Below are 72,089 nucleotides of genomic sequence, written 5' to 3' on the forward strand. Positions count from 1 at the left end.
TTCATCTTTCTCCATTGTTAGGTGGGAGCTGTCACATTAGGAGGAGAATCGTGGCTCCTTCCCGCCCCCAAGTACCCCTTTTTTCCCATTCCAGCAGTTGGCAGGGTGGCAGGCCCATACAAAGGAGCATGCACCAGGAGCGCAGAGGGGAGCACTGTTAAAGGGAAAACAGTTTGGGAATTAAGGTCATTAATTTTCCACTTTCAAGGGCTGCCACACAGACGGAGATAAAGTCAGCATAAATATTCTGCCGAAGTTTCTCCTGTTTTTCTCTTCTCCCCATTTTCATCGGCAGCCCATTTATCTCCATGCTGTCAATTAGAGGCAAAAGCAAAGAACTAATTAGGAACTGTGCAATTTTAATTAGCTGTTTTGATAATTAAACTAATTGGTTCCCTTGTGTTTCTGCAATGTGTGCTGAGAACTTTTTTGATATCTGGGCAGCAGATTTCCCATCCGCTGGTTAATTAGTCACTTTTGCATTAAAAAGGAGCCTTCCTTAATAGCCTTAATTTGCAGTTGAAAAGAGAATCTACCATCAATAATTTGTGTAATTGGTAACCGTTTGATTGTAATTTAGAGGCACGGCCGGACAGCTCGGCATGTCTAATTCCTAATGACTAGGATTAAAGTTGGATTAACTGTTTGGGAAAGGGATTCACTCTCCCCACTTCCCTACCCACCAAATGACACCTTGTCTACATTTGATTGGTCATGAAATTCAAATTGACTAGGTGAACAGCAGGGCTTACACCATTTGTATTACTTTCTATATAGTGAGCCTGTCAGGTTATATAAAAAAGATTCCTATAATTCTTATTTTCCACCCATCGTCTCAGGAGGAAGAGAATAAAAAGTGGTTACAATTTAGTATGTGATGTGTTAAACCCCTGCTATCAAACCCATTTGTGTACAAGTCTGAGAGGAAAACATAGCAAAGATCAGCCACTAGGAGGAGCCGAACCTAAAATCTCAGAGCATAAAAAGTAAAGTAGGCCTCACTGTTAAATGAAACTTCATTCAATCATTCAAGTCATAGGACATGCCTCTCTCTCTGAGCAGATTACATGTAAAGCATAGTGCACATGTACATAGAGTAAGTTAATGTCTTTCTAAATTACAGGTTTGAACTGCAAAAGCAGTGGATAGTGATGTTACTATAGATGATATTGTACAAATACTGCAGCCAAAGCACCAGAGGGAAACACACTGATGCTTACAGGTGTCAACATAATGCTATAGAAAGCATTTGAATATTGCTAGAAGCTGGGAAACCTGGACTAAAAGCATATCTTTCAGCATCTTAACTATCAGGCACCATCTCTATACTTTTACAACACAGAGCCCCGTCAGTAGTCTGATTAAAAAACACCATTCATCCCACTTAGCCAGAATACAATTAAGGGACATGGCTTTAAAAGCCCAGCCCTGAAGCCTCCCCCATCCCACATAAAAGGAGCACTCTCCACTGAGCCTTGCCTGTAAATATCATGTTTGATATGAGGTTTTAATCTGCTTAGCCATTCTGAACTATAGAATGGGCTCATCCTCTCTCTGAAACCCCTGTCCAATGGCTGTGTGCCTGAGGATGAATAGGAACACAACACTAGTGCGCTATCTGATTAGGTGGGGTTAATTACAGAGCACTGTTTTGTAGTGGCTGAATTTGAGAGCCGCCCATAAATAGATGGGCATGGCTAATGCATGCTCAGAAATGAATTTTAATTAACTGTGTATCAGAGAGGCCCACTCAGGGGCCTGTTTCTAGTATGTAGTGACCCCACTGTTGGATGTGGAGTGGGACAAGGTCTGCACCCAAGACATTGTGAGAGGGGCTGTAGAGTACAGCATGGCCTACATGAGACATGTTTCATAGACACAGGGAATGTTGTGTCTTTACACAGAGGTAACATGGGTAATTTATAAAGATGACAACCCCCTTGATTGACCCATCCATGTCTCCACATTATGATTATTGCGAAATTGGAAGATACATGGTCTCAGCAGCTACTTTACTAGTCCAAACGAGAGTTAGTCATTGCCCAGACTTTAATATACATGAAACATAGGCTTTAATTACATGTTGACCTCTAAATATGGTGTATTAGTGAGGTAATTGTGGTAAATTCACAGCTGCAGTCTCTGTTTTTACCCACTGTTTCACACACATAATATCTTTTCACTTTCTGAATGGTCTTTATATAGTGTTTTTGCCACATTCAAATGTCAAATGGCCATTTGAAGTTATACCCTGATGATACTGAGCTATTCTTTTCCCGTTCCTTTACAGTTTTCTATGTGATTGGATTAATTATGTGTCACTCACTTTGCTAGAGGTCAGCAAACATACATTCCCGGTCATAAGTCATCAATCTATGTGACCGTGGAGATGAAAAGTCAAGCATGTCAGCCAGGAAGCTGGACAGAGAGGGATCAGCCCATTGATTTCAGGGCCAACCCAATCTCACCACAGCCTGCTACTCGGAGAACTGAAATTATCCCTATGGGCTATGTACAGTGAGCTTTATACCTTAGATTTGTGGTGCATGATCACATTAGCAGGGCCTGTAAAAAAGTTATTTCAAATGCAGGGAGGGATAATTAGCCAACAGGAAAGTACAGTCCATATAATTATAGAATCTATAAAACTGATGAGTGATGAGGCTAAAAAAAAAAAAAATAAATAAATTGTATGTGTTTATTTGATTATGCTAACACAATTTAACTTTCAGATTGTACTCCAAGTCTCTTCATCCAGCTTGTAATCAAGAAACTTGACAAACCTGAGGAGGTTCCACTGGACGAAAACAAAATGTGATTCATAGTTTAATGTGGGTCTTTAAGGAAGCTCATGTTTTAGAAAGAGGTCAGACATTCCTGTAAATAACATAAAGGATAACTTCTTATGGGTGCATTAGTATTCTTATTTGACTGTAGTCACTAATTATAATGTGCTTAAGGTTTTAATATCAGATGAAAAATGTAACAGAAGGCAAGGACAGACTGAGCAAACTCACACCACAGACAGCCTGCTGGCTGCTGACGAACCAGCATCATTGTAGCTATACTCCACTACAGTCTCCTAAATGGCTAATCTTTGTTGGATCTCACCCTTAATTGGTTAACAGTCTCTGCAGGGCAAGTGAAAGTGGTGCTATTTAAGGCTCCACCATGAAACAGCAACACTTTCATCTTGGCAATAACAGGCAACACTTATATTACCAGATTCGAAACTGAACCTTCTATCTACCCACTAATCAAAAACGCAGCCCATCTGTTGTGCTGTCTCTTTTGAAATGACTGTTTATCTGCAGCATGTATGATAACTGTGTCTGGACACTAATTAACTGCTAAATAGACCACAATTAGATGTTATGTTTCTATAGCAAAAAATTCAGCAGAAAAATAAAAGATTAAAAAAAAAAGACCCCAAAAAAGGACAAAAACAAAAACAATGCATTTTATGTTTACCCAAACTGTACCAGGCAATGGTGGAGTAGCATCACTCTCGCATTCTCTCTCACTCTTTCTCTGTCTCTCTCTTCCTGACACACACATGCACGCGCGTGCATGTGCACGTGCACCAATACAACCTTACGTGCATATGAGCGCTCTCCCCTTCTCTCTCTATCACGCACAGTCAGACTAGCAGGCGGACCAGTCACACACACATACACACACACACACTCACACACACACACACACTTTCGCTTTTGTGTTTTGTCAGAATTAATGAGAAAAGTTCCCTTGCCCTAGGGGTAATTAGTGTCCTTGGAGTTAAATAAGCTAATACTTAGACACCTCTGGCACAAGCAATTATGTTTGTGTATTGAATAATTGATTCAAAGAGGGGGGAAGGGCTGCTAATCAGATCTGAGCATAATGAATTGATTTAATTAACAGGGGAATCCGAGGGTCTGTGGAAACTGCGCGCATTTATTCAGTAGCAGCAGAGGCGAGCGTGGCACATAAACTGGGAGAGAGGCGGCGTGAGTTTGCTTTCAGCAGTTGTCAGATTTGCAATTGGATTTGTTTGAATATAGTTGCCGTTTCGGAGCAAATGAGAGCGAGAAAGAGAGAATATTAACAGCGAGGAGAGCTCAGCCGTTCAGTCTGAGCGTCTGATCCGTCTCCGTGTGTGTGCACCGTTACAGATAGGCGACACTAGATTTATATCGCTTTTCATTGTTTTGCCTTTTTTATTCGCATGGAATTCATCAAGAGCAACCAACGCTGTTTGATCGCTATTTATTTGCATTACAGTTCAGTCTGGATAGGAGGATCTCGCCGCGTATATCACGGTATTCCGCTTACGAATTATTATTGATAGGAGGAGGGAAAAAACGTGCAGACGGCAATTCATCTTTCCAGGGTTTTTGGTGTATTGAGGCGTAGTCTAGTCAACCGCGCGTTTCAAAGCCATTTCCAGGAGAAGCTCTGAGCAGACCGAGCGGTGCAGCCTGCTGGAGCCGAGGACGGATCGCCCGGGGAAGGACTCCTCGTTCCTCAGGACGATGGTGTTGGACAAGGAAGAGGGTGAGTAACATCTCTGACCGTAGGATGCAATAACCTGGGGAGTAACACGGCAAACTACTGACATTTTACACGTTAAGTGTTTCCCGTCGCTCCGGACCCTGCGCACCCGCAGCCTGCGCTTTATACGGGCTTTCCAACCCTATTTACCCTATTTTCGCGGAGGGGACCTGAATAATGTTATTGCCTTTTGTGTACCCTGAAGTTGAGGTGCACACTCACACGCATCCATCCACTGCCAAACTGCAGTTTAGTTCAGGAGAGTTGTATGTTTATTTACAGCGGATTTGTCTGTGGCGTTTTGATGTGTAACCCGGAGTTTTGAGAATACTCCTCAGACGCTGTGGCTCCTCTTTTCTTTCCTCCTCTTAAGTGCTTTTTGCGTCTGTGAAGTTAGCGAGGCAGCCTTTGACATCACCACGGGATGGGAGATGACAGCAGAGTGCTTTTAACTTGATTGCAAATTATGGATAGCGCCGTGCAACGTTCACTCACTTTCCATCCAAATAGGCCTACTTGCATTACTTATCTATTTCAATGTATTTAGGTTAATGGGTGAGGCAATCTAATTAATTTAAATTTAAATCAAACTCTCCTCTAATGACGTCCCATTTTGGATTAAACTGGTGTTGAGACGTGCAGTGCATTCATCACATAAAGTACTGGTTTAAATGGTGCTCAGTGTGATGTATGCATTAACGTATATTAACATAGCATGGTAGTGATATTCAAATGGGCGTCATATAGAGTACTAAAAGCCATTATGAGGCCTGAAATGAAGTTATTCTATGCTGTTTTTCTCTCTTCTGACACTTTTTAAAGCTTCTGTTAAAGGTTGTTTTGCTGTCAAAATAGACCTGCTGACATCCACTATGACAAACTCCACAAATCATAAAACACTTCTTTTTTTTGGTGTGTGCCTTTTTTCTCAAAGTACTGTACACCGCTTTTTCACATTTGGAAGAGGGCTCCTCCTCCAGAAGTAATGGATGCATTTGTAGCCCATTATTTATGTTTGAAAATGGATATTTCATCTCTTAGCAGAGCATCCTTTCACTTACACATCTAAAAAACCAATAAAAGGTTTGCGGCAGAGACATAAATTGGTCTGTCTGGCTGAATCCATGTTGTGCTGCTAATGTACCCAAATTAACTCAACTGTAAATTGTCTCCTTTGGATGTCTGTCCAGCTAAAAGTTCCCTATATGATTCATGATTCAGATTGCTTTTAACAGTTATTGGCTAAGCAATAGTAAATGTACAAGGTGATGCAAATGGCATTAGTGGGAAAGGATGCACAGGAGCATGTAATGCAGTCAATACTACATTAACTACTGATGCCCAATTACAGAACCAGGGAGAGTGGCTTTTAGGAGCATTAGGACTTGCAGAAAAGCTGAGATCACCTGCTGCTCATTGCCTAAAAGCTTCACCCTTTATTTGCTGGACGCGACCAGCAGCTCCAGTATTTTGGCCAGGTTGTCAACAGAGCTGCTTGGATCTGGTCTCATTCGCTGTGGTGCCTCTTAGCATTTATTGGCTCTAAAGTTATAGGCTTGTCAATTCAACCTTCTTGTCTAATGTATCCACTTAGTGCCTGCACAAATAAACGTGTGTGTATGTGGAGAGGAAGGTGTGTGGGATGCTGTTTTGGGTGGCCACATGGGTGCATGTGTATGATTACTCTCTGTTTCTCTTCATTGATTCACTATTATGCCTGCGTGTGTTTGTGTTTGCACGTGCTGCTCAAGTGTTCATATTTCAGTCCTTATTTGACCTGTAAAGCAGACCATCATTGCATCTGGTCCCGTTTTCAAAGCCTAGTTGGCAACAAAGTGAGGCTGCTTGTTTGGCAGACAGTGTTTTTGAACTCTGACTTCTCTTAGAAAAGTCTGCACCAATTTGCACTACAAAAGCAATCACCAGAAATGAATCTGTTTGCTCCTTTATATGAGCTCCATTGAGAAAATCTTTCAACTGGATCAATCTATAAAAAGTCAAACATTTGAAATACATTTTCAGACAGACTGCTCTTATATATTCCTTATGAACTTCATAGGATCAAACCTAAAATATTTCTCATGTTGTGTACCCGCTTTTATAGCATGTCCTGTCCATCATGATTTACATGCACATTGTAAACTAATCACTGTTTCATAGATATGCTGCAGTCATTAACTTATGATATACACTATCCGGTAAAGTCTGAGAGCACAGAAGACTGTTAAAGGAATACAGGCACTGCTTTGTGACCTAATAGTTAATAGTAATCATAGTTAGTAATGAACAGCAACACATATACCAAAATATTTTGTTAACATTTTATATCTCCTTGCTGAATGCGTCCAATTTGAGAAGAAAAGGCAATTCAGCCATTTCTCTCCATCTTCCACACTGCATAAGGCATGTTTTTGCTGAACGTTTAACACAACTGTATACTCTAAACACTGTAAAGCAGAGGAAAAATCCTCCAGCTACTGATACATTTCTGGTTACCTTTGCTTGTTAATTTACGGGCCTGTTATCATCCTGTCCAGTGAAATTTGTACATTCATAAAGCATGTGATTGAAAAGCAATGCTTCAAATGAATACAGACTGGTGATGTGTCGGCTGCTGTAATAAAACTTGGGCTTCAGGCTCCGATTTTTATTTTTTGAAATAATAAGAATTGCTTCATTCTTTACCAGTGTTACCATGGTAATACTGTCTTGTAGCGATGTTATATTGATTTAGAAAGTGGACAGTAATATTTCTTTTCTGTTATTTGGTTTCTGAGGGTTGATTTCTAATTTCCAGTTGGAGATTACTTTTATATATTCCTTAAGTCTTTTCACTTTTCCAAAGGAATGCAATTTGCTCTCTTGTATTTGCTATTTTCTCAGCTTATTGGTTTGCTCTTACTTCAAAATTAAACTTGCCCATTTCAAATATTGAAATTACGTCTGGTTTTTGTGCTCTGGGCCCTGAACAATATTACAAACACATTGCTTCGTTTGATATTTCTTTAAGTCACTACCGTTTTTCATGAAGCTTTATTGCAGGCACCTGCATTGCCTTTGCTGAACTTTTCCAATTTTGCCTTAAACGCACTGTAGATTGTCAGAAGACAGTTATATATAATGTGTATATATATTTATAATAGTTACAAGGAGTGTAAACAAATGAATGCTGCTTTATTTGCATACAAATAACAAAATAGCACCAAAAACATACAGAATGCCTTGATGTTTTGACCATCCATGATATACTTAAGCTGTTCTCATTATTCCTTTTTACTGCTTAGGAAATCACTCTTGTACCATTTTGAGCAGGGAGTCTTTAATTCCATCTTACGAATGCAGAATTCTCACTGGAGATAATTTCATCTGTCACCACTAAACCTCGAGATCACTATCAGTCTTGATCGCTTCACATCTATGAGTGTGCGAGATGTGTATCATTTTCCATAATCTTAGTGGAATTCAAAGGGACTGAATTGAGACTTAAGAGACACGTGTTAGCGAGCTTGCCCACCTGCCTTCGATGTTAATGGCTGCACTCATCAATGTGCCGCACAAACTCAATTATGCACTCTCGAGCTGTGAGAGTATCCTGTTTATTATTGCCAGAGGCTGCATGTTAGCCATGTTATCATAAAAAATTCTCACAACAAAGATCTGGCTACCACATGTCACAAGGAACGGCTGATCTTGGTGATACATGTTCAATGTTCGACAATGTGTTTTTATTCACTGCAGATGATTTTTCTTTTTCAGTGTCAAGAAGAATGTTTGCTATGTTGTCGAGTTGTGTGTGAGAATAGTGAAGGTTCTGGCATTAGGAGGCAGAGGTGTCACACTGAAAATTGTATGAACAAGTAAGAAGCTTAAAGTCGCAAGGGTCATTCCAAATGTTGCAATGAAACCTTTTACACAATCCACAATTATGCTGACACAGTGAGATGAATCGTTACTTCAAACCACCTTGGAGAAACCTAATGTCTCACTGGTAGCTCTGAGACAAATGCAGACATGCTCAGAAGTAAGGTTGATGATGCACATGAACAAAACTCTTCTCGGCGGCAAAAAATAAACTCCACTAGCGCCTGATGTTTGTGCCGGTGTAAAAACATTGTGTTATTTGTCCACACCAGATAGTCCAGTGTTACTGATGATGACTTGCCAAATATATAATAAATAGTTTGTTAGTTGTTAGTTTTCCGTGTGTCACAATATCTCAAGCTGCTGTTAACTACACTAATATTGATATTGGAAAAATTCTTCCTGCATTGATGCCTTTATAAACACATGCACACACACTTCCTACTACATCTCAACTTTTTTCCCCCTCACAGTTATTTATTCACCTGTTTACCTGTCGCACATGCTTTTCTGACTTGTTTGGCATTTTGAAACACTCTGTAAAGCATATTCTTTTCTCTCTTGAAAATCAATTCTCCTTCATTCTGTCATCTTAGCCTTAGCAAAGAAGATATGAAGAGAGATGGAGAAAAGGGGAGACACATGCAGCAAAGTTCTTGAGATCAGCAGAGGTCAAAAGTAATGTCACCAACTATGTTTCTTTGACAACTGAGTGCTACTGTTGAGATGCACAGAAAATTTTAACCGAAGAAAAACTCTAGTATTGTACTGGTAGTAATAAAATAATGTCACCTGTTACGCTCTTAGTCAACTGAAGCACTTTATATACAGTTTCTGCGAAAATTAAACCTTGGCAGGGTTACTGAGCTGTCATGCATTTAATATATAAATTACATACGCTTATATGTATGTTTATGTAGGTGCACGCCATGAAATTATGAAGACACTCTCTCTTAAATCAGTCATATATTATGCTACGATATCCTCCATGCTTCTTTTTACTGCAAAAAAAGGAAAAAGGCATATTTTGAAGGCTTTTAAAGGACCATAGAAACTTTAATGTTTATAATGATTCAATCTCAAACTGTAATTACACTGATGTCACTTAATGCCTTCTTGTTTTTTGAAGCAAATGTACAGAAATACTATTCGCTCAGTATTAAAGAGGTCTTGTTTAATCCGTCTTGATGCATATTTGTTGAAGGCAGGGGTGTACTATATCACTTTATGCATGTGCATATGTATTGTTTGCATGTGTATGCTTGGAAAATATTGATCTGGTGGAGTATCCCAGGTAAAGTGTGTGTGTGTGTGGGTGTGTTTTTTGGGGGTAATGGCAAATAAGTGTGTAATACTTATATACAATTATGGACTTTGAATTTTGAGTCTATGTATAAACATGTGAATCAACATTACTTTTGGTTCACAGCAACAGTTGACAGTTTTCACAAACATCCATGTGCCTGCAAGTCCTGTAAAAAAGGTGTTGATTGGTTCGACTAGCACTGACCCAAGTTAAACATGGATGCCTGCAGATATAATGCTGCATTACTGTACTAAAATAGTTTTAGGAGAAGTCAGTCAGTTATACAAACCGACCTGCTGTATTCTCTTGCACACAACATGGCGTCAGTAGAAATTCTTGCCAGCGTCATATTTTCCATTTGCCAGAGCCCTGGTCCTTACCTATTTCTCATTATCCAATCACTGGAGCTCTTACCATTCTTTAAATGCTGTTGTTGAGAATTTCTCCTGTGTTCTGTCTTGCCAGTGGAAGTGTGTGGCTCTGAGGATGGCAGTGTTGGATGGTCAGTAAAAGACACTTTGTTCTTGGGGGATGTAAGGAGCAGCACAGCCTCTAGGGGCTGCTAGCAAGGCTTTTAGACTTTCAGACTTGTTTCACTGTAAATGTCTTTTAGACACCATACCGCTCTATTGTATTCCCATTGCTATATTCACTTTTCTGAAGGTTGAGTGTCACAAAGTAGATTTGCTCTTAAGTGAGATGCTTTTTGCATCTCAAACAAAGATGCATTATACATTTTTGGTCTCACCAGAGGCCCATTTTCTCTCTTCTTATTTGCATTCTCAGTCAGAGAATGAAGATGCTATTCGGTGTCATAAAACATGTGCACTTTACAGCAGATAACCTATAAGTTGTTTTAATGTTAGTATACAACTGGTACTTTGTAGAAATGTACGTTGCAGCTGTTCTGTCTTCATGCATATTTACATAAAGTATACTTTGTACTTCTAATCCAACTTGAAATGACCTTTTCCCCGCATGTATTTAGGTCAAACATAACAAATTTAAAAGCCTCCTTAGTGCAGCTTTTTAGTGCAAGTATCCAAAGTAATAGGGGACGGAGGCTTCACACTTCCTTTATATGTTACAGCTATCTTGTTGGTAAATAGAAAAGCCTGGGGTGCCTTCTCTTAAATAAAAGACAACTTGCTGAGAACTAATCTCTTATTGGATGACCTTCAGTAAATCAAATCTTAAATAGCTAATTAAAGTCTGTGATTAAGGGGGGTAGCTTTTTCACTCTTAAAGCGCGTAGATTAGGGTTTGGATATTGAAGTTGCTGATTTAATCAGTGCTTAACTATGATGTTTGCAACTACAAACTCAGAGGCAAATGACAGCTGCCGTACACACACATTCCCACTGAGCTCAGCATTAACTTCAACTTGTTTCTAAGATGCTGGCCCCCACACCCTTCCTCCCATTCACACCTCTTTCACATCATTTTATTTCATTTCATGTGACCAGACATCTTAAGCTTAATTGCCATTTGATTTTAGCCAGTAAGAATTACTCCTTGTGGAAAAAGTTGGTTAATATAAAAGTATTACATGGAATTCATTAAAAGCAAACCATCTTCATATTCAACCATCAGCCAATGTCATATAAAATATTACTCTTCGAGATTAAGTTGCCAACCCGCATGACATCACACCCAGTCTTCATGAAGGCCCTTCCTAACTGTGCACCCAACCAACCTCTCTCATTATTTACCCCATCAGGTGTGGGAGTAGGTGTTTGAATGACATTAGAGGCCCGTGCTGCCAAATAACTGCCCCCTGTGGGGAATTTGCATTATTCAAGATTAAAGAGCTTCACACAGTGCACCACAGTATGGTGTTCCTTGTTCCCCTCCATTTTCGACACACTGAGAACCCTGAATGGCACACCTGTCTCCTGGCATATCCTTTGAAATAATAAGTGTGCAGTAATTGCTGGGGATTGGGAAGGATTTTGTACATCACTTCCTGACCTCATGAGTGACACAAACTTTAGAAGGCTACATTTATTCCTCCCCAAATGCATTTTTAATGTGGACTAAAAAGTGTTTGTGCATTATTCTGTTTCCGAATGGCGGAAAGTGGCCATGACAGGTCTAATGGCTTGATTTTTTTTTTCCAGAAATCCTGAAGTGGCAGATAAGATTGCCTCTAAAAGTAGTTTTAGAATAGATGGATTTCCCCTTTATTCTATTGCAAATGAACACAAAAAGTCTGTTGATCTCACAACTTCTGTATGAGACTGAAGATGAAGATGCATTTGCCCTCTCAGTTAGTGACAGCTTGCACTTGAATGAAAAATGGTAAAATGTAAGGTTTTAAGATCAGATCAACAGAAGACAAAGCCCAACATTACGCCCACATTTGACACAGCTACATCCAATACCAAATCTTCTCCTTGCTCTGACAACACTGACAGTTTATTAGTCCTCCTTCATTAAGGGTTTTCACATGGTTTATTTGGGGTAACCCAGCACGACAGAACCACAACTGTGTTGTGTCTTTTCTCCCTTTCCTCATTCATCTTACTCCCTCACTCTCATTTTCTCTCCCCATCTATCCCTCTCTCGCTCCATTTCTGCTGTTGACAAGCTTACCTTGCAGAGCTCTAATCTCACCCTACTACTGAGCAACCAAGTGTTGGAACAAGTCGCCTTCTGTAATAATTTGGAAACTCTGCCAGCTTCATGTCTTAAAAAAAGCAGCAATGAATTTAATTAGAAAGCTGTTGCATATCTGTGTGATACATTTCTTTTAATTAACCCCATGTGAATAAATTAAAAATAATAGGGGGCTGAAAAGTGTGGAAAAAACACCCTAATGAAGTTTTCCGTTAATTGGGATGGAGTATGCAGCCAAACCACAGTGAGTAGTGAGCACCAGGAGCTAACAATGCCTTCTGTAAGCCTCAGAAAAAGGCCCAGGGCCTTCGTGCTGACTTCAAGTGTAAGAAATGCACCTCTGACGTGATGGAAATGAACGTGGGCTGGGAGAAAAGGCAGTCCTGTTCCAGGCTGCTCTGCTGAGACTCCCCATGCCGCGCTTGAAGCTGGGCCAGTGTTATTGCAGCCCTAATGCGGCTGACTCATTTGGAGCGGATCAGGAGTAATTATGGTAGGGAAAGTGGCTGCCGACCGTGGGGGTCAGGACACTTGTAACATGTGAAAAGAGCAATTATTCCAGGAGACAAAACCCTCCCTTATCCCAGGCAGTGCCAGGGTCAATGCAAGGGACGGCTGGGCTCCGTTTCACCAGGGCTTATTAGCCACAGCAAGCTGCAAAGTTTGAGAGAGTGCATCTTGTTAATGAACAGTCCCCTCCTCATCCGCACCAGCCCTGTCTGCTCTCTCTCCCACTTACTGCGGGTGTTAATTATGTCATAATCATAGCATGCATACAGTCCCAGAAATCACCCCACAGACCCCAGCATTCATACACAACCATCTGGAAATGTAGCATGCCTTACAGTAACATAGAAGGCTCACACAGAGAACTATAAGAAAACACCTTTAGTATGAATGTAATATTGACTTGGACCCTGTAAGAAAATACCTAATTTGACTGTGTGTCAGTGTGTTTCCCTCAGTGAGTGAGTGAGTGTGTGTATGTGCTCATACATATCTTTTCCTTTACTCCGTACATATGCTCCGAATAAGGACGGGAACATGAATCACACATTAAATCAGTGGTCTTTATTTTGCTTATCATTCAGAATACACTCATCAGTCGGCTTTCAACTGGCATGTGTATCCCAGCTGATATTATTACCAGATGTCTTGTATTTTGTCTTGGCAATAGAGAAACGTGTCTATGGGCTCAATTACAGCAATGACGGAAGCTGAATGAAAGGGGCTGATTCATGCATACAATGGCAAGACATCTGCATGAGATCCCCATTAACCTCAGTGGCAGACACCTTGGCCCAGGGACAAATTTTACTTGGGATTGCCATGGCCACAGGACTCACACTGGTGGCAGAAACCTAAGAGTTCAGTGTAAAGCAGTCCCCATTACTGCTAAACTGAACATACACAGGAAACCAACATGGACATTTCTTATTTTACACTGCTCTATATTGTTCTCCCTGTTTATAGCTCTTACCATTCATAATATAATATAAAAAAATATAATGTAATATAATATAATATAACTTTTTAGATTTAGTTAAGATGATTCATTCATTCATGCAGGGTTGATTTGTGATGGTTTGGTAACTTCATGCAGCAGTTTATGGAATCATTGTACGCCATTAATGTCTGGTTGATGTTTTGTGCAGGGGTGCTTTGAATTTAGAGATGGCGGTAGTAAGGATGATGATGACAAATGCACTTGCTTCAGCTAAATGCAATCATTTGGTAATGTAGTATCTAATTTCTGAGCATCCCAGTCTGTGTCTTTACCATGCTGGTGCCTAACACTCTTGTTTGCTGCAGCTGGGACGAGGAATTATAGGGGCCCCTGAGAGGAGGCCCACCCAGGGCCAGCTTCCACTTCCTTGAAAGCCCGCCTCCCTCCCCATGTGTCAGGAAGGCTGAGTGATCCTCATCAAGATCCTTTACCTTCCCGTGAACTGGAAACGTCTGCACCACACCATGGCGTCAGGTCTTTTAATTGATCAAAAGGCATTTAGCAAAGCACAGAATCAGATGCAACTGTCCCTGTTCTGTTATTAAGGGTGAGTGCCTGTGAGAGCAGATGTTCCACTGGGATCATGTGTGTTCTATAAGCATACCATGAATTTGTGTGTAAATTACATTTCAGTTTTGTTGAATGCACACTGATGCACATAAAAATACTGCTAAGAGGATTAGTCTATTGACAGTAAGGTGGTCAGCTACTACTTTGATCATTTCAGTTTATCAAAAATGCTGGTTCCAAACAACTCAATTGAAAATTTCACCTAGAAATTGTGATGAGCATTTTTTATTTTATTTATTTTTTGCTCTTTTTTCTGAGCATTTCATAGACTACACAATTAATCTAGAAAAATATACATTAAACTATGTAATAAGAATGCAAACAGACAGTAACACTGACAATGTAGAATTTAGCAAGTAAGTTATGATTATGATGATGATAATGACTATTATTATTATTATTTCCTGGTTTTGAGCTCACAGACATTGATGCCAAAGCAATAACCAATCATCCTTTATTCTGCATGACATGACACAGCATGGCTGATTGCTCCAGGATTCATAGGAAACCCATGCAGCATATACTTTGCACCTGCTCACTCATTTCAAAAAAGGAAGAATAAAAAAAACAACTAAACATTATGGTGATAACGATAGAGAAAAGGGATTTGGAGGAAATCATCATTCTTTTCAGACGTATCCTTGTCCAGTCTGAGGAAATGTGGGTCTTGCCATGCCTATGTGATAATTATATTTCTCTACTTGCAAATGTTTCCTTGAGTGCTCCAAAAAGCGCATTTTCTTTTAAAACCTTAAATATATCAAAAAGGTTAGCAGAGTGATGGGATTTTTTGATAGCTGTAAAGACGGAAGTCTAAATAGGGTAACATAGAAATCGGATGCTATCTCTATAATGGAAAATACATGCTCTGACAGACTGCTTGGGCTGAGAAATTGTACATATTCTTGAAAGATACAATCTTAAAGAAAGTAGATGGATGGAAGAAGAGAGAGATGACAGGCCTTTACACACACTACTAATGGCAAATTAAATTCCTTCTCAGGAAGGATATTTGGCAGGGCAAGTGCTGTCTCTCCACTTTGAGGGGTAAAATGCATCCCTTGTTGGGGAATGAATTGTGATGTGGAGAGGCATGCTTTTGGTGACATCAAATGACACTGGAAGGTCAGTGGCACTTGTATCTGTTAAATGGATTGGATTAAGTGGAGGCTGCCTCCTAGTCTGCTACTTCCTTTCATAATGCAGCTTTTCTTCCTCGGAGGTGGCAAGCATGGGTGGTTCTGTTCTACTCCACAGTTTCACATAGCACAGAGAGTAGTGACAGGTGCAAGAAAATGTCTCATGGCATTAAGGGAATTGAAAAGACATTTCCTTTATACAATCTTTTTTCTTTTGTCACTGCTCTTTGTTTAGTAGGTTTGAGCTACTACTTGGTACACTACTATTAAAGCTGTTTTCCAGGTGCTGCTTTTGTTGAAGGCATCAAACCCATGTTTGTTTCCTGCAATGTCTTCAAGGGAGAGGCATCAGTTCAGTGTGCATACTGGTTTCCTGGCAGACCTTAGATGCTCCTCTTTTGAGATATCTCCCTCTAGTCAGGCCTAAAGGACCAGGACGTATGCATGGAGGAATGAATGGGAGACTAACTGAAAAGAGAACCTCCGTTGCATTAAAACACAGAGTGTGTTGTCACTTTGATGATGCTGAGCAGGCTTTAAAACAGAGTACACATCCAACAGGGGGCTGAGCAGCATACAGTAACTCGAGGATAGGTTAAGCTTTGGCCTTTTCAAATGTGATGTAAAACACACGTGATATGTTTAAGGAGTATGTGGCGGGTGGTGGTCTCAACCAATTAGGAGTAGTTCTCTGGAGGTGGAGGAACGACCTTTTTGTATAATTAGTTCTCTTATTTAAAGCAAAGATTTTGAGTAGAATAACTAATTAGGTGTCATAAAAGGCAAATTAAAGATTTTTGTGACCCCCGAGGGAATTGCAGAAACTCCTTTCGTTTTCTTTGCACAAGCTCAGAGGCACACACGCATACACATGTACATAGAAACACACAGGCATTTTCTCTCTCCTCATTAAGACTGTTTTTAGTTCTGTAGAAGCCTGTCAGGCGAGCACTGTTGGCATACCTGCAGAGAGCTCCCCTAACAAGCCATGAAATGCAGGTAGAATAGTCCGCCCTTAGCCGGAGTGGCTTGAATTTGAAGCTTTTTAGCTTCATTTACACTGAACATTGGTATTTATAGCAGGTTTTGTGATCCTAATGTGCCAGCTTCAAGGGGCCTGTTTTGGTGAGGGAGGGAGGTGAGGGAGCTGGAGGGCAGGCAGAACACTAATTGATGGCTCCCATCACCAGAACTGGACCAATTAGCCTCTCCTTTCCACTTCTGATAAAGAAATAAGACGGCTCAACACCACCAGAGCACTTACTGACATATAAACCAAAGCTATAAATTTGACTAACAAGCTCTCCTATTTCTTTCACCTCTTTTTTAAAAGGGGAAATGCTAATTACATTACATTCATAGAATTATTGATGTACGGATGGCCAAAAATTGCTGAGCAAATCTGGATCCAATAAGGTACTTTGTGAGTCCATTTGTGTATACATGTGTGTGTGTGTGTTTGTGTGTGTGTGTGTGTGTGTGTGTGTGTGTGTGTGTGTGTGTGTGTGTGTGTGTGTGTGTGCGTGTGAGAGAGACAGAGAGAAAGAGGAAATATGTTTTTGTGAAACAGAACAAACTTGACAGGCTTAGCAGAGAAAAACTGCACATAGTGAAGCAATTCCTGCACACGTCTCTAAAGTGCACCTGCAAAACTGTGACCTTTCATATAAAACTCTGAATAACATGTGTATAAAAAAGGCCATTATACATAGATACCCACACATACAAAATGCTGGCCTAACCCCCTGTAATGCAGAGTGTCCAGTTTTTTTTGTTTTTTTTTAGAGAGAGAGAGAGAGAAATGTGTTTTGAAAGAGAGTGGCAAGTGGCATCCACTGTGTGTTCTTTTAGACGGATCAATAGCTCAGTGTGTGAGAGAGTGTCTTAAGAGCTGTTGTCTTGTGCTTTCATCTGTGGCAGACCTGTTAGTGCTACAGAGGGGAGCTGCGCGCCCCTGCCTCTGTACCAGCAGTGGCCTGAGGGGGGCTTTTAGTCCAAACACAAATGTCAACCACACATAGACTATTAGTGTTTAGTGCAGTTATTAAATGGACTTTATTTGTCCTTTAGGAGGGTAAAAGGCGCACTTAAAGGGGACCTGCGTGACAGCAGGGCAATTTGCGAGTTTGGTAACTTAGGCTCGCTCGTTGCAGACACATGAGTACAGATAAGTGTAAAAGGAGGAAAGCCTGTAATGCTCTGAGTAGGGAACACTGTGTGTGTGTGTGTGAGTGTATGTGTCTGTGTTTGTGGTTTGTGTGCACACGTGTGTGCGTGAGTTTGTGCCTGTGTGTTTCTCTGTGTGTGTGTGTACGTATGAAACACAGAGAGTGAGTGTATGCTAAAAGGCACTTAGGCCATAACATATCTCACTGGGGTCTGGTAGCAACGTTTTTGTGGTCAGAGGCTTTTTAAAAGGTTAATGTTAATCTATACCAAACAAAGCCCATGAGGAGCTTTTACAGCTGTGGACAGTTGAGTGAAATGGGCTTTGATGAAATGGTAGGTAACTAACGTACTACACAGTGCACTGTAAATACCACAGTAAAGGATAGTGTCTTCTATCCTCAGAAATACATAAGACATGCCCCTTACTCTGAAGCCTGCTGCAAGTGATCATGTAACTTTTGTATTACAGCATGTTCTAAGTGGAACAAGTACGTCAGGGCTTTGTAGTCCAATGTGACCTGTGTGCCTATCTACATGGAAGAATGTTTTCTTTAATGCATATGAAGCAGGTAGGCAGTGTGCTGTGGCCGCGTGCGAGGCCAGGCTTAGACGCCTCGAGAAGCAGCCGGCTTATCAAAAAGAGAACATGAAAAGTCACTCGTGTTCCTGGGCCGTAAATCACGCATGGCTGTTTGTCTCCTTATCACTACAGGTGTGCCGATGCTCTCCGTCCAGCCCAAAGGGAAACAGAAGGGGTGTGCTGGCTGCAATCGCAAGATTAAAGACCGCTACCTGCTCAAGGCCCTGGACAAATACTGGCATGAGGACTGTCTCAAATGTGCCTGCTGTGACTGCCGCCTGGGGGAGGTGGGCTCCACCCTCTACACGAAAGCCAACCTCATCCTCTGTCGCAGGGACTACCTGAGGCAAGAAAAGACACACAATCACCTCTCTCCACTCACAACAAACACAAAAGCCATGTCGTTTCAAGGGCTGCATGGCATGAAGGAATCACAGAGCTGTTTTTTTTAACCTTCTGGTACCACTTCGCTTTGGGTTTTTTTAGATCATGGCAAAACTTAATATGTAGACAGTTTGCAGTAACTTTATTTTGCAGTATGCATACAGAGGAAGGTGATGCTATTTCAGGATAGTTTACATGAGTACTCATGGGTAGAAAATACTATCCCTAACCCTTATTTTTAATCCTACAAGAAATCTACATTCTGTGTAACTTATAAAGATTCCTGTGCAACTATCAAAACGTGAATCATGCTGTCATGCTATCCCGTTATCCAGAATGCAAAAGTGTCATCATAATCTGTTTCTACTTTTGACTGGTCATAATGATTGATACAAAAATTACACACTTTCCATAGAACTATTAGTTTGATAGTAATTAGAGAAATTCTATGACATCTCAATTAAAATACTTAAAGTGATGAACATACAACACATACAAAACACATGCCCTCAAAATAAGGAAATAAATAAACACAAGGACTAAATGCAGCAAACTCAAATAATACAAGTTTACATACCCAAATTCACTGTACTGACAACAAAAGCATGATCAATAACACTGAAATAACAGCACTGGGGTTCACAATTTAAAATAAAGACAATAGAAGGACATTAAGTGAATTAAGAGACTATCCTAACTCTCAGGGTCTATCAGAGCGGTATATTATACCGTTATCCTATAATCACATTTGCTCTAATGGTTTTCATGTAATTCTAGTTCCTCTTCGACATAACTCAGAAGAGTTCACCATATCTTACAGAATTTGCCAGATGAACCTCATAGTGTGTGTTTTAGTTTTTCATATAAATACAATTTTCCTGATACACTGCGTACAAGATGCAGGAATTGCGTCTTTCCATTTCAGTAGGATTAGGTAACAAGCGAGCAGCGTACAGAATGCCAAGACATCAGAGGGTACTCCAAAATGAGCTATAAAGGCAGGGGCCTATAGTCACTCTGACCTCTGAAAGTGTCTTAAACACAGATGTCCAATAAAATGCAAACTTGGAGCAATTCCAAAGTGTATGTAGATAAGTTAATCTCTTTGACAACATCTACAGTGACAATTAATTTATCCCAAACGTGTCAATGACTTTTGGAGACATTTTGGTACATCAGGTTGTTTAAGTTCAGGGGTCAGTCCTAAAAGTTTATCTCATCTACAGCATCTGGCATTAAATTCAATTGTATTTGACTTAAAAAGACAGTAAAGCAGTCTTTCTATACCTCTGCCCCAATTTTTCTACAATGTTAGATGTTGTTTATTGTCCATCTTAGCGTGGTAGATCATACAGGTTTGTTTTACTTTAGAGATATTTGTACTGACAAGACATTAAGCTAACAACTAATATTTCTGTGTAAAATTTAAATGGCTGTATGTAATGTTTGCTTTTCATTGTGCAGTGTTTTTTGTGTTTTTCATAACTGCATCTTTTTTCCTTGTTTACATGAACATAGAAGACTTCTGTCATGGAGTAGACTAGGTTTCAGTTGTACCAGAGCTGTAAGCTGTACCTCCAGGCAGGCATGTTGCTTCATCAGTGTCTTTGGCTCTGTTCAACCAACCCCCTTTCTTCAGATGTCCCCTACCATCTGCTTGTTAAATTAAACATGACCATTTCCCGGGCGTTAAGTCACATTCCCAATGAGATCCTACCATTTATCTGAGAGGGAACCCCCCTGGGGCCGACTTAGGGATGCCGGTGCCCTAGGCCCCCCTCCCAAAACTCCCTGTCCTGTACTGTCCTCCCCCTTTCTCCATTCCCTTTCTGCCTACTCGTCTCTCCACTCCCTCATTGATATCTCCGGGTCACTCCCTGCATTTGGATCTGTTCAGTATTCTGATATAGTGGAAAACATTTAAAACAACAGACATCATTTAAATCACTATGAAAATTGTAAGTAAGGAGAACCTTAATCAACGTGGTTATCATCCTACCTCAGTCATGGATCTCACATTTCACTAATATCTCAGCATTTCCAGAAGGAGCCTGCAGCCCACTTGAGAGGTGCTTAGGGACGTTGCGTTGTGATAGACCATTACCATCCATCAGTTCCCACCCACAGTTAATGCTTTTAAGATGCAGTGAGAGGTCCACTAAGACCCAGTGTCGCCCCCAGAAGGGGCAGATGGTGCATATGAGGTAATAATAAATGGGCAAATGACCAAGAGAAGGCAAAAATGATGAAGCTCAGGACTTTTACTTGGTAAAATACATCTGCTGAAAGGACAGCAACCCCAACCCCCAAGCCATAAGTGCCTAACTGGCACAGTGACGGAAAAGGAAAAGCTTTCTCGCGCATTAGACCACTAAGATGTAGAGGTCAGAGATGGGATGAAAATCGGAGAGAGACATTTGAAATAAAGAGTTAGGAATACTAAAATAAGAATAAAAAAGAAAGATGAGGAGAGAGCTTTCTGTGCACCTCTGTTGCCCCAGATTGCCTAATGAAATCCATCCCACTCGCCTGCTCTTCAGCCTGCGACAAATGCATAACACTTAATGGCTAGAGATGCTTGAGATGAATTCTATTATGGAACAAATTAAAAACCTTGCCTTGCGTGTAGAGAAGAGGCAGTTTGAGAGACCAGAGCATTTTGAAAGTAGGTGACGCAGTCTCCGTCCTGCACCAGTTTTCTTTTTGTTCCTTCTTCTGTGTTTAGTAAGATGAAGGCTCCCCTCACCTGCGGTAATGAAGGTAAATCTGTGCACTGAATTAGCCTCCTGCACTTCATTAAAGACACACGGGTGGATCAAACACACATTGGTTATTTCCCAGGGTTTGGAACCCTGCCATGCTCACATTAATTATTATAGGAGCTCCATCTGTGATTGTCCTTCAGTGGTATTAGCAACTTATTGAATGCACTCACGCTTTCCTGAATCTTCAACACACAAACACTAAAAATGCACACACACTTTAGCCAGCGTCCTCCCCTGCCCTCCAAACCATTGCAACCATTACAAAAAGCCCAGATTTACTAATCACCCTGACGTTAATTTCTCTGTATTGAGAGTGTTTTTTTAGCAACTTGGCCACACTCTTTCATTACAAATGAGAATAATAGATTAATTAGGCGTTTCTTTTGTGTCTAGGCCTGGCATCGTATGACTTCACCAGAGGGTTGACAATCAAGTCATGGTGTGAACATCAAGACTGAGATCATTTAATCTTCTATTTCATATATTAGAGAGGACATAATAGTCATCCACTTATCAAAATGGGATAAAAATGAACTGTAAGAGAAGACGTTTTCAAGATAATGAACATTATAAGTTATTCACAAACTGGTGAAATAGCAGGAGGAAGATGATAGCTCCATCTGGATGTGACTGTTTTTCAAATCTGTTCTCTCCTTACTTCCTTGGCAAGTAAAACAGTTGCTCTTCCTCTTTGGGCAAGATAGATCTAAACATAAAGGTTTACACTTTAAAAAAAGACACAACTGTTGGGGAAGGTCAGAACATGTGACGCATGCATTAACAGCTTTCCCTTTAATGAAATCTGACAAACCCTGCACAGACTGGGAAGTCTCAAAGAGCTCAGTGAACAGGTAGGGTAGAAAACTTCAAGAGACACAGCCCAATCTGAGGGAGGCAATGCATTGACGCGCCGTAGGAGCTTTAAGGGTTTGAAGTTGGCAAAGCAGCAAGTTGAAAGGACTAAAGAAGGCCTTCTTCTCTCTAAAGACACATTGTAATAACTCAATAACAGAGGAAGGAGCGCTGAGTTTGTTACACTCTTTACTGTAGTCAAACTCTGCCCCAACAACAGCACACTGTTTAACACAGTTAAATTTGCAGTTACTGAATAAGAACTCCTTTTAGAGTTTTTAGAGTATGAGGTTTTCTGTAAGGTGTCAAAATTATAGGAAATAGAGATTAGGGAGCCAAACTAGAAATAACTGTTTTATCAATAACACCTGTTAATTCAAGACTATTTAAATACAACAATTAAACAGTATGAATAGAATAACATCTAAGCTACAGTTATGACTATTGATACTGATTCATTAAATGTAACACCGCAGACAACGGAGTGTTTATATCAGTTTGTTCATGAATTTAATAAATAATATATTATAGAACAATACATTTGCATTTATAACAAAATGCCTGAAGTAAATACTTTTATGTCAGTGGTCATATAGTTAATATCTGAACAAAGATTACATTTGAAAGTTCCTCAAAACTCACTCACATTAAAGTCATCCAATAAATAATCAGCCTGCTTTCACTTTACACTGTATGATCCTGTTCAGAGAGCCGCGCCAGAATGTCTCACAGGTTGTGGGGAGCAATCCAAACCAGCACTTCTAACCATCTAATCTGTTTAAATTAACCACAGAAGCGTCTATTTTAAAATAGGACTTTTTAGACTTCAACCCCCACTATAATGCAGATGATTGATCGACAAAGCCTGATGGGTCCAGCGTATTATAAGAAGCTATCAACAGTACTCTCTTATTTTCCAGAAAGTCATCATTCACATTCTATTTAAATAGAAGCACTAAAAACTGTGTTGATGTTGAATTTTTTCCCCACTTTCCTTTTGAGAATATTGATTTATTTAATCCAAATGACCAGGGAAATTGAAGTGCATGAGCCACTGCACTCTTACAATACATGACATGTGTCAGAACAATATGTGGGAATTCTGCAGAAAATAGTCTATTCAAACAAAAAAATCTATTATAAATTAAATGAATTAATGTTTTTAAAAAAGGTAATCTGTAACTTATGTTCTTTGAAGGCAGTGTTTCAGTGCTGCGAAGCATTTCAAATTTCAAATTTTAAAAAAATGACAGGAAACACTGTATTAACAGTTTTCATGTGTGCTTATATTCAAGTTATTGTAAAAACTCTGTATGGTTTCTTGTAGGATACATGATTACAGAAAGGAAACAAGAATTTCTGAAGCTAATTGGCCTTCTTTCAGCTTGTGTAGATGACAATAAATCTATACATTTTTAATCAGAGTATTGTCTATAATTTTGCACGAAATACAGGTGATAACTAATCTGGTCAGTCCATTCATGTGTTCGCTTCTATATTGCCTATTTTTTGTTTGACTCTAATTTTCTGTAATCTCTCAGCTGACATCAAAACCTGTGATCTTTACATCTGGCACTTGATAATGTTTTGATGTGAAACATTCATTGCTTACTATATGTAGTTTCCCTTCAGCTGTTACCCATGAGACCACTACAGTGGTGGCTCAACTCTGGTAGCTTTTTAGCTTCATAGGAACAGGAAGAGAAGAGTGTAATGTGATTGAACATTTCTCGCAGGCTCTAATCTCCTCTTAGCACGAGAGGCCCAATTAAGCCGTATGCTGATGCCACGTTATAACTCAGACACATCAATTGTTGGTGGAAGAACTGTGTGAATGGCACACAGTCACACCCAATGCAATTTCTTACATTCCTCCTCTTCATGTTATGGTAGAAATGGAACAACAAATGTCTGTGTACATGCTACAGTGATGTAGCTTCACATATCTTATTGTACTTCAAACTAGAAAGTGCAAAGTGTTTTCTCTCCTGTTTGGGTCTACTGTATTCAAAAATGAAAAACATTTTTTTCTCAACCAGGTGTCTGTGGACCCGTAGTGGTCTACTCAACTCTCAACTCAACTCAACTTTATTTATATAGCACTTTAAAACAACCACAACTGAAACAAAGTGCTGTACATAAATAGATAAAACAACACAGGGACATAATGTGTATGGCCTTTACCGACATACCATATTTACTCAAATTTTGACCACAGCCTTTATTTTCCATAATTGCAGAAACTAACAGGCCTTTATTTGTAATTGCCTCTGTTTGATAACTATAATTGGTCATATTTTAGTACAAAGTCTAATTTCTACACCCATTTGCCCTTTTAAAATCATTGCCTTACATTGATGCAATTTCTGTTCCTGTCTAAGTTTGTTTGGTGCTTTGTTTGGTGCTAAGAAAGGATGAGAATTACTGTTCTACACACATACAGTAGCCCTACATACAGTGTATTTCTATGTGATATGTAGTACTACTCACTACGCCTGATGATGTCACCATGATATTATCAAGCTAGAAGCTTGCATTTTGAAAGACGTGGGTGTTCACCAGGCAGGGTCCGCATGCTCCCTGTTTTTGTTGTCTCAAGCTCCATCTGAGATAACACTGGTGACATCATGAGGTTGATCAGTACTTAACATGATGAGTACACTTAATTGGATGTATGAAATCGATAGTGTCCTTTTAATATATAAATATGTATATAAATACATTTAATGAAGGACAAGCATCTAATTTCATCTTCTTTTAAAACAAATATTGTAGACATATTGACTTTTTTTGTTGCATTGCTTTTATTCTCATGGGATGATAAATATAAGTTAATCAAAATACCCTGTATTTCCTGCAAGGCTCTTTAAATGCAGCATACAGTACCTACAGCAGGTAGAGATGTGTCTGTCACCAGTTGCAGAGGTGAGATGCTCAAAAAATGTTTCATAAGAAAGGGAAAAAGAGGTTATACCCACAGTATTTGGTCTATTTTTCTGAGAGACTTCATAACTAAAAGGTAAAAGGTGTCACACACTGTATTGACTCAGGGTGGATCTCAGTGCAGGCAGCAAGCTGGGCCTCCCCCACCAAGCGTTTTCACAACCTGTATGTATCAAGTGAGGACCATGTCCACAGCCCAGCGGGGTGTAATGGAGATGGGCTAGAATAATCCTACGAGCTGTTATGGGTATGTGCATGTCAGACTCTGTAAGTGGCCGAAGCTCTCTAGGCGCTCTTATAGCCTTGGTTCCCTGAGGGGAGAGAGAAAGACATCACAACTGTATGTGACCCCTCATTACAGTTAGAGTTCAGGTGTGGTACAATCTGCAGCAGTCCCTGCCATTGTCATGATGACAGAGGTTCCTCAGGCTGAGGAGGTGGGAGGCAGTAAATTATACCCCAAGGAGATTTTGTAGGGGGTGTAAGGTGAACATAAGAGAATCAATTGATCAAAATTACAAAAACAAACAAACAAAAAGGGTCTGGAGCTGTTGTAGGACGTTTCTGGAGCACTGATATTTGGACTGAACGTGTGTGATTTTGGATATTCAGAAAAGGAATAATCCTTTTTTGGTAATACGTCACTTTAAATAGCCCTATTTAGTATTTATAAGCAGCATATAAACATTTAATAAATGTTCATAATTCACTATAATGTAGTTTTAAGCAGACATAAGGCCATTTTAAATGTTCATTAATGTACAGTGTTCTTCAATAATTATAACTTAGTTTTACAATTGTCATTTATTATCTTATGGGTGAGTTCTAGTTTTTGATTCCTACATTAATAACATTTGTATCTGCAAGTGTTTACAGTAAATGTGTCTATACAGTATAAGTAATTCTTAATGTTAAAGAGTGTCGGATTGTCCTGTCTGCTGTATGAGAACATTCAGTATTTTACTGAAACAGTAAGCAGTTGTAACAATATCTCTGTTTAACACCATGTGAATCCCTCTCATGGAACATAACAGCCCATCTCCCTCCGTTTCTGTCTCTCCTGTTCCTCTGAGGCAGTGGCCCCTAATTAGAAGCAGGGCTGCTGGACAGACGTTTTCTTTAACAAGGTGAAAGCAACTGAATGGGACTAGTCTAAACGAGGCAGAATATCAACACTGTGACTCTTCTGTCTGAGCCCTACAAGTTTGGGAGAAAAGCGTTTAACATACTGTTGGAATGGCAATCTGCTGTTGCCTTATCTCTTCTTGTAAAGCTGTGAAACGCTCCTTCTCCTCCTGCAGAATATATAAATCTTTCTCTGCTTGAGAATCTCCAAATTAAACATAGAAGGCAGGCGCTTGGAAAATGAAAATGTAAATCTGACTGGAGGAAGTATTTGAGGTCCCTTTGAAGACAAAAGACATCTACACCAGTGCCTCCCTGCTCTGTTTGTGACCTTTATCATTTGGCTCCAGTATAATAAACAGTTGCCTAAATGAGCAGCAGCAAGGTTTGAGTTGTGAGTCTGAGGAACATTTAGTTAACACTTCAAGGTTACATCTCCAATCATTGTCTTCTCTGAACGGAAAATGAAGATAGAGCAAGAGAGAGGGAAGGGATTGAGCGTGAATCCTTGTAACAGAAATCTTTTGAACTTATGACTTCATTATAGAACGCAGCCTCTTGTGTAAAATCCAGCTGGATTTGGTTGGGGATAGCCACATTTTTGTATTTTAGATTTGAAAGAAAGAAAACTTTCAACAGCTCAAATGGTTTACCTCAGACTTGTTTTTGTAGCTTTTGCAACATGCATGGGGGGGAATTCTTTGAAGAAGGAGATTAAAACCATGTGATCATTTTAATTAGATCATTAGCCAAGAATTAAAATCTATTTTTGTAACTCTCATTAACAAAAATACCAAGTGGGTGCCAAGAAAGATTTGTGCATTACATTCAACGTATTTCGTTTCTGCCATGTTTTCTCTTCCATTGCAGCATTTTCTTTTTCTGCTATTGTCCTTGCTGTCAGTACGTTTTTGTTTACTCTTTTATTGCATCAAGGTAAAGGGAAGGTGGGTTAATCTCCGTCTGTGCTCTCTGTCTTTCAGGCTCTTTGGTACAACGGGGAACTGTGCAGCCTGCAGTAAACTGATCCCAGCCTTTGAAATGGTGATGAGAGCCAGAGATAATGTTTACCATTTGGACTGTTTTGCCTGTCAGCTTTGTAACCAGAGGTAAGAATAGAGATCATAACTGCACAGCAACACTGCCTTCTTGTATTAAAATGGCCAATAGCTTAAATATTAGTATCTGCTGAAATTGCTTTCTCTTAAGGTGCAATGCAGTTCATCTGTCTGATTACATTAGTACAGACTGCAATTTGGAAGTCCGAAAAAAACCCTAAAATGTGGATTGTCTTGTAAGCATAAAGGTTGCTGTGTTGCATTTGTAATGCTCTGCTAATTATTTTCTATTGTGACACACTGCCAGCAGTTTAGCAGTTTGTCCTTATTTGGCTAGATCTGTAAATCTTTTAAGCCAGAGGGATGTAAAAATGAGCTCTTATGTTTTCAATGGAGTAGCTGGGAGCTACAAAAATAAAGTCTTCCAGAGGTGTGTTGCTGCATAAAAGAGACTGGACTTACACTGGTGTGAAATGGTGTTTCCCTAGTGATAGGAATTATTATAAAATTGGAGCGAGCACAAAACCTATGGTATGATATACATAGAATATGACATACCCAAATATTGCTTTTTCCCATTAATATACTGTTGGTAATGGCACCACTCTGGGAGCAGAACGTCCTTTGCATGCTTGTCAGGGGTGCTGTGACCCTGTTCTTCCACACAGCACAAGCCCATTAACCTTCTGCAGGCCAGATTCAGTTACCATAGTGAACACCTGCTGTAAGGGAATTATGACTGCAGTCTCTCTTCTCAGCTGGCAGACATGAAGCCAGGTCTCATCTGGCATGGTATTGCCATGGCCGTGACTGTTGTACCAGCCTGGCACATTACTAAAGCAGAGCGCAGCTCGGCTATATTCTTATCTTCACTCCCCTTCAGACACATTATTGAGCTTTTTCCACTGTGTCACACAAACAAACAGCAGCATAGAGAATAACATCAGTGGGGCAGGCTGCTATGTGTTATGTTTCCTCTTCAATTGACTATGAGACTTTAGAGGAAAAACATTCTTGAGCACTGGAACCAAATTGGTGTGTGAACAGCTAACCCTGTAGCAGAGTTTCCTTGGAAACTCTTGTGGTGCCAGCGCCTTTTTTGCCAGGCCGAGGAGAGCTGACCTGCCTTTCGTTGGGCGCCAGTGCTCGTGTCTGTTTGCTTTGAAATGATAGGGTTTTAATCTACTTTTATTCAAAGCCACACATTTATGATGACTATCAAAAGCAGGCTTTGAATCTGACAGGGCATAGTGTCAGCATGGATCAGGTAAAATGTATTGAGCCAAATGTGTGCAATCACACAAAATCATCATTACCTGCTGATCTTAAATGTATTTTCACTGCCAAAGCAAAGCAGAGGCAGCCAGTCAACACACAACACAACCTTGTCACAATGCCAACACTAATCGTCTTTGTGTTTTTAACAACAGTTTTGCTTTTGTTTTTTTCTGCCAACAGGTTTTGCGTGGGAGACAAGTTTTTCCTAAAAAACAACATGATTTTGTGTCAAATGGACTATGAGGAGGGCCAGCTGAATGGGAGCTTTGAGACACAGGTTCAATAGTCGGAACCTCGTGGCAGCAACATTCGGCTCCACACTTTACACACGACATGGATGTTCTGCTGCACTTGGAAAAAGACAAGCATCTGTCTGCTTGCCTGCAATACTTTTTAAGACCCCTTTATCAGTCCCTAAGGACTCTTGTAAATGTTCAACTTTTTGCCCCTCCCACACCCCAACACTGAGCAGTTACAAATTTTGATGTACAGTTGTGCCTGCTTAGCTGAGCACTGTATTGCTTGTATGTTTTGTGAAATTTGTTTCAGGTTTGTTTTCTTTTCCTTTTAGAAATGGTTCATTGGAGGGTATGTACAGTCTGTTTTCTCTGTATATATAAACTGGAACATTTATTTTATGAAATGTAATGCAATTTTATTACTAGTGTGAATTAAAGATTCTTAAATGTTCATAGTGAGTTTTTTCTCTTGTACCAAAACCAAAGTTGTTGGAGGAGGTCGGCCCATGTGTTGATATGTAATCATGTCTCCGAAACTGCAATGCTATAAAGAGCCTTGCAAGAGAAAATATATTTGAAGTCCTTTAAAACATGATTCAACAAAACAAGTTTTATTACATTTTACAGAGTTCTGATGGAATTAGAGATTCTGTTTAAAATGAACTAAATAAGATTTTATTTGGAATAAAAGAGTGCTTCTCCAAACTGTGTTGTTGTGGACTTGCAGGTGTCATGAAAGAGAGTGAGTTAAGCTGAGCTGCTCTCTGTGTTTCATGCTTCACTAATTGCCATCTGATTATGAGGGTGAATTGACCTGGAAATGAAATGCAACAGCAACTAAATTAGAGAGAAAATAAATGCTCATTGAGTTTGAGCTCATTCAGACTCATCAGCAGCAGAGGTGCGAAGCTGTATTAAAAAGTACTTTTCCCAGAAGACTTTGTTAATGGAGCTGTGTGACACTGTCTGTTTATCTGATGAGGTTATATCTGATACACACACACCAAAAGCCAACAATGCACCAACTCTGGCAGAGCTGTCAAATATTCAGCAGATCCCTCCAGTGATAATTTATGGAAGTGACTTTGCATATAACATGGCATTGCATGACTTTATGAAGTTATCATTTTATGTTGACATTGGCAGATTTGTCTCAAATTTATAATATATATTATTATATATATACTAACTTTAATTTTATACAATTATTTAATTATGTATAGTATTTTTAGAGCTACTTTTGGTCTGTTTAAATTATTTCTGCAATTCTGCCAGAGAGAAAATAAGTATAATGCTTAAGCAAATGCAGTTCTCAGACCATTTAAGGTCACATTTGATCGAGGTCTCTAGCTTTTAATTTCACTCTGATATGATGACATCACAAGCTGCCAGGCCTCATGTGTGACATATTAGACCACGAAGATGAAAAATACATGCTGTTGGTCATCTTACGTCACCGGCTTTGATTTAATGGACGTTTTAAAGTACCCAAAACATTATAATACCCTTCTCTCACCAATGCACAGTGGGAGTAATGCAGACTTCTTGGATCAGGTCACTGCTTGTGCTTTAGATCAAACCTGGACAAAAAACAAAACAAAAAAAACACAATTTGCTCATCATGTCCACCTTAAATGCTCAATAAAACTGGCATACTTTGTGGTTAGTTTATGCTTGATGCCCCAAACATAGCATAAGCATAATCATAATAAAAGAAGCAAGGTAGGGAAGTGTGTCAGAGTTTACACAGGTGCACACATAACCACACATATACTGCATGTTGAATGTGGCTCAGCTGATGTATGAATCAATGTGAAGTCTGGGGCCAACAATAAAGTATGATCATAAACATTCAATTTGTCTAACCTACACTGCTGTATTTTTCATATAATTATTTAATCTTATTTAACTCATTGCCTTTCCTCTTTTTTTGGTGAAAGCAGGCAAACTTCAGATTTCAACCCAGGTGTGACATTCCGTAGGCACTTTTTCACCAGCAGGACACAAACAGCAATATAATTTGCTCACACATAAATCAAGTGTGCAAAGAGCATTAATTAGAAATTCATTAAAAATGCAGACTCACCTGCAGGTGTGCAAATAAAGGATTAGGTAGACATCAATTATACCACATAAGAGAACATTTTAATTGCAATTCCTGGATTGATTTACAGAGGGAAACAATCAAGCTCCATGCAATATGGCTGATTGCTCATTTTCCGGGAAAATAATGAGGGAAAACACCTCACCAGGTAACGCTGTCCCCAGCTGTAAATTCATACACACACAAACACACACACACACTCACACACACAAGCACACATTCAGAGGTATATGCAGAGTACACCATAACTGTATATGAACACAAACACATTTCAATAGTAATCATATAGTAAAACACTCGGAACAAGGCAAAAGAGAAGCAGCAGATATGCACATATAGATACTATTGAGACACACACTTGTCCAGAATTACAAAACATGACACACACACACACACATTCATGCTCATACACATAAATACACATGCACTGCAGCTTGGCATTACCATCTGCTTGTGTTGGTGGAGAAGTTCTTAAGCACCAAATGTTGCGCTGTTATGACTCAAGTTTGTGAATTCTCCAACCTCCTCTGTGTTTCTGATTACTGCATTATGGCATCTGCTTAATTAGCTTGGCTCGTGTCATATGTTGCACACGAGGGGGTGTTAAAAAGTGCCCTTCCCTCTTGCTCATTATCTGCCTCGATTCATGTGATGTATAATCTCTCTTGACAGACATTCGTATTGACATAGGGACAGCTGTCAGCAGAGTATGGTCATAAAGGGTGCCCGTAGGATAAAAACCACAAGGAAGGCCGATAAATGGAAAGGATGCCAAAATGAGTGAAACTCATAATTCTGTGTTTCATTTTGGGTTCATCAACACTGCAGCAGCTCTAATTACATTGACTTTAATTTTATGGATGAGAGTTTTTGGGGAAAGAAGAAACTGATGGTAGGCTATGCATTTTGATTACTGCAGGTAATGCTCAAAGTATGCTCTTGCCAGTGTATTTTGTAAATTGGTGTGGTGTCCAACTCTTGGCCAAGAATCAATCTCATTATTGCAATGTGGGACATTTTTATCATTATCTGCATAACAGCTCTGGACAATAATTTTCCTCCCAAAACATGTTACCTTCTTGATAGGAAAGAGAGTCTGCAGTTCTTCAATTCTGTCCAGGTTTAAAGCATGATATAATAGCACGATAATATGAGAATAACCTAAGCATTATAATGTGGTCCTATCAATAAAAATGTTATCCCAGTGGGTATTTTATTTAAAGGTGTTTTTTATTTCCATGACTCAACCATATAAGCAAATAGAATAATGATAATCTGCAAATCTGTTCAATACCAAGAGCACATTTTTTCTACAATATTTGCACATGGCAATTAAGATAAGCTTAAAGCTAGGAAAGTCATAGCTAAGTAATATGGAATATAGCATTACTTCAGGCAGAGCACTAAAGTCGTATTAGCTAATTGGAATCAGCTGTTTCATTCATGTTTCAAAATAATTGACCGATACACTTGTGCTAATGCTGTTTACTGCTGCAGCTCCCTCCACTGACCTGACCTCTTCCTTAGAGTATGCACTACAGTATATTCTGTAATTGTTCATTAAACTCAGATTTGACTGAGCCAGACTGTACAGTATCAATTTGAGGAACGTCAAATTGTGCAATGTTTCATTTCATCTCCATCATTTTGGCTTGTGCAAACTATAGATGTGTTCAACTTTATTCAGAAACGGCGCTTGTATTGTATATGTGGGTCGTAGGAACAGTCACACAATGAGAATTTGATCCTAAATTTCTGTCAGAATTTTGTCGCTGTTCACCAAAGCTCAAGGAGCGATTTAGGACCACTTGGACTAATAAGCAAAGATTTCGCTACATTTCTATCACAACTTTCAACTCAGACAGCACCAAATTTGCAGTGTAACACGGCCCTAACGAGATGATTAACCCAGGCCTGTTTCTTTTATTTGAACCAGATCACAATAAGAAAAAAATGAACTGTTCATTACATGGCAATGGAAATTTATCTCTGATGTGTTTTACCTAGTGAACAAAGCAAAAACATACTCATCATGTAAAAACTGAAAGAAAAACAATTGGGGCGCATTTTTATTGTTAGAAATTATTCAGACCAATATTGAGTATTGTTAAATGGTATATGTGCGATTTGGCTTTATTATTTGAAAGGTATTTGCATTTGTAGTCTACTCATGAAGCATGTTGGTGTCCTTTAGACAGACAGCTGTGACCTTACAACCTTAGAAACAAAGTTATAGCATTTGTTTTAAAATGTGGTGAACACAGTTAAACAAATGAAAATATGAACACACTTTGTAACTGTGGTCAAGTGACTATTATTCCCTTTGAAAATAAACTAAAATTTTCACACCAACTCAAAAACTCCAGCATATGTTCCATTGATGCCTAATGGGCCTGCTTGTGCTCTGTGCAAGGGACTGGAGAGGACCATTAGTTGCATGTGGCTTTGATTAGTACTGATTCCACAACAGTGCTGGAAGGAATATAGAAAACAAAATGCTAAATGACTGTTGAAGCTCTTTTAGACAGAATGCAATAAGATGGAAGAAACTATTTAACTTCATGGTAATAACAGGTAAATGTGAAAACGTTAACTATAGTATGGTGCCCATGGCTAAGATTATGCATATTCTACCTACCAACAGCCAGTGCCAGGCAATGCATATAAAACTGAAATAAATGGCTACAGATGCATGAACTTGCCCTGAAAGAGGTTTGCTTACTCTGTGATCTCATTCTTAAATGAAACCAATTTGCCTAGAAATTGGTTCTAAGGCCTAATGCTGAACTCTGTACATCAGCTTCACCACACACACATACACACACGCACACACATACATGCACACGCACGCACACACACACACACACACACACACACACACACACTGTTAGCTTTTACAAACTCACTTTCACAGTCACACTGCTTCCACCCCTTCCCTTGCTGCAAATCATGTTTGACTTTGAAGTGCTAATTTTGGAAGTTTAGCCAATTTTTATTTGCTGCTTTGAAATGTATCCCCTAAGCTGCTGCACCAGCAATGAAATATACAGACCTTTACAATGAGGGATAAGTGACCAAAATGAGAAGTGCCTGGTTTTCTTCCTAACATTATATAACTGTGAATAATCCCCACATAGCATTTTCTCCTGTGCCATCACTGCCTCAATTTATATTCAAAAATATTATGCAGACTTTTTACTTTTTGCTCATTCCTCAATCCGCACCTAAATTTGGAGCTAATTTAAGATATGAACAATACAATGCTGCAGACAAAAAACCTAAAACACTTTTCACAATATTCCTGTGTTTTATCAGTGTTTGTGGAAAAGGACAATAAAAGGGGGAGTAGAATTGAAATCTGAGTAAATTTTCCTTTTTTTGCTTGAAATACACCTGGTGATACTATATGTCTAAGGACATAGACATGATATCAGTACCAATTTAGCTCCAGATGAAGACAGTGTTCAGGTCCTCATTTATATACTGACACTTACAGCAATGTTAAAAGTTAAACAAAGAACCACATGGGCCTATAGACAGGTGTGTTTGATCATGTGAAGACACTGGAGCTCCAATATAATTCAGAACCATCAGGTCTATTTAGACATAAAAATGTAATTTCTGTGACTGCATATTCAGCCTCTGTTGTCTGAAAAACCAACGCAAACACTGACAGCAAAAGGCTGTGGTAATGTACGTAGCAGCGTTTGCCACCCTGATGGGTGCAAGGATGACCTCAATCACAATCCTTTTTTAACTGCTTTCAGCAAGAGCTGGAGCATTATATAGTAAAATAAGTTGATCAGATTGGCTCCTCACCAAGCAGCCCAGCTAATAACATGGCAAGCAAAGAGCTTGAGGGAGAGAAGATTTGAAATGTGGGCCCCTCCACTTTCAGCACTGCTCTGCTTTAACACAGTCCTGGACTTGGCAATAAATTGCTTTGGTAATCAGCTTTTTGAAAAGCTTATTTACTGCTTGTTTTGTGTTTATTGTAGTTCTCAGAATAAAATTGGATTTTATTACATGTGCAATTTTCCTTTCGTAAAGAATAGAGAGAGAGAGAGAGAGAGAACATCACCTTGTTGAGTATGGATGATCCAGAGAGGATGTATATTGTATATTATTTTTGATTATCTCTGTTTTGATGCTGTCTCCTCGCACTCTTAATGATACACACTATGGGACTGGGTGGAAACATTTCATGTATAAAATGTGCAAAAAAAGCTAAGAGATCATTGATATTACAGCTCCAAGAGAACAAATCATGCTTTCGATCATGGAGATGATCTTGTAATTGTGCATTTATATTGCAGACAATAATTTAATTTTTTCAATTTTGCCTGAACATAATATGTAAGAACTGTCTTTGGTATTCTGAATGGCTAATATACTAAATTAAGCAATATATTGTAGCAGTAGAAATACTTCATAGATTCAGTATTATTGCCTAGAGAAGAGAGAAACACCTACTGTAATATATTAATATATTTATTAATGTCATAAATTGTACATAAGGGAAGATATATTTCTCTCTCTCTCTCTCTCTCTCTCTCTCTCTCTCTCTCTCTCTCTCTGTCTCTCTCTCTCACACACACACACACACACACACACACACACACACACACACACACACACACACACACAGCTAACGTTAAAACAATGTTTGCTGGATAATAAGTCAATGCTGTTAAGAGCTAGTGATTAGCAGTAACTTGGACTTAGAACTTAGCTGGTTGGTTACTTTGTAGCTAATGGTCACTTCGTCACTAACTTTTTGTAGTTTTAGTTGACCAATATGTAAAAATAAATAAATCACTCATCTACTCTATACTGATGTGTGGAAAGTGATGCAGCCTCCCTGGTCTCTTTCATCCTTTTAATAATAATAATAGTACATTTTATTTATAAAGCACTTTACATTTGCAAGGCAATTAGTTGCTGCACAGCCAACAATCATATTTGTTGTGGCAGTTGTAAACAATACCCATGTAAGATGTCCAAGGAGTTATGACATACTGACACATCTAGTGTTTTATATCTATGGTCCGATCTACCCATACCCCACCCATTCTATATATATGTTGTCTCTACACAGACTCTTCTTGGTGTTCACGTCATCATATTTATGCTAGGTGAATGCATTAATTATGAGCTACAATAGAAAACAGAGCACTAAAGAATATTTTAAAATACTTTCTTAGACACCACACTTATAATCTAAATCAGAATCACTGTTGTGAGTTCTGATCAAACACATCAGTGTTCTCAACACAATCCAGTCTGTCATGGCCTCAAGATGTGTCACCACAAATTTCTCACATTCACTCAGTAGCTTCAAACAAAATCAAAAGTGTTTGCTTACTGCAACTTAGATATATTTTACTTTTGGTGGAGTTGCACATAACTACTGTTTCATATCTTAACTTTAATTACCTCAACCCAACTCATTATTATACTGGCTGCATTATCCATCTAGAGAGGAGGTCTGTATACACAAAATCATTTTGCTATACTCAAAATAACATTAATAGTGCAATACCTGCTACTGTACAACATGGTTATTGTTTTGATTTTGTGAACCAGTATTAAGCTACAGTATGTATGATATTCCTATAATATTCATATTGCCCCTCGGATAATATATAAAGTAGCCTAACTATACCGTGACCTTAAAGCATTGAAGTTTTTTAGTGTTCGTAAGACATTTTGAATCAAATTCGTCGTGACTTTATGAACAGTTACGGTCTGACAGATTCCATTAAAATGTATAATTCTGTAGGGATACACACCAGGCCATTTATTTTCCAGTCAAATTAACATTTTTATTGTGAACTTTTTATTTGGCTTCGACATTTCATACAGATGATCGTCATATCCTGTTGTACATGCTGTATGTTTCACAGCTACATTTGGGCCCATTATTAGTCAATACCTGTTTCTTTATGAGTCAGTATCTGTAGTGATATACATTTTCTATTTCTGTGTTTCATGACTGTAGGTAGCAAGCTGGCTATGAAGTAATCCTGCCTACTAAGCTCTGATTGGATCAAATGTTTCTCTAATCAGGGGAAATAAACATCTACAGGCTCAACACCAGCTTTTATATACATATGTAAATCACTGAAGAAATAAGAAATTAGGTCTGGAACCAGGTAAAGATCAGCCCTAGAGATATCAAAAAAGTAATTGGTACCTCTGACTTTCTCTGTCATGACTTGGGCAGTTATTGAAATTATAGTAAGAAAAAGTGATTTGAATGAGGGTCACAAAATGAGTCACAGCAGCATCACAGGAAACAGAAAGTTAGATCGACATCTCTGGCAATATTGATAACCGACCTTTACTCTGCTAAGATGAAGCAGTAGTAAAACATACACAGGGACAACAGCAGTCCAAATTTAGTACATTATGTCCAACATAACCTCCGCGGCCAGTCTTATTCATATTCTGCAATTATTCTGGTGGCACATAGTTACAATGAAATCCAAATGAGATCTCAGTAGCACTGACATACTTTCTGCTAGCAGGTACAGGATGCCTCATATATGATTAATTAATTGCGGCAGCCTGCCATCTGTGTTTTAACTGATTAAATAGCTCACAAAGTGGGATGCACCTTTTGATGTGAACCTTTGGGGAACTGGCTCTGTCTTTGTATTTCTACCTTGATTAAGCACAATAATCCGGCACTTCCTCCGGCCCTCTATTTCAAAGTCTCTTTTAATTTGTGAGGAAAGGACACAAAGGCATTTGGGGTACTTTAAAATGTTGCCCATTCCCAGTAGTCAAGGGGATGTCTCTCTCTTTCCTTCTTTTTGTTTTTTTACAAAGTGAAGGTTTCACATAGGGCTGGGCCAGTGAGCAAGCAAGCAGCTTTCAGATAAAAATTGATTCCAGTAAATTCTCACCTGAGATCCATCACGGTGGGAGGCTTTAAAAGGTCACACATGTAATAAGTTCCTATGGTCTCAGTCCCTCCAATAATAGGCCTTTAGTCTGCCATGGAAGGCTGGTATATAGAAATAATTGAGTAATCTGTGGACCATTCAATTCAATCGTTGGACTCAGTGACAGTGCAAGGCCTGCTGGGCTGCGAAGAGGTTGTTCTGGAGAGTCTTTCTGCTGACAGGGAAATGGGTTGTCTCTTAAAGCCATGCACCTCCAACTTTGCAACGGCACAGTGGATCACTGACTCCAGGCCTAAATTGTATAGCATAGTGTCAGCTTTTCAAATCAGAAAGAGGAAAGAATATGACATGACAGAAATGTATGCCTGAAAGCACTGATTAAATTAAAAGCCCTCTTGGTATCCTAAATTAACATGTATCGCTAATGTATAATGAAATGCATCTGATCTAAAGAGCATTTCTTGTTTGTGGAATCATTTGAGCGAACAAAGTAAAATACCAGTTTAACAAAAGCTCTGTGGGGTTTGTTGTTTGTTTTTGCTAATACACAACATTAGGCACAAGACATACCGATTTATGCAAACGTGCTACAAAACAAAGCCAACAGTGTCTAGTGAAGAAGCTGAAAGGCTCAAGATTCAATCCCTGTATAAGAAACTAATTAACTTCGAAGCAATGTCACTTCACAGTGATACTGTCATACTGACGGTATACTGTCATACAGTCTAGCATTTGAATTATCTTTTCATACTGCAATTCAATGAAGCCTCTTATACTACATCCTTTGAGGAAACCACATCACTCATCACTCCATCTCTTTATCTGTCTCACCACACTGCAGTCTCTCTCGCTCTCTCTTTCTCTCTCTTTATGTACCCCTCAGAATCTGAAAGAAAGAACAGGGCGAACCTGCGCCAGAATCCATGTCACTGACATGAACCGTTTTCTTTAATCACTTCAACCATGATAAATCCAGCAAGATGTAATAATATCTGTCAGCTATTTCGATCAGATGTCAGATGTTTTATTGCAAAGTCCATACATGTGCTAAGTGTCCTGGAATTAACTTTCTTCAGAAGGATAATTTGTTGAATACCTGCAGTTGTCAATGCCTTCATATTTCCTTGCAACAGATGCCAGGCAATGTTAGATGGACCTCTGTCTGCAAATGCTGACAGCATTTCCATGCAAGTCACAGATGTCACAATAGTCTTTACACATCATTTTATTTTGAGCAAAAAAACTGTTCCCACCCATCAAACACACATTCTCCACACATAGACACTCACAACATGACAGATTTAGAAATATGACTTAAACTAGAACAGATGGCCCTTAAAAGTAAAACACAGTAATTCAATCTGGCTAATGGGAGGAAAGCCACAAACTGCTCCATTCTCATTTCTTTGACTGAGAAACTCGGCTGAATTGCTTCTCCAGCTTTGATGCTCAGCCCTTCTATCATAGTGTGTTTCTGTGTTCCCCATGCATATTATAAGACATTTAAAAGGAAAACAGTGTATATTTACTAGACATGCCTCACCATGTGCACAGACAGGAGCTATTAGTGCCTAGTCAGGGGGGGAAATGTATTGTAATTGATTGTTACAAAAGATGACTCTCTTCAAGAAGCTTCAAGCTATTTCAGAACTGCATTTGACGCCTTGAAGCACTGAGAAGTGCAAAGAAGGCTCTCTTGGCGCCACACATTCACACTGACGTGTGGTTTACTATGCACCGTTATGTGATCTTTGTCCCCACTTTGGTTCTTTATAAGTGTGAGTGGTAAATGGTAAATGGACTGCATTTATATAGCGACATTCTAGTCTTCCTACTACTCAATGCGCTTTAAACTACATGCTACATTCACAAACACATTTATATGCTGATGGCAGAGGCTGCCATGCAAGGTGCCAACCTGCTCATCAGAATTTCTAACGCTCATTCACACTCATGCCAATGGGAACAATTTGGGGTTCAGTATCTTGACCAAGGACACTTCAACATGTAGACTGGAGGAGCTGAGTATCAAACCACTGATATTCTGATTAGTGGACAACCGCTCTACCTCCTGAGCCGCAGTTCAACTCACTTGCTAGCCATGTAGGTCCTGCGGTTTCCATCAAGGGACGTCAGTTATTTAATTGTACATTACAATATTGGTAAATGGCTTTGCAGTTCAAATATTCAATCATATATGTGTTATAGGTGTTCCTAAACTAGCATTATGTATCATGTGGAAAATGATTCAATGGAGCAAACTTCACTGACAATGTAGCATCCAATTGCTTTTGTTAGAGAGTCTGTGAGGTTGAGTAAACCATAGTCTTAGTGTTATAAAGTCAAAACATTGCCATGTCTAGAATTGATTTAATTTCACTCACTTTCTGTATGTTTGTGAAAAAATCTCAAGTTACAGAGGGACTGTATTCCCTCATATGGCTTACCTAATTTCATACTGTATCTGGAAGGATAGATTTCAACTTTACAAATAGATCAACTCTCCAGTCTGTACAGAAATTATGATAGACTAAAATAGCCGATTTGATGGGAAACGCATCTGTGTCGATTAAGGAAAAGTAATGTGTGTGAAGGGGGGATGGGTATTGAATCTGGAATTCCCAACTAGCAGAAAATTGGTTTCTGTATAACAGCAATATAGCTTGGACACTTCTAGTCAGTCTTTGGAGGGAATATATTAACCTGCTGGGCCATGCGCACAAACTTTCCAACCTTAGTGTTGACAGGTTTTATGAGCCTAATGCATTTTGTGATGTATAGCATAATAACCCAGTCTATGACTGTAGGGCCTTACTCTTAATATTGGCTGTCGAGTGGATCAGGCAAAATTATTGTAATGAGACAAAATTTCCATACAACAGCAAAATGAGTTCATTACTCTAAGTTATATTGGTGAAGTAACCAAAAGAAATTGATGGTTTTATTAAGCTGGAATTGAATTTCAGGCATAAACAGAATTAGGCAAACACGCAGACAGCAAAATGTAATAATAATTACATTAGTGTTATCGAAAAGGTTATCAGAATGGCCCCTACTGCTTCTTATTTATCCCTTTCAAACAGAGGTGGTTGTTTTCAGCTCTAATATAGCTCTAATTTCCTGGCCTCAATGGGTTGATTGAAATTTTGCCCGTCCACAGGTGTAGAAATGTAGGTTAAAATCTAACATTTAAAATTTGTCATTGCCAGTCATCTATAATATAAAGCTTAACAAGAGAGACATGATCTATCCATCTCCTAGCTGCTAACAGTATGTGGCAACCAGAGCATCTCATGTCCTTTTCCCCAAGACATCATGCAGTTCCTAGGGGGGAATCCTCAGGCACTCCCAGGACAGATGGGAGGTGTAGTCCTTCCTGGGTTTGCCTTGGGGATTCTCCCAACTCGATCATTCCCAGCACAGATAAAAAATATGGCACTTAGACTTGATTTGATATTCCAAGCATTTAAAGAAATACTTAAATATTTTGAGAAATATGCTAATTTGCGTATCTAAAGCTCAAAGAAGATGTTTATTGTTGTTGAAACTAATGAAGATGTTTGTTTAATTTTCACAAATACTGAAGTGTAAGAACTTGTGGTTTTACAGGGACTACTGTATATGCAGGTCTACTTCTTGGCCAGGTCATAGACTATATAGATGGATGTGACAAGGTGTGACATCAGCCATTGGTTTGCATTGGAGCTACTTTTAAGTCGCTGCTCACGATCCTGTATGCAGTGCCATTTTTTCTGTTTTGAGCCACTACCTCAGACCAAAGCTAATGCTAGCTTAGCTGAAGCATTGACTGGTGCACACCTGGGATAACATTAGCTACTTAAGCTAAATTTTATCTAACAACCTATCATAATCAAGTAACCGTAAACTTACCGAAATATTGCAACAATATTTTGACTCAGTGCAAATGCCAGACCTGGGGAGAGCTGTAAGCAAGGAAACTATCAATCACAGCTGTCAATCAATGCCCACACGGCAGACATCAAAGCTACCATAAGTCTACAAATCTTATTAACAGAGCAATACTTTCCAAAATGACCACCAGCACACTTATTAAGCATATCAGGCAGCGCAAATGAAGCGAATGAAGTGTCTGAAGCGATGCGAATACAGTTGGAAAAACGTAACTTTTCAGGTGACATCGCGCCGTGACATCCAATCAGCGGCGAGTTTCTCCCGCAAGCGCAAATGAAGCGAATGAAGTGATGATCCAAAAATTTATATTTATGATCAAGCGGCGCGATACAAGCGATTTTTTGCGTCAGAAGCTTTTGGTGTGAACGCAGCTTTAGAGGACCATAATGACTCGCTGCTTTTTGAATGGGAGGCAACTGGAACCAGGGGTTTTCAGACATCCTTATTGTTCTATCTTGCTCAGTAGACCAATCAGTTTGTTGTGTGGGCTGGCTTTTACGTCTTCTTTCCTGGACCGAGAAACAATCAGTTCAGTATATCTAGCATCATGGCAGTTCCCCCAAAAAAGAAAATACAAAACCCACTTTACCTCAGACTACACAGAAGTGCAGAAATAGTGGGAATTATACAAAATAAAACTGACCTTGGAAAAAATGATTGAAGTACTTTTATACATTTTTAATTCCAATCACACATTAGAAAACAATCTACTTCAGATGGATTCTGAAGCTGCAGTACATATCTTATATATCCATTAAACAAAGTATCAGTAGTCATTCCTCCCAAGGTTACCATCTCTCAGTAGCTTGGCTGTACTCTCCAGCTGTCCACTGAGGACTTTTGGTGTGAACGCAGCTTTAGAAGACCATAATGACTCGCTGCTTTTTGAATGGGAGGCAACTAGAACCAGGGGTTTTCAGACATCCTTATTGTTCTATCTTGCTCAGTAGACCAATCAGTTTGCAATCAGTGGGCTGGCTTTAATGTCTTCTTTCCTGGACAGAGAAACAATCAGTTCAGTATATCTAGAATCATGGCAAAGTTCCCCCAAAAAAGAAAATACAAAACCAACTTTACCTCAGACTACACAGAAGTGTACCCCTGCCTAATTTGGGATAAAAAATAGTGTTGCACATTGTACTGTTTGCAACAGTGATTTTAGCATTGTCTATCATTGCTTAAACAGCTTTAAAAGACATGTTGAGGTGAGTTTAACATAGTCATTCGTGCATAGGCTGTTATTTACACAGCTGGCTGGCTGCCAAGCCAAGGCTACATGATAAACATCATTTTCAAACTCGTTGAAGTTTTGCTTAAATTTGCAATTGAATATAAAAAGTTAAATGATAGTAATAAGCAGTTTACGTAAGTAATTTTCCATTGTGACAACCTGTCCTGTTCATCCTTTAATACAGGGTGGGGGGACCTCCCTGAAATGACTTTTTTACAGGTTGGTATGTCTGGGTCTTTTGGAGCCAGCACCTTATGGCCGTTTGTGGCATGGCCCTATAAGGTACTTCCACATTGGCTTCAGCCTCAGGCCGTGGCAGTTGCCGCTTGGACCATGCACAGTTACCTCTGGTTTTTGCCTGGCAACCTTATGGTGACAACGGGACTTCCAGAAGAGTCTGGCTCTGACATAGCATAGCAAATAAGCCCTAACTAAACCACAAATTGTCTTTTTGTGAATATTTGTTCTGGGTATATTTGGAGCAGTGCAGAAATAGTGGGAATTATACAAAATAAAACTGACCTTGGAAAAAATGATTGAAGTACTTTTATACAATTTTAATTCCAATCACACATTAGAACACAATCTACTTCAGATGGATTCTGAAGCTGCAGTACATATCTTATATATCCATTAAACAAAGTATCAGTAGTCATTCCTCCCAAGGTTACCATCTCTCAGTAGCTTGGCTGTACTCTCCAGCTGTCCACTGAGGACTGCTTCAGTGCATCCTCTACATCAGCTGATTATGCTATCTATCAACCCCAGCTGTCACTGCCCATTTAAACCTTTGTCAAGTCCTCCATGCAATGCTAAAGTAATTGCACTTTTGTAATTTAACACCTGAACATCACTTTCCCTATACATTTCTTAAACAGATAAGCAAGATGCATTTTAAGAGTAATATTTTGGGACTTTGTATGCATTGATGGAGGCATGGGGTATAGTCTTGTTGATAAATACACTGGTATCTAAAAGAACATTGTTTTGTTTTTGTTGTAGTTACAGCAAGCTAAAAGAAGGAAAAACAGATGCCAACTGCTTTTTTCTTGTTGCCAAGGCACAAACAGGATGCTGGCAGCTACAAAGATTCAATTATAAAAAGTACGGAAAATAATTAGAAAAAATAATAGCACTTGAAAAAAATTGCCCCTCCAGGAATTGCACATAACAATAAATCCGTTAATTAGCTCATTAATATTCAATTGGGGTCAGTGGACTTAATGGAACCTTTTTCATGGGCCAAGGAAATGTTTAACACTCATGCCTGTTCTCATTATCAACTATGCACAGGCAGGCCTTATCAGTCCTCCAGATGGTGAGGAACAATGCAGCACCATTATCGTCTTACAGCAGCGTGTGTGCCTTGTAACCGGTGTGTGCCTGGGACAGTGAAGTATAGATACTGAGGCATTTAGTGTAATTGATATGTGGTATATATCGTATTGTTTAGACCTGTTTGTTTGCTCTGCTGGTATTCAAGGCGAGAGGAGAGGCGAAGATTGATTTTCACCGCAGCCATTCCTGCTCTCACCACAGGTCACAGATAACTTGTCAACGCAGGTTTTTGGGCTGGTGTAAAATGCATCAAGGCTAAACTCTCTCGGGCATAGTGGACCAGAGGGAGTTTCATCTCTGCAAACAAACCTTGTATCGCCATTACCTTGTGCTTTGAGACAGATGTTTTATTCAACAAGTACATTGGATGGAGAAATGTCCAAGCAAAGTCTCTTCACACCTCTGGTCTGTTAGTTTCCCATTTTCAGGCAAATACTAAACCAATTTTATTTTTTTCTATATAGATACATAAGAGTATGAACTATAAAGTGTGTGTGGGGGTGGGTGGGGGGTGGGGGTGTATATGTTTATGCCTGTGGTTAAATTATGCACTCTCTGGCTTGCTGACATATAAAGCTGTAGGGCACTCTTTTGGCTATAATCACAAAAAAGTCTTGGCCTTTGCTACATCTTCAAGTGAGGAGGAGACTAGAAGAAGATCGATAAATTGGCTGAGCTTATATATTAGCTGTCATTAGGATATTGCAGGAAGACTGTATCTGCATACGTGGTTGATAAGAAAGCAAGTGAAGTACAGAAAAAAAGATGTGTACAAAGTGTCTCCATTATACTGTAAAGGCAGAGAAGACTGACAAGTTTATTTTTCAACTGTAAAATATTAGATTTTTTTTTACACTCAATAATGACAGTTTAACAATTTACCCTAAAAAATCCAGGAAATAGTGAAGGTACAGTGGGTAGAATTTAATAACACCTGGTGGAAGGGTTGCAGATCCAAATGCAGAACAGAACCATTAGCAGAACCAAATGATTATCCCTCCTGCTCCCCTTCTATATGTGTAGGAGGATATTTGGTGTCCGCGAAACTCGTGAAAAACATGAAAGGCCCTCCTTAGAGCCAGTGTTTGGTTTGTCTGCCCTGGGCTACTGTTGAAACACAGTGGTGCAAAATGGTGGCCACCATGGAAGGGGGAACCTGCTCATTCTAAGGTAACAAAGACAATAATTATTTTATTTTAAGGTGATCATAAATTAATCAAAATATACTTATGAGCATCTGCTACATACCACTAAATTCTACACCCTGGACCTTCAAATTCATGTGCTACATGACAGCATATAAGCATGCAAATCATAATACACTTTCCTCATAATCACTATTATTTTCCATCTAATAAGTGCATAAACATATTCCCTTCTATAAAAAAGCCTTCATCAGTCTTATCATTGATGTCTGTTATTGCTATTCAATCTTATGCTCCTTACATCAACCTAATTTTATGTATCTTCAGAAAATCAACCAAAAACTGGAGCCAGGTTACTTTTCTATGTTTAGACCTTGTTTGGTGTCACAGAGGATGTCTAAACTTGATGGGACACTTCCTCTGCTCTCCATTTATATGAGCTTCTCAAAGATTCAGATTATTTCAAGCTATATTTCCACCAACATACGGCATCAGCCGTCAGAACACAGTCAGAATCACTCGTGCATACACAATTGGCCAGGAGATGACAGTGTCTATGGTAAAACCAGGTTTAATTAATGAAGCTATGATGAAAGCTAAATTGTCACTATGGGGCATTTTAAACCTATGACATTTACATAGCCTTTGTAGAGATCTCTCACAGAAATCAAAAAATATGCTAGCAAGGATTTTACAGTTCTGTGATTTTCTGAGCATAGTAAATAATTAAATCTGCTGAGAAATCTTCATTCAGTGACAGTCAAAGGGGAAATTGATGCCACTTGTTACAAATATTCACTACATTTATTTTTTATCAGCATTTTCCATAATGCTGAGGATTAATGTGCCTCAGTTCAGAAGATGAACCGTGACAACGTCATTTCCCATTAACGTGCTCCATCTCTTGTATCCATCATTATATCTACAATAGTTAAATGTCAACCTTTTGAAAGCCAACATTTTCAGTCTCATCCAGGGTTACCCCCCTTTAAAAAAAATAAGGCAAAAACATGAAAGCAGTTTGGGTTTTTTTCTGTGTGAAGCAAAGGGTGTGGATTTTTACAGAGATAAAGGTTGTTTCATTTGTTCACAACATGTCAGTTTATTGACACCATTCTCACAGCAAGCAGAGATTATTAGAAATATTATCGCTTGAAAAAAAGAACATTTTGTTTCAGATCATTGGTGCAGAAAAATACCAGGATAGATTGAATGACTTAAAGGAGATTTTCATATATCTTCTTGACAACTAAGTGAAACTTAAAATTGTACAAATAAAATTAATTTCAATTGGCCGAAACAATGTAAGCATAAGGATTTAACAATGAGAGCCTTTTCTAAACAAATAACTGATGATAGCTTTCAACTGTGAGAGCTAACAGAGCACAATAGCCAGGATTCAATGTGCTGAATGTGCTATGGCTATCCCACAAATAGAGGTGATCCTAAATCATGCGCTTAAAGGTTGGAGCTTGAGAGCCCAGGTGTCATGGATAATTCCTACTCAGATATCTATAGCTCTCACTATCTCACCCTATTCTCTCTCTCCTAGCTTAACTTCACCTCTGTCAAACAGGCAAGCTGCCATGCTATTGATCCTCCCCAACCTCCAAACGCCCAACCCCCTCCCCAGGCCGAGCCATAAGGGCAGTCACTAAACCTGTGGGCAAAGGGAAAGAGGACACTCCCCACTGAGTGCAATTGGGATTTGACAAAGTTAAACACTTCTCAAGCACAAAATTCCAGCCTGGGCAGCAGAGAGGGGATTCTGTCCTCAGGCCTCCTCACGCTCACCTATCATAAGGTCAGTCCCATCATCATCGTCCTTCTTGCCCATCTTGCACTCTTGCTGCCTTTCAGTGGCTCTGGAAGGGCTCAGCTTTCTCATTTACTTCAAACACTGCTGTCAACAGTTTTTGCTGCTCTCCTCGACTCTAAAATGATACAGGGTTGATATTTTGAGGAGGACATAGTGTGGGGGTGAAGGGCAAAAGTAAAACGTATAAAGGGAGATAGTGGACCAGGTCATTCAGTTAAACAAGAAACAAGTAAGACGAGAACATATTTTGATGTACAACACAAACCTTGGCAAGACATATTTGGTCACTGAACTAGCCTCTAAACTAAAACACTCAAATATAGAAACGAAACTCAATAAAAATGAATCACTAGAGGTAGTGATATTGAACATGAAGGTACTTCTATTTTCACTGATCTCAACCACAACAGTGAAACCTATCATTGTAAAACAATATACAGATATGAATAAACAATTGCATCTAGAGATTTCCCGAGCCAATCCTAAGGATGGGTATCTGGCCAATCCAGGCATATTTTATTGGCTCATTAAAGGCCAATCCTTTCTTTACTCTGCAGTCTTTTGTCCATCTCTGCCTCCTAGTGTTGCAGCGCTGCTCCCCTTTAAAACAGCTTTCATTCATGTGCAAACAGAATGCTCAAATGTATCAGCTGATGGTAATTGGCATTCATTTCCTGAGTAACCTGATGGCAGACCATATAGCCAGTGTCTGTACTTGGACAGAGATCACTGTACAATCACAAGTGAACTGAGTGTTTTTGAAGTTCCCACAACCCCAACAGTAATGTGTCTTCTTTTGAAAAAAATAACAAACTCTTTTAGGAGTCATATTCTCCCAATTAAACTTCCATTCCTGTCATATCTATCAATTAAGCTTATACATGTAACCATTTTGAACCAGGACCTTCAGTGTTTGGATCAAGAAACTCAAAAATAATATGTTTTGTCAAATTCAGTAGGCTATACCTGTTATTGCAGTGTGTCAATTATTATAATCTGTATTTGCTAAATTTAAGTATCTGCCTCCTCCTTCCATTACAACCCAGTCGGAAATGTTCTCAAGTGCTCTGATCGCATCTCACTTACCCATACAAAGTATTTCTTTAATACATATGACCAGACCAAAATCCTAAAAAAATTAAAATCTCAAGACTGATGCTTCGAAGACTAATCAATCCAAATATAGTAAGCAATGAGACCTGATTTTTTTCATTGACCAAAATACAAATGAACATGCTTGTTTATCATTACAAATAGCATTAACGCACAGAGGGCGTGATAGGATACACTTATTGAAACAGATGTGTAGTAGACTAAATAAATCTGTCATATCAGTGTGTACATGCTAGTTGTTACATGTCATGCCTGAACAGATATGAACTGATTCAAGAAAGGAATACAGTAGTGCGTACACCTATGTGTTATGTAAAATGATGTGTCAATTCGCATGTAAAATCTTTTTTGGCAGGTAAACATGAAAAACTCTGACACTATTTACCTGTATGGGTTTATACATTAATTCCACTGAAAATGTAAATGTAACCTTTAATAGGACAAAGATGCCACAGGACATCACAAAGTCAATACAGGACTAGACACAGGGAGTCTTCAGGAGGCGCAGGAATGGACACAAAGGATATACACTTAGACCACGTTTACAGTTTATTTTAACATGCGTCTTAGTCGATTGGATCACAAATGGACAGCACTAAATACAAATGTAAACGACCACCAAAACACATTCTGATCCGATCACTCTCACCACTTGCCAAGGTTGTCTGGGGCATATTTGACCACATATCTTCTTCAGTGTAAATGCTAATGCATCTTGACGCATCCTAAACAAGGAAGCAAGAGGAAAATACGTCATCAATGCAGTACGTGATGTTTGTTTTGACTGTGCGCCAATGCCAAATGACTTTGTCCTGCCAATCTCAACAGTTAGAATAGCCCATACATGTATATTAGTTATTGAAACAAGTTTTTTCTTAGCTACCCCATGCGAAACAAATCTGGTCTGACCTTCCAGTGGAAATGATGTAAGCAGTAACAAAATATGAACACGTGGTTAACTGATCACAATGGTTTGAATAGCAATGTGTTCTGGCTGTCTGAGATAACTTGAGTAAGTGGATTAGATGGTTTATCTTCCATCAAATCATATCAATCATATATAACATATAGTATATATGTTTCTTTCATAATATATATATAAAATCATGAGATGGATTTGAATGAATTAAATTTTATTTTTTTATTCCATTAATAAATTGTAATACGAGAAATGTTATAAGGTTATTGACAGGATAAACATGCAGCTCTGACTGGCTATTGGTAAATTCTTTGATAATTTGACAACAATGAATCAACTAAAATAAACGCTATTGATAGCAATGTTTACAACATTGGACAATTGTCCATACTGTTTTCTAAATGTGTAGATAATTTCCTTGTAACAGAACCTGTATGGATGGATGCATAATGAAGATGTGGCTCCACCATCAGCTTACACAGAACCGAACAGGACACAACAAAAAGCATAGAGGGCTGAACTGGACACAAAGGCAATTCAGGACACAAACTGGACCAAATATCAACTGGCCAGGTCAGGGGGAAAAAAGTCTATCCAAATGTACCTTCCTCCTGTTTTTGGACTCCGTGGTTGTTTTTTAACACAACTGGTAAACAGACGAGACCAGACAGGTCAACAGCAGGCTCCATGGAGGTACACTAATTGACTACAAGTGGTTTGTTGGTCCCCACAAACACTGAATCTTTACTTGAAGGGTTGCCTTTGGACATTCTCTTTTTTTTGTTGCTGACATCCATGTTACACCAGTCCCTTTTTATCTATTCAGACCTGTGGGTCTCCTGTAACACAACCTGCAAGAGTGAAGGAAGGGTATTTAAGGCCATATCACAGCAACAAAAAGAGCTGCATGTTTACAAGAACAAGACAAGCACATTACATTCAAACAATGAAGCCCTGCCTCCAATCCTGTGCTCTCTTTCACTCACTACATCCCACCCCCTCGGGGTTAGCAGACCTTCCTTCATGTTCAAAGATTATCTGTTAATCCAAAATGTGCAGGAGCATGAGACGACAGGAAAGGGACCAATACTCTGGGGGGAGGGAGGGATGCATGGCTTTATTTGTTTGTTGGCTTTCATATTAATCCATTGGAACACAGTGCATTTTCCCCCTCTTTTCTGGGCATGTGTAAATGTTTTAGAGCCATTAAATGGAAGATGAAATTTTCAATGGATAGCATGTAAAAGTATTAATTGTAAAGACCATTATTTGGTGTCCATGAGGCTGAATCAGCTTAGCCACTCCATTCCCCCATTTGCATACAAAACGCTTTATTTTGGCAATCAATGAAAGTGCTCCACTATGTGTGGCTTATCACATGCTTGCAGGAAATGGATTCCTTAGCCATCTCGTTAAATTCTGTTGATGCAGAACAATTTGAAACATGGCACAGGCAGCAATGACATTTAAAGATGCCTCGGCTTAATTATATTTTGCAAACATTTGGGCTGTTTGTCCTCGGGGATAAAGTGCCTCCACTACAAAGTTAACTTGTTAATAATTCAAAATGAATCTCTCTTTTTGTTGAGCACCAATCATTATCTCCTATTAGTGCTGGTTAAGGGCATTCAAGGTGCCTCAACCACACATGAGAGACAAACTGCTATTTAATCCTTAAAATGGAGCACACACATGCAGCAAAATTAACAATGAAAAACACAACTACTAAAGTTCTCTGACTTTGCAGAGATCCTGAAGTGCACAAAAAATATAATCACCAATTTCAATAAATATACATGCACATACATACATACATACATACATACATACATATATCTTTATTTATACATACATCTGAACACAAAAACGTCACCAGGAAACAGGACAAACAGATTAAAAGAAAGAGCGAAATTGCAGCCCTGCCTACTGATCTGACAGAAATGTGTGCATGTGTGGTTTCTGCAAAGGTAAATCAAATTTAGTCACCTGGATTCATTTACCACTATGCATAGCACTGCCACAAGGTGGAACCATGAGTCGTGATAACATGCTAACGTGATAACGTGATAATGGTGCCTGCTACCCACACTAGATTTGTCTCTTTCAATTTACAGCTGATAGCTACAAACAAGAAAACCACTTAAAACAAAGTAGGAAACAATTAACAAATCCTCCTCTGCAACAAGCAAGAAGGATTCAGTGCTCTCGCCATACAGTATGTATAAAGCAGAGATCACTGCAAATACAATTAATAACATATGAACCATATGAAGCATTGAAATCTACTAGTCTACATGTAAGTACTGATTAAATGCACACTCAACAATACAAAAGGCTTTCAAATAAGAAATTATGGAAAACTGCATGTTGAATAAAGGTAATGTAAGCACAGGCTCTGCACAGCTAACACCGAAGTAGCAAACGACAAAAAGCAATAATTATCTTGGCAAAGGTCAAATACATGTAACTTATATGACTATGATTAATATATAACTTGAAGAACTTCATACTACTAAATAATTTGATGGAATCAACAGTCAAAAACATAGGCAATAACACCCATATTGGAACTTAATTGGCTTCACTACTGCAATTCAGAAAAAAACTCTCTGAGCATTGTCTTCATGACACTCACTACACTGAACATACCACTATATGAATGAGAAAGAGTAGTCCAAGAGGTGCCTGCATTTTTAACAGAAATATATTATCAGGTCATGTGTCAACTGGTGTCAACTTAAGGAGCTAAAGCCTATGGTTGAGACTTGCAGAGCAGACATGTTTAGAGATGTTGTAGATCCCACCAGTTTCTTTTAAGCAATGAGTATACTGTTTTAAACTGAAATGCACAGTCATAAAAACACATGTTTTATAGTGAAACAATTATGCTCATTAATTTCAAAATAACATTTATAAAACAAGCAACTCTATACCAGGGATGCATCACTCCAACTTTTTCCATTCAGAAGAAGTAATAAGCTATATGCCTCACTGGGATTGTTCTTTTATGTGTAAGGCAATATCAGGCCTGATTTAAACATTGCTTTCATAACTTTGTAAAACAACATGTAACATAAATAAATACATAGATATAAATTTACTGAATTATTACATGTTAACATAGTGGTATCTGATTACCTATACACTCTCCAGCTATTTGAGTCAGTATCGGACTGATATCCAATACCATTATCAGAGCATCTCTACTTAATTTAAAGTGTTACCTCTGACTTAACTTATAATTATACAGAAAAACATGTTTTTGCATACATACTTTATTTGTGCTTTCATGAGCAAAAGCTTACATTGAAGTTCTCTATATACACGACTTCTGTGTGCATGTTTTCATTCGTAAAAGTCTATAAATGCAACACAAATTTAAATTACATCCCTTAGTGATAGTGTCTTGCCTTCTGATACTAATAAATTAAAGTGTGCAGACTGGAAACCATACAACTAAAAACAGGCAAGGTCTAGCCTATATTGCAAAGCATGTGTCAGCTTCATTAATCCACCTCATTCTCTTTTCACAATGGACTTTCTTCTATTAATATACAGGCTTCAAATGTGTGACAGTGTGTCCTTTATGACACTCAATATCAACAAAAAGTGGAAGAAAATTAAACCTTCACAAAATATATACTATAGGAGTGCATTGATTTAATATAGTGCCATAAGCCCTTGCTCCTACACTCGACATGCAATTTGGAAATAAATTGAGTGATTTAGATAGAGGCACGAGGAGGAGTGGAAAAAACCTGATGTAAACCTGGTGCGCTACTATTGAGTAAGGTGACATTGCGCAACAAATCACTTGCATGAATAGAGAAAGAAAACGATTTCTATTTCTAAAAAGTAATTTTGTTTGGGGAAGGTGCGTTGATTGCCATGTATGTGAATCTATTCCTCACTCGACTCGAGGAGCATGAACATTTTATAAAAGTCAATGTTATATTTTGCTGTTAGCATAATAATCAGAAAGGCCAGACTTTCATCCAAAGAATAACAGAATCTCATTTATTCCAAATACATAATAGAAGGCCAACTGCAACAGCATATCTCCCCCGTGTTTTGTATACTGCTCTGCAGTGGCAGAAATAGTTGACTTTTGCAGCAGCACATTCTATTGTGCTTTAATTGAGCCCAATGAAGAATAATTAAGTAATTAAAGGCTAGATAAGAGACAGCCACAGTAAACAGATAAAAGACAAGTGCTGGTATTAACAATTTGGCACACCACAGAGTGAATTGGACATACCTCCAGTATGGCATCAGTGAAACAAGACAAAGCATCAAAGACTCTAACCAAAATGGGCCAACAGTCTGTATGTCATTGCTTAAAAGAGCTTGTGGCTGTGAATATGCACGTGGTCAGATTCAAAATTTAATACTTCCCAGCTGGATTTTGGGAATGGGAGTGCACTGTGATATTTTCACCACTCTGACATTAGCGGGTTTTATTTTTTGAGTAATTGCACAGCTTGATGTGTACTCAGGGGTTTCCATGAGAACGATGAAAGTCTTATTTCAACAATACTGCAATTATGGGGGAAATATGGAAATACATTTTGAGCCAGTTCACAGTTGAGTTGACTGGAATAATAGGAATAGAAAACAGAAACTGGGAGCAAGGGTGAAAATGGCAATTCGAAACTCAACTGTCTTTAAAATACAAACCCTTTATGAAAAAGAATCCTTACTACCAAAATCCCTAATACCCTCTATGTGTCAAATACTGTAGCATGTCCATATTACTTTGAAGTAGTTCATTGTGCCAAATTTTCTCAAACAGTGGTATCTGCTTTATTCAACGTACAGCAGCCATAATCTCTGTTGGCATCATATGCTGGTTGGCAGTGATAATCTATAATCCATTCATCCAGAGAGGGTACACAAATGCATATTTGTTTCCTAGGATTAAAAGCTTATAGGGGGTGTATGGCATGGCCAATAATGTTCATCCATGCCAGCTATGACAGAATTTTCAGCTATTTTAGATACATAGGTTTTTAAGTCGCAATGCAGTGTGTCAAGTATTTGGACATAAAGTATAGACTTAAATGTTTCAATGTTTTGAGTATGAATATTCAGCCATTACAATATCTCATTTAGTGACGACCATCATTAAAAGAAACTTGATACGACTTAACAGCCCTACCTACCAGCCTGCCATGTGGTAGCAGACAAGTTGTCACCAGTTCATGGTCCAACTTGAAAAACGTCTATAACCATAGTTTGATTGAAATTAATATCTGCATTGTGACAAAAACAGATGCCAATAATAATACTGAAGGCAGTTGAGACACACAAAAAAACACACCAACACTATTTTCAACACTGACAGTGAGAAAAATTTAAGTGATTCACACTCTTTGTGCTAAACCTCCTTACTGTTCAATACCCATCAATTAACTACTTTTTGATTTAATTCACTTGCTTGTCAAAAACGAAATGAATGAGGAATATTCATAGTGGTAAAGTGGGACTTCACCCATGTCACGCACTGGAGGTTACTACTGAGCAGGTCTTGATTATCTACTTTTTTCTTTCTTTTTTCTGGTACTTCTCTCAGTAGAATAGTCCTTATAGAAAGACATCTTTTCCTTTTCCTCTGAAGTACTTTTTGGCCTTTGTGAAGTTTCCCTTCATTCAAGAAAGCTACAGTTCACAATCTATCAGCATATCCTGCATAAACATGTTAAATGTCAACAATATTCTATCAAGCCAATGTACAATGCTGTATGAAAATTGTTTTCTTGATACCCTGTATTAGAAAACCAAAACATTTTGATAGATCGTTAGACTATGCATGATTGCTGCTTTGCGTAGTTAATTGCCTTAAGTGCAATAAGTGCTGTCCACTCCCTTAACAAGTGTCAAAATGTTGTTTGAGTTGAATGAGCAAAAGTATCAGTTTGTTCTCTATGGATCTATTTCAGAACAATGAGACAACTTGATGCAAACACCACCCAATCAAATGGTGTGTCATATATAATGTTATATATATGACCTGTACTCAACTCACTGAACTTAGTGCAGTGAGAGTGAGAGGTCAGTTGCTGCTAAAGGGCTGTGTCTAAACACATGGAAATACATCAAGATAACTGTTATCCTCCACTCTTTTAAAGTCTTCAATATTGGTGTAAAATCATAAAAGGCTGTTAGGTAGAGGTGTAAATTACAAGGAAAATTATTACACAGATTCATGTCCTCCACTGTTACTGAATATTTTACAACATCATGGTTCAAATGCACATCAGTACATAAAGCAGTAAGTGAACGCATCATCATTGATACTGCCACAGCATTTAGGGCAGATTCTGACTGTCTTTAGTTCAATAGTGTGTTTAGTCTGTTGCTGCTACATTCAGTTTAATAAAGAGCCAAGCCTATACAAGCACTGTTCAGAAGGTTAATCATTTGTTTCTGTGGCTTTTGCTGTAGCTTTTAACTGGAAGTAAAGCACTGTGTTTCAGCACTAACCACTACAAAAACAAAAGGTCTGGAAAAGGTCATATTCAGACCAGCAGCTCTTACACTAACCATTTAATTAGCAGATGCCTCCTGACTGTGAGGCATTCGTAGTCATGAAATTTTGACCAGATGATGGCACTTGAAAAGTCACAAATTCAAAGTTATTATGACTAATCCTCTCGGGGCCAGGAATGTGTGCTGTAATTTCACAATAACCCACCAAATAGTTGTTGAGATATTTCAGTAAAGAACTTGAACAGTCAACCTCCCTGTGACACTAGAGGACAATTAAACCAAAGGCATTAAAATAGATTGTCTGGGAACCATGAATGTCTGTACCACATTTTGAGGCAATCCACAAAGCAGATGTCTAGATACATCACAGCATATGTCAAAACTTTACTTGTATCAATGTTAGAAGATCACTTAAGTTGTGAAAATGTATCCTTCAATGACCTTAAGTACCTGTTATAAATTTCTTCAGAATATTTATTTAGGTATTTCACTCAGAACAACAAATATCAACTTCAAGGTGGTGCTGGAGGAAAAGTCAGGGCTTCACCAAAGTCAGTAGGATTCCTCCTCTCTGGACCATCAATGTCTGTACAACATTTCTTAGCAGTCCATCTAATTGCTGTTGTGATATTTCAGTCTAAAGCCATGGTGGTCAAGACTGTGACGAACCAACAGTGCCATTCCTAAAACCATGCTACTAGAAAGACTAAACATTTTTAAAGTGACCTTGCTTTTTCAGTAGACTGATGTCGATCAACTTTGAACATGATGCATTTATGCTGAAAAAATGTCACCATCTTGCACATTATGTGCTGTAAAGTGTGCTGTAAGGGTACAAGCCAGTTCAAATCAGCTTACTGAAATTAGTCAATCAACAACTATTTGTAATATAAGCAGTGTTTTCAATGCTGTTTTTCCCTGACTGATTGTTGCATGTTTGCCACTCAAGGTGGAGTGACCATGAAGATGTGTAAAGTGACTTACTTATATCCTCTACTAAGGCAACAACCATTATACCTAGATACTCTTTCATTTCACATACCATCAATTATTTATCCAACCCCTGCACTAACTGGGTATTTCTGAAGGTTTACCACATTGATCTGTGTTTCAAAAAGCCTTTAGACTGTTGATAAGTATTCTGTGAAAAGTACATGTGGGAGTTGTCATCTCTGCCATGGTCTCCATTAATAAGTCTCCCAGGTCCCACCTACTTGACCTTTGTGCATGTTGGTTTAAAGGTTAAGTGTTAAACTGGGCTGCTGCACCTTTAAATTGGCCAAACATAATGCCAAAAATAGTTGACAAATACCTATATTATAGACATATATCTAAGTTCAACATTTTGATCTAATTTTCCAACCTTTCTTACAAAAAAACTGATGGTAACTAATGGTAGTAGAAGAATCCCATACAACTCTCACACTGGACTATTACCGTATCCATCTGCAATTACAATACTGAATCCATAGTTTCCTTATGCATGTGTAACAAACTAAATTTTGCACCCGCCCCATCCAAATTTCTTAATATCCACATTATTTTTTAATGTCTGTCCTCAAGTATTCATCTATTTTCTGGTTTTAATTTAAAACACTACACATATTAACTAACCAGCTCATTTGTATTGAAAAATAAAATACTACATGGTCACTAATATTGAGGCTCACACACTTGAGGACTAAATGGGAATATTCAAGTGACTGAATGTGTGTTGTAATATTGTAACAATACAGTACTGTATTATCTATAATTAGTTAAAAATGTACAAACTGTAAATGGCTTTGGGGCGGGAAATGCTAAATGAAAAACTAAACAAAAAGTCTTATTTAGTCACTTGGAATGTAAAAATGTGAGACAATCTATTAAACAACGTGAATCAAACAATGTTACTGGACTCATGGGACTTATGAGTTGGTGTTTTTCCTTTCTCTCAGCTGCCATCCCACTGTACCAGAGCCTACACTGCCATCTGCTGCTGTTTGGTATGAAGCGCACACCAAAGGGTCAAAAGAGTGGATGGATTGACAGGTCATGTGCTGCATTCAAGTGCTCTTCGAAATACCTTATCTGAAATGCAGCTTGTAAATTTAAGCCTTTTGCTGGGAAATACTCAATAAGAGACCCTGCATGAATTACTTTTAGTGGGTTTTGCCATATTCGACCCTAACCCTAACCCATCTGTTTTACGAACAGAAATTGAAATATATATACCACTCATCTTTGCTTCTCCACTACCTGTCATGCCACATGATGGCTCTGGCAAATATGACACTATAACAATTCTAATGGGAAATGTTGGCTAGTACAGTAATAACCCTAACCTGGAAAAATGACTCAAAAAAGACACACCCGTGAACCCCTTTATATCTTTACATTGCTTTTTTTTCTTTGGCACAATCATAAAAGTGATGTACTTTACATCTGGCCACCTCCATCAAATTTGAATTATAACTAGCTGGCTGGGAGCTGTCAGAGAGCACACTGAAAGTCTACGTTGCCTCAAAAATCAATCAGCATGCACCGATCAGCCTGACAAACTATTGCAATTGAACTATCAAACCAGTCATAACACACAGCAAAAACAGTGGAGTGTCTTACCTAACCAGTCAGGACCACTTTGGATTTAGACTTTTTCCTCACCAATTTCTGGGCAAAAGCATCCATTGCTACAGGGCTCTGATTCATATTTGAGCTTGAGCTTCTTACTGTGATAACCCCACACAAAACAATAAAAAACCAACGTGTGAACATGTGCACCCAATGTAGGTAATATAGCAAAACACACACTTAATTTACTCCAATTTATGATTTAAAAAAACATCCTTACATTTGAATTGCAACTAATCAAAACAGTGTATCAAAATGACATCAGAAAAAAAATGTCTTACTTGGTCAGAACATGTTATGTATGAAATATATATATTTATTTATATATATATAAATAAATAATGATGGAGAGTCTAAGATGAAATGGAAGACATGACTTCATCCAAGAATCCAGGGAAAAGGAACTTTGTAGTTCGGCTCCAAATTGTTGGGAAAAATGTAAAGGTGGTCAAGCTGGGCTGCTGTAGGAGTTTGTAGTTTAATAGATCCAGATACTTTTAGAACAACAACAACATAAATAATGATAAAAGCAATGCACATTTAAGCACACCAGTTGATTCCTCTTCTGGGGATTTATAGCAAATATTTCAAACAGCCCCTGAAGGCAGCGCATCTAATCTGGTGTAATCTGGACAGTAACGTCACCAGATGAGAGATGACATCTGTGCATACTAGCTGTACTCTTCAATTGAAATAAACGCATGGCTGTCGGTCTCTGAGACAAAATGTCTATCACAACTTGCCAGAAGGTTACTCTTATATCATGTTCTGTTCTTTGTGTTTCTCTCTTCTTGCCCAGAATGCTTTTACCCAGAGGGAAAAAGGAGATGGGGCAGCCTGAGGGTAAGGCGGCTTATCAGATCATCCTCCATCCACCCATCTCCATTCTGCTCCATCTCAAATGGTGTTTGTGTTGTTGCTGCTGTTGTTGTTGCCAGCTGTTGCTCTGACTTTACATAGTGCGCCAGGTCTAGAGGCCCCATCATAGTGCGCTCATGTTCATTATGATGTTATGCAATGAGCAACAAGAAAAATGCACTATATTGTTTATGATATGTGTTGTTAAATTTTAAAAATGTATTTATAAATGTACATTATCATATGTTCAAATTAGTTTGGGCCTGATTTTTATATTTTAAAACATAAATCAATACTGAATGTGATGCTACATATATATATATATATATATATATATATATATATATATATATATATATATATATATATATATATATATATATATATATATATATATAATACATGGTACTAGAAAACAACGTAGGCTGGATAAAAAGCTGCTGACCATATGCTTTATCCATTGAGTGTATCTGCAGTCAATGGCTTTGCCCAAGAAATACTGTGGGAGCTTTTAATATATCAAAGGGACAACTATCATGTTATAAAACACTTTCTCTGCAGGCCCTCAATTTACAAAACACATTACTATAGGCCTAGGTTTATTTTGTATACATTTTGGATTTGACTTACCCAATTCACCAAGGTCTTTACAAACAGTTTATGGCTTTGACCAAAAACTCATTATTCCCTAACACTGACCTGTGAATGACCTAAATGGAGCCTGACATCAGTTTGATGTTGTCTTCTTTTATGTCACTTTTTAAAACTCACTTTTATTTATGTTAATATTGGTTTTATTATCTTTCATTGTATTGTTTTTTTCATTTTATTATATTTTTAATTATTTTATTTTTTACAATCGTTTTTTATTTTATTTTATGTAAAGCATTTTAACTTGTTTTGAAATATGTTATATAAATATATGTTTTAGTATTATTGTTATACAATCAGCTCTTCTAGCAACTTGCATTATTTCTGAGATGAGAAAAACAGCTATCACCACTTGAGGGAGCAATTACTGTGGAATATTTACAGAGAAGATTTACTCTAATGATAGATTGATTGATCGATCGATTGATTGATTTTTGTCTTCTCTAGTTGGACCTGGTTTCTACCCTCCTGTGATGCACCAGCTGTCATTACCAGAGGACCCAGAACGTTGGGGTGTGGACCCATCTTACACCATGACACACAGTGCTGAGATCATGGCCAAAATAAAGGGGATTGGACAAGGCAAAAAATACAATCTGATGACTCAAGTCATACCTATATATGGCTTTGGGATCCTCCTTTACATCCTCTATATAATCTATAAGGTGATTACTATTACTGTCCTGCATGATAGGCAGGTTGAATATGAAATAGTATTAACACATTTTATAGGGTGTCTTACACAAAACAATGTGTTATCCTATTACAAATATGCTTGGAATGTAAGCAAATTAATATACAGTACACATTTCCTTATGTTGATTATTGCTGTGTTCTGTAACTCTAATCAAATCGTTGTTATGTTCACAGCTGACATGTAAGGGGAAGACTACTAAATCAGGAAACTACACAACAATAACCAAGGCAATCGTGGAGAATAGACCTAGTAAGTTTATTTTTAATTTTAAGTATTTGTGACGTGTAATTACAAAGCTAGTTTGTTTTCTTGATACATTTTAAGGGCTCAAAGGTTCTATAAACGAATTTCTCATGGAAAAAACAACATTTGTCTTTTTCTTGTCAAGTAATCATTGATAAGTGGTTCCCATTGGGTTCTTCAGCAAAAGAATAGTCAAAGTCAAAAGTGCAGGCAAAATTCAGTGATACAGTGCCCATCTGATGTCTCTCTATGTTCTCATTCAACCAGAATTACAATGTTGACCCTTGCTATTGTAAAGGGAATTTGTGCAGTACAAAATGTCAATATCTAAGTTTACGCACCTACACAATGTATAATCTTTGTATGAAATGCATACACAGAAATACATTATATTTTCGATATATATATTATAATAATGTTTTCTCTTGTCAATGTTATAGTAACTGCTTATGAGCTCGCCAGTCTTCAAGAGAGAGCAATGCAAACGGAAAGGATAATTGAGAGGATTGTCTCTGAAAAGAAACGTGCTTCTGGGAGGTAAGAGATTTATTATTTATTCTCTTAACATACTACTTTTCACTGTCTGCCACATCATGGGAGGACCATAGCAATAACTTCATATTGGCATATATAAATAAAGGGCTAATTAGTAAAAGGTGGAAAGGCCACAGACATATTTTACTAAAGCAGAAGGGCTGTCCTTCGGTCTTAATAACATTAATTGTTAAGAAGGTGAATAAATGTATGAGGAAAGGGAAAACCAGTTGCTACTTTGTTGGAAAATGCTTGTGTCATTTTTGGAGATAATACAAAAGAAAAATTGTAACGAGCAAAGAAAACACTCACAGACTCAGTAATGTAATGTAAGGGATTTTTACAATTCATTGTTACAAATATACGTGTAATCTAGGCCTCATCTCAATGAGCCGAGGCATGGAGGAGTACTAAGTAAGAATTAGGAAAATAAAACCCATGAGAGGACATGCATTGCACGTATATGTAACCATTAAATGTTATAAGAATGGAACTGAGCACTGCAATGAGACTGCTTCCATACTTGTGCTGCTCCCTAGTGGAAGACGGAGAAGGAGTAAAACTACAACATCAAAGAAGGAGGAGAAATTACTCAAGCAACTTAGACAGATCACACAGCTGATTCAAGAGGGACGTTTGGAGGGAGCCTCCCCAGAGATGGAGGCTGAGGAGGTCCCCTATGGTGTAGACTGGGAAGGTATCTGCCTAAAACTCAAACTGCAAGCTGCTTGCAAAATTTTAGAAAATGATTTTGTCTCCTAAGTGATTAAATAATGTATCAGGATAAGACGTTGCTTTATGCACCCAAAGTGCCATGCTTTAAATCAAGCAATGTCTGTTTTTGTACACCAATGCAGGCTACCCAGATGAGACCTACCCAGAGTTTGATGATCTCTGTGACAAATACGGATATAACACTTTTACCCTGGAGGAGCCAGTCAACCAGCCCACTGCCGAGGCTCTGGCAGAGAGGATGCTGCAAGAGGAAGAAGAGATAATGGCAAGGAAGCTGTCCATAGTGAAAGAGGAGGATGAAGAGGAAGATGAGGGGGATGGAGAAGAAGAGGAGGAAGATGAGGAGGAAGATGAGGAAGAAGAGGATGATATAGAGGAGGAGGAGGAGGAGGAGGAGGAGGAGGAGGAGGAGGAGGAGGAGGAGGAGGAGGAGGAAGCTGAAGCAGAGAAAAGACAGTTGCTCAGTCCTTCTTCATCCAAGCCTGCTGCAGAAACATGGCAGGAAAGAATTGGTTTGGAGGTGAGCAAAGAGCTACAATGTCTCAATGGAGGGAAGAAACAAATAAGTTTCAGTGACCACAAAGATGTATTCCACTACCCTAAAGAGGGTACGTATGAGAGGGAGGAGGAAGAGGAGAAGGAAGATGAAGTGGAGGAGGAGGAAGAGGAGGAGGATGATGGGACAGAGGTGGAAGAGGAGGACGAGGGGACAGAGGAAGGTGATGAAGATGATCCGCTGATGGAGGCAGAGAACCTGCTGTTCAGTTGTGAGGTTGGTTCCAACCCAGAGGAAGAAGCAGAGGAGGCAAAAGAGGAGTATATGTTCGAGGAAGCACCTGTGGAGGGTGACGGTCACATCCATGCAGACGTGCCTCAAGAGGTGAGCGGGCTGAGGATGCGGAACAGGAGGGAGACGTAAAGGAGTTTTCTGTACACTGAGTTCAGTGAACTCAGTGTTCCTCACATAGTACTGCGTTTATTACAGATCCCGTATGTGTACAGAACCTAAAAAAAGAGATATCCAACACTGTTGTTAAGTAATTCTTTTGGACAAGTCATAGTCTCCTCTCACACCATTAGAACATACTGTACTGTAATAAGAGCTTGGTACCTGTTATGTACTTTATGTATTTCCATTTCCATTCTCTTTATATTTACAGTATGAATTTATATCAACAAACAAACACTAAAACATTTCCAGAAGCTCACACTCAATAATAGAATTTGAGAAGCAAGATGTTAAAATCTGGTAAGACAGACGATGATGTAATGATATGCAGTACATCACACTCAACAACAGAATGTTTATGTTATTTATCATCACCTCAGGCTATTTCATATGACACTAGAGTCACCTTTGAATCAAAAGTTGTGTCACATGCACCACACAGAAGCCAAGAGCATTCACACAGCAGGGACAGAGAATTTAGGTTTTGCCACAAATTATATGTGAAATAGTTTAGACATATCTGGCTCCATCTGGTGGCCCACTGTGGTTCTGCATATATAGATGTTCCCTGCTGTGATAATACAACATAACAACTTATATCACACAGCAAGATGATAACATCCAGGGAATATTGCAAATAACCCCCTGGCAAGAATTGTCATAACAATAACAACCCTCTCCAGAATTCACACAAACAGATCAGAACCAAAACAAGTGGTAGCTGTGGTGGAGATGGCTTTTGCAATTTTTTTGCAGTAGTAGCAACAAACCACATGTAAGTATAAAGAGTAAATGTCAGCATGAAGTCCTATAAATACAAATTATTGCTCTTACAAGGGAGGGAAGTCAATAAGATAGCTCTCAGTTCCCACAGCAAAACTTTGACTTGATGTGTTCTGTCAAAATTAAGTCATTAGATGCATTGTGCATTCCTGCCTCTAGAGATAGATGTAATTAAGTTACACTTAATTAAACCTTTAGGAAAATGTGTCTTCTGCTCTTGATCCATTCCAGCTTTTCAGGAGCAGGGGGTAGCCATGGTGCAGGAATCATGTACAAATGCCTGCTGTGAGCTACATGCTTTAGTCCAATACGATGAGGTTTTTCAATATTACTGGAAAAACCAACATGCTTGACTTGTCTGGAGTCAGACTAGGGCGGTACATGATCATAGACAGAGCATGGTTCATTATTTTAAAGCCTTGGAAGTTGAACTTAGATGATCAGCAAAAACCAAAAAACTTTGTTTTGTATTTTTACAAAAACTGTTAACATTGATTCAATAATGGGATATAACAAACATTTTTATTTCCAATACATTTTGTGTATATAAAAATGTGGATTGTTAGCATTGTTAGCACACATTATTTGCAAGAGATTTGGTGTTCTTGCAGCAAACATCATATGTGCCCTTTTGACCTGTCATACTCAGGTGTGATACAATGATAACAACTGCAGTCCTCTGAGGAGTTCCACTCCCAGAGTCCTGGTATTGCAAGTTGTTTCGTTGCTTGCTGGAACACCAAAATAGGTGAAGCCATAATTAATATTATTGGTTACATTTGTGCTTTTTCTGCTATAACAAGTCAAAATGTCAGTTGTGAGAAAAGTCAACTTTAATCATTTTTTCTGACAATTTTCTTCTGTAATTTTGTATTAGTTTGTAATTACTACTTGCTATCATAAGTGACCTCTAGGAACACACACACACAAATGTAGCACATTGTCTGAACCCCTGCCATTTGCATTTCCGATCAAGGAGGGTAAAAAAATATATTATTGTTTAAAGAAAAATAATATTGTATGTAAACACCTAATGTCTGCTTTAACTATACTTTTATTCCACTGCCTTTAAGCCAAGAGATGTGTCACTACCACAATTTCATCACATTGGTTTACAGTAACATTTGTACCAATCTGCTTGTTTCACTCTCAAACAAAAAAAATTGCAATTCTGTTGTACTGTTGATTTGACCCACTGGCTCTGTGGTAACAGTCATCTGTCGACTCTGCATCGTCCATTTCAATCATTCACTAGCCATAGCCTTATGTACCACTTTACCCTTTTCCCTCATGTGTCTTGTTTCTAATATGTTGTCATTGTACTGTTTAGTAATTGTAGCTGTAGTATTTGTAATAAATGTGTGCGTAACCTAAAGTGAACTTGTTGGTGTTTTCTTGTGCTTGCATTTCAGTCACTTAGCATTAAAAGACCTCATATGCTCATAAAATCATAAGATGAATAGCAATCATAATTGCAATTGACCTCTCTTGTGTGTATGTGGTATGTGGGTAAATTAAAAATGTCATCAAGAGTTGTGCAGTTTACAATTCCTCTTAAAGTATTAAAAACATTTGTGCAGATTCCTTACACATGCAACCTTTTGGTTCAAATTAAAAGAACCACACACATAATAAAAATGGCAATGCTTTTTAACTTCAAATAAAGTCTTTGTGTTAATTTTATGTTCTTCTAATTCTTTCATGCATCATTCACTGTAACTCTCCTTTGTCTAAAAAAACAACAATAAAGACATGTTCAGTTTACAAACACCTACCACATTTGAAAGGAGACAGATGTACTCCTGTGAAATATCAGAACATGAGACAATGAATCAGAGGCATCTGTATAATGTACAATAGTGCACCCCAGATTTCTTTTGACACAACTTTAGCATGTCAAAGCATCTTGCAATGACACACTATACACAAAACAGTATATATATACTAACTGACCCAAGGATAAACCAAGATCGTAACTCACAACAAAGTTACTTTGTAAATAAATGGACTGGATTTAATCAATTAAATCAGATGTGATGCTCACTGTTAACTTGATTTGCAATTGAAGAAAATGGAAAAAAGACTTCAATTCAATTCACCAAATTCACAAACAAGTTACACATATTTCAAGTTACTGAAGCTTTATTTTAATTTTTTCATGATCAAAGGACTGTGTCTATACCACCACAGTAAATTGTACACCATTTACTGTACATTACAACGAGAGGACTAAAAACAGAAAGTGAAAGAACCTTTGGTTCCTGGACACATGTATGAAAAGCAGACAGCAAGAGTATCAACAATTTTAAAATAGAAATTTGAAATAGTTAGAGCACAATTGAGTACAAGAATAGCACATTTGATAAAGATTTCCTCATAACCCACAGTAACAATATCAGAGATTGTTCTTTGCCTTCATTCAGCAATTTCTTATTGGTCATAAAATACAAAAAACTGTCATATATTGTATTTGAGAAATGATATTACCCCACAAGGACAGAGAGAAATAATATTTTGAGTAAAAATGTGAACAGCAATAAACCTCTAACCATGTGATATAGTAGAAACCTACTGCCGGTCAAATGAGGAATGTATCAAACTTCACATCAGTGAAGCATAAAATTAATTAAAATGTAAAAAGATGCAATATGTAAGTATTGTGGCTAATTCACACTGTGTGTGTGTGTGTGTGTGTGTGTGTGTGTGTGTGTGTGTGTGTGTGTGTGTGTGTGTGTGTGTGTGTGTGTGTGTGTGTGTGTGTGTGTGTGTGTGTGTGTGTGTGCGTGCGCGCGCTGGCAGTAAGTCAATCTGTGTTTGTTTGTTTTTCCAGTTAGGAGACATCAGAAGATATGAGCACAACCGTAAGCCTGAGTGCCTTTTGATATTATATCTGCCGCCTGAAACAGAATACTGTAAATAATTATTCAGCTCCTCACTGTAACATCTTGTAGGCCATAAATGAAGTTTAAATATGTCTGGACAATCACTGAAATGCTGTCCGGTGATGTGCACTTTGGATTATTATCTTCTGTGGAGGTTTTTTTTAACTGTAGATGTTTAATCCTTCCAAATGAACTCTGTGTTAGTTAAGTAAATTAGAAGAAGCTACAGAGAAATATCTCCAATGCATAAGGACAGCAAAAGACCAATTCAAGCTCAGTTCATTCTACATCCAAAGCATAACACTGGGATTAGTCTTCAAAGGCACAATCAAGTATGTACAGCTATACCTCATCCACTGCTAACTTAAAGTAAAGTGCACCATCATCCTATACATTCACATACATGACACTGTGACACAATATTGTCTATGGTACAAAGTACAGTGTAACATGCCTTTGCCCTGTTCATGTCCATGTAGCTAATTGTTTTGTGAGGATACATGAGATACTCAGTCTTGTGATGCTGTTTTATGTGCTTGCTGCTCCATGGAGCCAATATTGTTGGGTCCTTCAAACAAATGAAAACAGAAAACAAAATCAACATATAATAAATACATAAATAACAAAATAAATATATTGTGACATGCATGTTATGTTTTTTTTGTTTAAATTCAGTAACTTTATAAGCAGTATTCATGCTTGAGGAATTTGTGACATTGTGTTATTAGTGTGACAGACTACATAAAATTCAGTCAACTTACAGATGTGTAATCATTAGTTATAATTTACAGATAAAGAAATGTTAAATTTCTGTAACCCCTACTTAAAGGAACAATGTTTGTTTTTATAATGCCAATACAGTACAAAATGACGATAGTTATCAAAACAAATGAATTAGATTCTGAAAGTGGATCACGCTTTGTGCTTGTTTACTTCCACTGACCAAGAACCATCCCGATGTCCCGTGTCCCCCCCCCCCCCCCACACACACACACACACACACACATACACACACATACACACAAAACTTGAGGCCCATAAAGCATTTTGGGATATGCAGGAATTCCAGGGTACTGGGTGATTTGGAGATTTCAAACCAGCCCCAGGGATACATTAACAGCCCTTGTTGAGAGGACAGATGGACCAGTTCTCCACTGAACCTCAGGCTGGGATCTATTCACAGGCTAACTTGCTGTCAAAGCTGGAAAGGGCTATGGCAAAGGCTTGGAGGGCACACATTGGGTAGTTATAGTCCATGGTGAAGACATCTTCTGCCACACGGCCAAACTGCATCACAATGTAGTCAGCTACAGAAGAGAAGAACCAGAATTTTGAATGAACTGCTTCAAAATGAATCTGTTCCCTTGCTTTTGTATTCATATTTAGGAAGTCTACAATATTAAATAAACACATTTTATTATGTCATGATATGAATACAGGCATATATATATATATATGAAGAACTCAAGGAAATGTTGATGTTTAAAACTTGAAACAAGATCATCAAAGTTATGAGTGTGCGATTTTCCCAGTCTTTCTAAAATATATAATATAACCATGAAATTGCAAAACAAAGCAATCATTTTTAAGTGTCAACCCAGTCTTATGAAAAATTATGTGATTGGCTGATGCCACAATCAATAAGATAATTGGCTTTGCCCTGTTTGTCTTGACTGACAGTTAAAGACTTTGCGATGAAAAGGATATTGGACTATTTTACAATTTTATTGTTAGGAAATATTACATTGTTTGTCAGTGCTAATATGATTACGCATTTCATAATGTATTTTTGTATCTATTTAATATTGACCACTTTGGGCTTCCACTTAATGTAATTACTATAACACCCATTTCAGCAAATACCACTCTGATGAGAAACATACTGTATGTCTTATAGAAGGTACTTTATGTAATTGTTTTATAGCAAAAGATGCATGCTTCTCTGCTGTCACAAATATGGCAGCCAGACAAAATGCTTTCTGATTGGCTGGCAGATGTCCATTAGGACTAAGTGACAGATGAGAAAACACAGTTCTGGTCAATAGTTTAACCACACTATATCGTATCACTGCATGTAACCATGGCAACTTGCTCATGCTCCATTTAAATCTCACTCATCAAACTGACCAATGGTGTTTTTATCCACCTTGTTCATTATTTTTGTATTAGGACTCCTCTCTGTGTATTATAACTTCTCCATGTCCTTCTCACTTTTTAGTTACTATTTCAACCTCTGATAAGAAAAGGACATTTTACAGACGGGGTGTCTGTACTAAAACCTACCACTGACTGGGTTTTTTGTACAGTTATAATAATTATACCATGCCAGTTGTATCTAACATGAAGATATTCATTGTATTTAAAATGATAGGTTAGATGTATAGGACTCACGGTCATTGTCATGAATGATTTGGAAATTCTTGACAGAGGCCTGCGTGACTCTGCCATGGAAGTTGAGCACATATGATTGTGTATCGTCATTCCACACAGGCGTTTTGTTGTGAAGCTCAATCACACTCTCTGTGTTCTTGTTCTGCCACCTGGCCAACAATGACTCATGGTCCTGTAAAGAAAAAAAGGTAGAGTAGCTTCAAACATCAATTTTGATCAGATCAATTATGTAACTATAAGAGGAGGGTGAATTGGTCAGCACAGACGTGGCTATTGGGCGATTAGGTAACACATACATTTCGTGGGCGAATTGACACTCTCTCGTGGTCCATGTTCATTCCAGGAATGATGACACTCATTTTGCGAGGTCCTTTGAAACCTAAGACATTGGTTTCCTGGGTAGAAAAGATGATAAACTTTCATCTATTATCATTATATTAAATGTAAATTGTCTTAAATTTCCTCTGCATATAATAAAATGTGGTTTTATCATTGAAATAATAGCTACAGTCTAATTAATCAAATGTTTATAATGTTGATGATATCTGGTTGCAATGAAAGTTAAGGTAATTTTAAAATGTGTCATTCTCCTTTATAAATATTCTAATGAATGTATACAAGCATATATGATAACTTGATATGAAGTTAAGTTCATGCACTGACTCTCGTTTGTTGCATGTTGAATGTCTTTATCTTTAATGGTCTAAATGAAACTGTAAAGGCCACCAGACACATTAGCTTGAAAGATGTATTTACAAAGCAAATACAATGACACATAGCTCTTACATTCGTTCTTTTGGTGCTGTGTTTTTAAAAATGTTTAGAGGATTATTAGAAAAATGACATTACTCTGAACCGTGTAATCAAACATATTGTTGTAAATGGATTATTCTCAGCAATTTGAGCAATTCAGTGTATGTTATCACACTAAATTATTCTGTCTCCTATTGTGATCCTATACTTCAATATCTGTCTATATTCAACCCCAAGAAATACCTTTAAAAAAAAAAAAACATGGTTAAGGAGAGTTTTGCCGAACTCACATAGCAAATGGCTGCTAGCTCTTGACGTAGGTTGCTAGCTTCGAGACTGGTGGTGCTCTTCATAGGGTTCAGACCATTGTCGTATACAGTGAACTTGGTCCCCATGAGATTAGACCTGTAAAGAAAGTAAGCAATCAACTGAAAAACTCATATTGATAGTTGATAGATACATGATACATGTCTACTGTATCTACTGTACATACATACAGATAGATTGATAGTTGGGGCATGTGTGTGTGTTTCCCAGTTTTTTCCCTCTCTAACTGCTGAAATCATGTACAACATGTTGCATCTGCTTATACAACTTTTCCTTTTAATGCTAATATATAACGTATAAAAAGGAACAACACTGTTTTAAATCCCCCACTGATTGTTGAATAGTTATGTTGTTCTGATGGAAAAACTCTGATGGAGTTTGTTCTTGTAGGATTGTGGCTCTGTGGGGATGGATCACTGGACTTCCCAGCAGGATGATGGTCAGTGGCCAGTGGCCAATTTACTATGTAAACAGTTTTGAAATGGCATTTGTGTATTCAAATAAAATACATGTTCTTCTGATCCTTTAACCATTAAAATTCAGACTTCTAATACTGTGTCTAAAGGAGAAAATGCAATATAGCTCTGCTATTTTTTTTACTGTACAAAAGCTGCACTAATAACTATGATATCACTATAAAATATGCTTCCAATTCTTTACTATATGGCAGTATCCAGAGGCTTCATGTCTAGACACTATTATCAGTGTTTGGTTGTATTGTTTGGTTTTGAGAGGCAATGACTATGTAAGCTCCATCACTGTATGAACCCATCTCAGATGAAGCAGCTGTACAGAAGATCTGGAAGAATCAGAAGAATCTGGATATACACACAACAGTGCCATGATTGGCCTATATGCTGTGACTATAGTACTTTATATTCTAATGGCCCATGTGTCACAGCTGTTATTTTATTAGCCAGCTTTTGCAATGGTTTTTCAATCCCACAGCTATAAACAGCTGGCTGTGTAGCTCTTATACACTATACCTCTTTCAGGCCAGACCCCCTCAAGGTCTCAAGCACAAGATGAAAGGTCACTGTTCATTTAAATTTAAATCTCCATCATTCAAGTGGAATTGTGATTGCAAAGGTTTGAGCAGCGCATCGACCAATGGTCTGACCAGCTCTGAAGATTAAAGGCTGCACAGAGCCATATTTGATTACACTCCCCAGGAGTTTCCATGGAGCCACTATCGCAACCTTGAAGCTGTCTCTGAGGATTATGTCCCTACTTGTCTTACTGTGGTAATGTGGCCTTAAAAATGAAACAAACCTACAGCTAATGTACAGTTATGAGGAAGGTATAAATATGGAAGACATTTTAACAATGAGTGATTAATTACAGAAGGTTCATACAAAAACAAATGCATTTTTATAAATTATACATTTTAATTAGTGAGGCTAAAAAAGTGCAGGACAGTACATTTTTCTGCTGCTGCATTAAATTTGTAAATATTATTGTTAATTTGTTTTATTAACACTACACCCTAATTGTTAACAGTTCATACATTAGCAGTTTGTCCTTAATTTGGTCATTACCAAATCTTTTGCAAATGTTGTTAAACTTACTGGAGAGAATTATTTGTGCAGTTTTTTTCGCCAACTTAAGGAAGGATTGGGACTACACTTCAAATGTATTATAATTATTTACATATGGAAATGTAATTTTGTTGAACAGCTTCAATTCTGTTAAATCGGCCTAAAACAAAATTTTAGATAGTAAAATAGTTTTTTAAAAAGTAAAGTT

At 38.3% G+C, this 72,089-nt stretch overlaps 3 protein-coding genes across 3 annotated transcripts in view; 2 read left to right on the forward strand and 1 right to left on the reverse strand.

The window, feature by feature from the left end:
- The first annotated feature begins 4,428 nt into the window (after window positions 1-4,428).
- On the forward strand, window positions 4,429-28,975 carry lmo1 (LIM domain only 1). Its single transcript, XM_062415806.1, has 4 exons — window positions 4,429-4,536; window positions 18,417-18,630; window positions 27,337-27,462; window positions 28,870-28,975. Exons 1-4 carry the CDS (start codon window positions 4,515-4,517, stop codon window positions 28,973-28,975), a joined length of 468 nt encoding a protein of 155 aa, XP_062271790.1. The 5' UTR covers window positions 4,429-4,514.
- A 30,290-nt stretch (window positions 28,976-59,265) lies between these two features.
- On the forward strand, window positions 59,266-63,177 carry ric3a (RIC3 acetylcholine receptor chaperone a). The gene is made up of 6 exons (XM_062421026.1): window positions 59,266-59,383; window positions 60,497-60,714; window positions 60,920-60,995; window positions 61,430-61,526; window positions 62,063-62,226; window positions 62,381-63,177. The coding sequence occupies exons 1-6, from the start codon at window positions 59,266-59,268 to the stop codon at window positions 63,175-63,177; spliced, it is 1,470 nt and encodes a 489-aa protein (XP_062277010.1).
- A 4,868-nt stretch (window positions 63,178-68,045) lies between these two features.
- The window catches only part of tub (TUB bipartite transcription factor), a 21,656-nt gene continuing 17,612 nt past the window's right edge, over window positions 68,046-72,089 (reverse strand). The window contains exons 9-12 of the mRNA XM_062416698.1: window positions 70,307-70,421; window positions 69,560-69,658; window positions 69,264-69,435; window positions 68,046-68,179 (exon numbers count right to left, since the gene is read on the reverse strand). Of these exons, the coding sequence (XP_062272682.1) occupies window positions 68,046-68,179; window positions 69,264-69,435; window positions 69,560-69,658; window positions 70,307-70,421 (520 nt within the window). The remainder of the gene's footprint in view (window positions 68,180-69,263; window positions 69,436-69,559; window positions 69,659-70,306; window positions 70,422-72,089) is intronic.

This window comes from Scomber scombrus, chromosome 1 (genome assembly GCF_963691925.1).
Source record: "Scomber scombrus chromosome 1, fScoSco1.1, whole genome shotgun sequence".
NCBI classification, from domain to species: Eukaryota; Metazoa; Chordata; class Actinopteri; order Scombriformes; family Scombridae; genus Scomber; species Scomber scombrus.

Bases quoted from the DNA above. Each gene is read 5' to 3' on its own strand.
- lmo1 (XM_062415806.1), top strand. From the start codon at position 4,515: ATGGTGTTGGACAAGGAAGAGG. The intron at 18,631-27,336 runs GCAAGAAAAGAC...TCTGTCTTTCAG, and splicing joins TGTCGCAGGGACTACCTGAG to GCTCTTTGGTACAACGGGGA. The intron at 27,463-28,869 runs GTAAGAATAGAG...TTCTGCCAACAG, and splicing joins TGTCAGCTTTGTAACCAGAG to GTTTTGCGTGGGAGACAAGT.
- ric3a (XM_062421026.1), top strand. From the start codon at position 59,266: ATGTCTATCACAACTTGCCAGAAGGTTACTCTTATATCATGTTCTGTT. The intron at 59,384-60,496 runs GTAAGGCGGCTT...TGTCTTCTCTAG, and splicing joins GGAGATGGGGCAGCCTGAGG to TTGGACCTGGTTTCTACCCT. The intron at 62,227-62,380 runs GCCTAAAACTCA...ACACCAATGCAG, and splicing joins TGTAGACTGGGAAGGTATCT to GCTACCCAGATGAGACCTAC.